Here is a 72,089-nt window from a genome sequence, read left to right on the forward strand (position 1 = left end):
GAAAGATCACTATCATAACTCGACAGATAAATCACAGTTTTAAGTACACTTCTGGTCTAGAGGTTTGGCTCTACATTTCTTTAGTTTAAGTTTGTAACATTATGCATACCTGTAGTAGAAGTGTCTTATAGATAATCTACAGATTACTAAGCTGTAAACTTCAAAGCCATTGTTCTTCACTAACTTGGGGTGTTAGCTCAGTGGTTAACACCGGTGCCTTTCAAAACATAACGTCCCTGGTTCGAGTCACTCCCAGATTAATGTATGTCGTCCAGTTACAGAGTTGTTGACAATTAACAATTCATAATCATAGACGTTAAATATGAATGTAAGAGACTGACTTCGGTCAGCTTGCGGCTATGATAAGCCAATGAGGCTTCTTCGCGAGTTACTGCTTTCAGGAGGATCTAAATACATACTTCACAAGTCACAACAGCTAAACTTTTAGTCACATTAGTCACATTCATGAATTTTACACAATCTGCCCTTGCTTGTTATCCAAAGGTTGTAATGTTACTGTTAGGCCTCACATGAATTGCAATTAAAAATGCAAAACTCAATTATGCTAGGTTGACTAAAGCTACTAAATTCTATTTCTATAGGCATAACCCTAGCTATATTAATTGGTTACCATTAATGATTCATGTACTAGGCCTATGTTGAATTGTGCTGAACCACCAAGTTAGTCTGACAGTTATGGTATATGCCCCAGCCTTAGCATGGATGTATTACTATGGTCTAGCCTAACCACAAACGTATGTCTATTACATAGTGAAACAAATGTTCGTCCATAAGCCTAACGTAAACCACTAGTACTGTACGTTCATCCCTAACAAGTAACATTAGTAAGCATCACGCTCAATTGGAAACATTAAGGCCTTAGGCCATTCTTCCCGAAAACGACTGCGGATTCAGATGCTAATTCCTAGTCTCACAATCCTGATCCTAGATCACAAACCTGATTATTGTAGCTTCTGGTCACAAGTGCGGCATGGTACAGTACTTTCTGTAGTCTGTTGTTATCAGGATATGTTATAAGGATATAGCATCAGCATAGGCCTACACCACTTCCACTACATGTTCTGTATCATATTCCCCGGTTAAAAGAATCAACGGGGAATTCCCTCATGACAGCGCATGATCGGACATTTGCAAATAAAATTAGGGGTGCATTATATTTTTGTAATATTTCACCAGTTAAATTGATCTTGTGTAATCCTTAGTATATTTCATCGAATATTTATAACTTAAAGCTTGGTAATATTAAGTATCAGTCATTCAAAATCTTTCATTTCTTGGCAGAATGCCTCCTTTTTATGTTCTGGGGATAAGTTATCATAATATTGCCAAGGCGCTGATGTATTTCTAAAATGGTAGTTATAAAAGTGTGGAATAAATTATAAAGCAAATTTATAACATTTTTTATTAAACTAAAATATTTTAAAAGTACATTAGATTATTTTAATGGCACAGTAATAGAAATATGCTGAATATATAGCTTAACCTAAATATGGTTAAATAGCAAACTATGGTATCTGCCGTCAACGTTCTTCCAGGACGATCTGATAAGCGTTCTGTTGCTAGGAAGTCGGAAACCGTCGGCCCGCAAAAATTCAGCTCGTTGCTTACACTGCGATCTCTATTTATCTAGCTTACAATTCTCTAAATCATATAGTGATATTAGTGTAGCCCTGCTTGTCTGGTATTTTTTGATGTTGGCCCTCAAAAGAGCTTTTTTGGTTGAGCCTCTGAATCTGATCAGTCCACAAGATGTTCGGCAGTGGTGCAGCAGGTGTACTGAGACCTCGCATAGCAGGGGAGACAACAGGCTCAGATGGTGGTGTTGAATCTCTTCGTTCAAGCAGCGTTTGGAGTGTGCCATCGAGTATTCGAAGTCCAAGAGATGACAATCACAACACAGTCAAACATGTCAGACAACCATCAACAGAAGGAAACTTGAAAGTTTCTTTTAAAGTGTAAGATTCAGAAACAAATTCCCTGCTTGAGCCTGAGGTACTACTGTAGGCCAGGGTTTGTTAGTCATGGATGGGCCCTTTGACTACTTGCATTTGGCTTTAACTGTTAGTGTTACTGTATTGTAAGCACTAAGTGTAACTTAGTTTGTAGCATTAACTGTTAGACATTTTGCTTCATGATAGACAAAGTTTTTATTAATGTCCTAGTCATAACATAACGTTATGGAATGAATATCACTGCATATTTGAGTAGCCATTTCTTTAAAACTAAGGGAAAATGGAACAATATTCTTTCACAGTACAGCTTTGATGAGCTATAGCAACAAGTATTGTTTTAGGGCTCATCATCTTGTCTTTCCTTAAAGGCATTGAAGACTCGCCCCACACCGTGTGTGGCCATCTGAAAAAGTTAACTTTCTGTTGCTTGCAAGTGACGTTTTGTTTGTGTCGCTACAAAATGCAGACAGTAATGAAACGTGATACCTTGTTATCTTTAGCTGGACCTGAGATGTCAATCGCTGTATCGTTTATACAGTGTGCTATGCATGGGTATTGACCGCAGCTGTATGTACTGACTGTACACTAGTGTCTAATTACCGACGATAGCAAGCTGCGTGTGTATTTTCTGGGATCGATGGTGGTGTTCTAACACTTCTGTTAGACCTCATTCGAAACTAGGTCAGATTACCGGCATTAGACGTTTCTTTTTGTGCGAGTCTTCGCACCCTTTAAAAGCAATTATGCACCGTCTGACTGATTATGACCCAACTCAACTCAATTGTTGTTATGTGGATAATCGTTGTACATAAGACTACGACTGATCAGGATGTTTAACAGGTTTAAGTCTTCATTCAGGAAACGTGAAATTGATGTAGCCATTTCCCTGGCTTGCAGTTGCAGTGTTCAGTGGTTCACAATGATAACTTTCTGTGCTTCTGTTCATGAAGACTTGGTCATCAGACATAAGCAGTTAGTCTGTTCTGCCCTGTTCTGTCATAAACAAAATTGCAAAAATTCATAGCCCTCAAAGTATTTGCATACTTAGGCTATAGGAATATTGCTACTGTAGTTGTCAACAGATATTCATCTGAATTCATGATCAGAACATCAAGATAATCCATATTGCCCTCAGATGTTTAACATGATAAAGTTTGTAAAATGTTATATCTTCCTTTGAGTGATAATTATTCTGCAATAACGTTTTATTTATTTCTTGAATATCTGCTCCCACAGGAAATGCAAAATTTCTCTCATGATGTCTCAAATGAAATTTTTCTATCTTTAGAGAATGCCCTGAAGAAGTGATGTGTTGCACTTACAATGAAAATGGAACACTACTCGCTGTTGGTTTAGTCGAAGGAACAATACAGGTTTGGATTTTTATCCCATAATTCTAATAAAAACCTTCCCCAGATTGATACAAAATTGATACTAAATTTACATTTTTGTTTGCCAGCAGAATTTCATTAGTGCTCAAACTAGATCACACCTACTATACTGGGCTGATACTGTATTCCTTTCATGTGCAAACTTCATTTTCATGATGAAAGTAAAATCTTATGTGAATACGACAAGTATCTTACATTTCATCAGTTTTTACAAAACCATGAATGTTTAAATATCTCTCCAAAGTAATGCAATGAATCACACAATATTCTGCATTACACTAGCAACGTTGATGATAATAGAGGGTAGGGGGTAGAGGACTGATTTTCAATGCGACTGATCAGTACTCCATAGCAGTTGAAATATATATATATGCTTCTTGCATGATAAATCTTCAATGCATGTCTTACTGTGCAGGTTTTTGCAGCTGAAAGTGGTACTGCCCTCTATAGTTTGATTGACGATGAGATAAGCCAGGTCTATCTACCTTGTACCAGCCTCAACTTTAAACCTCACACAGATGAGGATAAATCCATCAACTTGCTTCTAGCAACGTGTAAGTATCACTCCTTGTGGGAATTGTGTCACATTTATCCCGATTTTGGGTCAAACTTTACCAGAGGTATTCAATTCATTCTACCTGAGGAAGGGACGACTTTGGTTAGAGAGCAAAGGGCTGGGCGAATCAAAATCTCGCCATGTCTAGATTGAGCAATGTCCAGGGTAGGGGTTAGTATGTTTAAGACTAAAGCCATAAGGGTCCACATTCCTAAGTAGTGCAAGTGTGCACCAATTCCATTTCCTGGACACGATTGAAGTCCTTCGTAAGGCTGGAGTTGGCCCACAGGCCGACCCTTTTGAGAACCTGTGCATTACATTGTCTTTCTTTCAAAACATCTGTAGTCAGTGACACTCACTCAGGGATGTGCCCAGGATTTCCTGAGTGCCGGGTATACTGGGTCTAATGGGGGAGGGGTCTAATGGGGAGGGGTGTCGATTTTTGAAGGTGCTCAGATGCTCAATGCTGGCACTTGTGTAGCTTTATAAGCACATACACAAGTACAAGTTTTGCTAACAGTTTACATTTTTTAATTGTTTTTTAGTGAAATATATTACGTACCTGGTAAATGTTATCAGTTTGTTTCAAAGACATTTTACAAGGGACCGATTGAGAGCCGTAAGTAATGTTTCTCGCATGCGTAACTGATGCACTTTATAGTCTGTCATAGTCTGGCATAGGCTAGGCCCAATTTATGTCGAATATATTATTAGGAATGTCGATATTTTAGATGAAAATAGTGCTTGGCGGGATTCACAATTTTTAAGACAGTGCCGGGCGGTAATTTTAAGTGCTGGGCAGGCCCCCAGTGCCCCCAGCGTGGGCACAACCCTGCTATACTGACAACTTCAGTCTTGCAATTTTAAGCACCTCATTATTATTTCATACATTCATATCCTGTGAAAATATGACAAATATTCTCATGGATTCTTCAACAGATGCTTCTGGTATGGTGAAACTTTGGCATGTATCCAGTGGTCAGTGCCTACACACCATCCATGAACCACGTCAAACACTCACAGCATCTTTTCAACGAGGCGGAGAAAACTTTGTAACGGCCGGTTCTGATGAGAAGATTTTTGCTTATGATACAGCGACCAAGAAGAGGTTGAGAGAATGCCAGCCAAGGTACGGTATAAATGTTCCATCCTTGTTCAATAAATACATTGATTTATTTCTTTAGGGTGGGGGAGGGGTATAATATTACACTTGTAAGTATTGTTAATATAATGTACTGCATATTATAATTAGTGTGATCATGACTTCTGATGTTAATTGTTTGTAAGTAAATCAACAGAAAACTGGCTGGAGAATTATGCCCAAATTTGGAATACACATATCATGCTCTACCAACTAAACTATAATATATTCCATTAATCAATACATTATTCAGCAAAGGCATGTCAAACCGTGGAAGCGATATTGTCGTTGTTGTCTCGTCCATGCTCAAGTTGTACAGAAATCATCATGAGTTGATGAACTTGGTACATTGGCTCAAAATTTTTGTATCCTTTGAAGATTTTCAGAAAATTCAAGAAACAGGTCTCTAATTGAACTCCAACAAATCTGATTTTTGAGTAGGTTGAAAGTAGATTTGTATGAGAGTACTTCTGGTTATTTTAATTTTTTCTGCTTCTGATTTTTATGATCATACTTACTATAATTTTGTCTTCAAAGCATGTCTCGGCATGTGATGGATGGTCATAGATGCAGAGTATTCAGTGTCAAGTTCCATCCCGCACAGTCAAATGAGTTTATATCCGGTGGTTGGGACGATACCATACAGTTTTGGGACGTTAGAGAAGAGCATGCCATAAGGTGAGTCAATCCTTGATAAATTATGATCTTTTTGTTATATATAGTAATTTTATGCGGTTTATGAGATTTTCATTGAAGGATTAATTGACAATCCTGGCCCCAGACCTATATGTATATATGTATTCACATTCAACAGCTTTATTTTTTTGTGATAATAAATATGATGCCATCATGAAGGTAACTATTACAGTTTTGTCATCATCCTGTTCCCCTCATCCCTCTTATCACTTCCCCAATGTTCCTCTCCCTGTCAGTCATCTACCAGAATTAACCAGTCTGTGTCTTTACTTTAAAATATGGTGTAGCACAGGGGTTTTCAATAGGCTGCCCAGGGGCCAAATCCAGCCCAAGAAAAGAAATCAGTCCACACCCATCCATGAAAATGAATCAACCCTCACTCTTGTTCCTTAAGGCCTTTGAGCTTTCTACCAGTCTACCCTGCACATTGCATTATGATTATTAGATATCATGACTTTTTTGGTTTTCTCTGGCCCATTGTTCAAACCAATGTTTTCTCAGGGCCCCTATATATAAAAAAAAAAAGTGAGACCCCCTGATATAGTTGATACTACCTTTTTATAATTAGGTGGATGAGATCAGAATCCTGGCTGTATCTGAATAATCTTTTGATAGTATAAATATTGTATATATAACTATGGAGCACAGCTCAGCTCACTTAAGTTTTTTGGACCAAACCCTATCCTGCCTTGCTCTCCTCCCCCCCCCCCCCCCCTCCAGACACACAAGAAATATAAATGCAGGGAAGAGTGTGCTGTTTGTAAGCTTAATATTGCCTTCAAGTTGAACTGATGAGATCATTTTGGAGTACATGTCATATACCTCTGCAATATTGACATTTACTCACTTTTGTTTCACATGGCCAAATGATTCACTCGATATTTTTTGATATTTCTTCATCTCATTGAAGGAAAATATTTGGACCTCATATCTGTGGTGATTCTCTTGATATTGATCAATATCATAATCACATTGTGACTGGTTCATGGAGAAAGGATAATAATCTACAGGTAAGACATGAAATTATTTGTCTTTATCTTGTTCGAGTGCACACTTTGAGTCCATTGAGTCCCTCTCTTTTTATACTTTGTGTGGAAGTGCTTGCTTTAAAGGTTATCTCAATTATTAATATTAAAGGTATTATGGTAGGGAAAAATGAAATGAAATTATGACAATACGCAGACGACAGTACGTTTTTCCTTGATGGTACTAGAGATACTTTAGAGGAAACTACAGGAAACTTTGGTCCGTATATTAATAATCCCCATATATTTATTAATGATCTAGGTTTGAATGTCACACTTGGTCCTGTTACTATGCTGAGAGGTCGTCAAATCGTCAATGATAAATCGTTTAAAAGACGGGGTGCTATAGGTCATTCATATTAATAGTTTCTTTAATAGCCTTAATTGGACATGGATCATACATTATTGTAACGATTACATGGTCCATGGCAAATTTTCTGTTTTCTGAAACACTGTAATCTTGCAAATTGAGTATTTAAAAGTACTTTTTGTTACAATTATTTGTTTCTTCATTTAGATCTGGGATTATGACAGTGGCCATAACATCAAAACAGTCCTGCCTGATATCACAAATTCATTGGTAAGAATTTCCATTTTTGTCACTGCTGTTTGTTTTTATACAGTTTAAGTTCCAAGGTTTTGGTTTAACTCAAAAATATATATAAATGTGGTGTAATATTCAGGATACATTCATTTCTTTGAAACCAAAGGTGGCCAACTTTTCAGCTGACCAATTTAATTGCCAATTTTGAGTCATCGGTTAGAGGTTATAAAACAATCAAATTTACTGCCTCTTACCTCCTCCTCCTCACAGCTTTATTGTGCACAGTGGCTCGGTCGTGATCGCATAGCTGTAGGGGGGTGCGATGCCAACATGGTCCGTGTTCTGGACAGAGGAACTTTACAGGTAAGGTGGCATATTGTTTAGGTGCTTCCGGATGTGCATTGGTATATTTTACACATTAAATATTAATAATCACTGGATGCTTGTCATATGATTAATACCACTCCTTTAAAACAGGTGTCCTCAACCTAGACCTTGTCACATTTTAAGTCACCTGACCACCACTAAGGAAGTTGTCAGTTAATCGGGGTCAAAAAGTTAGGAAAATACATCCGAAGCAACCCCCTCTGCTGGAAATAAATGTTTCAGTTTGGTCATTTTTCCTTCTTGTCAGTAATCCTGTAATTGCTCATATTGGAAGTTGTCTTGATATTTTTAACGCTTCAGATAAAGAGTTGTACTATATTGTACATAGCACTGAGTAAATTTTTTGCCCTCCTACTCTCCCCTTCTTATTCTTCTTGTTTTCAGACAACAGGAAGGTTAGTTGACCTCCCAAGGGGTGTGTACTGCCTGGATAACAACAAAGCCTCAACTGTCCCAAAGTTTGTGATTGGAACCTGCAAGAGTCTATTTTTTTTGGAAGTGGCGCAGACGTAAACATAGATCTCTACTCGACTTTTACCATAAAAGTAATATGGAATTCGTCACTATTTCTTTTATCACTCCATCGGACCTTTTTTTTTTTTTCATCATTTCTGGAGAAGGCATAAAAAAGATATTATTTTCTTACTCTACAGTCGTTTGTATTGATGTCAAATCTAGGGACGATTTTCACCTTGTGGTCTGCGTTAGAGCCATGCATCATCAAAAGGGAATCACAGGGTACCCAATGAAAGTTTTGTAGAAATTAAATTCTCATTAATAAAGTATGCTTATCGACTTTGGTTGGTGTCTGGCTGTTTTGTTTTTACCTGATACTGCCAAAAAAAAAATTGTTGCTGTTCTTATTTTTATTAAGTTGTAATCAGTCTTATTTATATAAAGTAAAGGTTTGTTAGAACATACTTAAGTTTGTCAACAGATAACAGTTAGTTTTGTTTTGCTCTAACAAAACATGAAATCTGTAGATATGTGAAGGGAAGTTTATTATCATTTTGTTTTAGGGCTCAAACAGTGCTAAGTTCATCAAAAACAGAATTGTTCAAACTGACTTTCTGCAATGCATATGAAACTTGAGCTAGGAAAGTGCCTTATAATATAGTACCAATCTGACAAAAAAGTATATTTTGGATTAGAAATGAAAGTTTTGCCTTCTGAGTTTGCCTTCTGGGTTAATTCTTGACACATTAGGATACTAAAACTTTGGTGTCATTCCTAAGCTTGACTAGTCAAATTTCATTAGAAATGATGAAGAAATTGTTTTCAGAAATTTCTAATATTTCTAATAATTTCTAATATAAATAGAAATGTAAACTACACTGACAAAATTAATTTATGCCTATACTGATCTTTTGTAGCTGAATTACCTAGCTACTGTATGTCAAGGTATATTTGCAAAGGAAATATTTTTTTCTGAACAAGTGTTACTTTTTAATAGGCATGATTTAAACTTGCAATACATGTAAAGCAAGCAATACAAGTTTATCAGTACTTTTTGTTTCTTTTTTTATTGTCTTTTCAAAATAACTATATATACAAACTTCATGGCTATGTGACAGCAACGTGACATATGTTACAACTCTTTAAATTCTACAAGAACTAACTAAAAAAGATGACTGAAATTTTAAAAATGCATTGCCTTTGAGGGACTACACTATTTTGCCAGATCTGGCCAGCACAAGTGCCTTCTTTCCCTCCCTTACCCCTCCCCTTCAAATGACCTGACAATAATATTAGAATATGGGTCATAGTATTTTCTGTATCAAATGGTACATATGAATAAGCAGTAAACTAGCAGAAACATTTGTTTTTAACCAGCCCAACGTAACATCTGTGTCACAAGTAAATCACACAAGTAAGATATGCACAACGAGTTGACATAGAATAAACTTACCCAGTATCATGTTGTAGATGGGAAACATAATATTTCATTAGGAAAACAATTCACAGCCTTCAAAACCTGCTACACAAAATATGAACACAAAATTGTACCCTGCTTGAGTCACTTCCAATGATTTTTTCCCAACCTCGAGTCAGCTTTTGACTCTAGTCATTGTATTATCTCAATGGGGAATAGTTCCTCGCTTTAAAAGGTTAGTGACTTGCTACAGCAATATCTTGGGAAGACTGTCCACAGGCAGCAAACTAAGTCTGTTTTTATCTCTTTCTGGGGGCTGAACTCTGAATGGGTCCATCGTCACTACCCAACTCTCAAAGTACTTCTTTCTAAATACATAAAACTCTGTTTTCACTTTGTATTGAGGCTGTTCTGTGGTAACGATTGCAACGGTTTTTGATCCATTTGTAATAACCTTGTCTGAGATTGTAATGGCACCTGTCCAGGCTGATGGTGTTGTGGCTGAAGTCCTGCAAAAGGCAGACCGGCGGCTTGACTGCTAGCTGGTTGCTGCTGAGGAGGTGGTAACATGCCAGATTGCTGTTGTGTCGTCTGCTGTTGAGTAGACTGCTGCTGTTGCTGCTGCTGTTGTTGCTGTGCATGCTGCTGATGTAAGTTATCCAGATGGGACTGTTGCAGTCTCATACGTTTGTAGCTGTAATGCTGCCAGTGGAGGAGCTGTTGGTCTTCAATGAACCTGACGCACTGTGCGTTAGCCAGTTCCTTTCGGAAGCTTTCGTATTGTAACAGTTCCAGGAAATGCAGACATTGTGGGTATCTGTGAAGAAAGTAGTAAACATCAATTTAGTTTGAACTTACTGTACCAGGGTGGGATTTTATAGCCATAGAAAACCATAACTTTCCTAGTTACAAATCACTTTCTTTCCATAGGATTCAACTTTCAAATTATTATCACAGGTATCTTTAGCATTCACTGATCAATTAGAGCGAGTATCTACTGTTTGTTTGCTAAACAATTATTTCTGGGGACGCTGAAGGACAGGCCTCCCATGTATAGTGACAACTGTCTAAATTCTAAAATAGAGATGATTTATATGAATTGTATGACATTTTGTGATTCCAAATCTGGACATTTTCTCAGAAACAACCTTTAAAGGCAAGTTTGGGATCGGTGCGGTATGGATGGGGAGGGGAGGGAGGTAAGGAAATAGCAGCATCTACCTGTAAAGTAGGTCACTTCTCCTTTGCTTAAACCCCTCCTTTCCTATTGAAACCACCAATGGTGTGTAACAGGATACTGAACTTACTTGAGAAATTTTGCATAATGTGGATCCTTCCAGTATTGAAGATATTTCAAGTAGTTTACAAATCTTGAATCCTTAAAGTAATCCCTCTGTGCAAGAACTGTGGCAAGAAAAAAATAAGGGAAAAATAACACAATAGCTGTAAACAACTTCTCAACATGGCTTTCATCATTGGTAAACTACCTTCTTATCTACAGTATGCAACTTCAAAACTGCTTGATATTAACAAAAATTTAAATTCATTCTACAATTTTCCTATCAAGATCAACTAAATTTGATATGTCCTGACAAGTCACACAATTACTTGTTGGTTTAAAAGTCAAACAGTCCTTCCTCCCCCTCCTATCTACGGTAATGTTAGTGCAAATAACTTTAAACTTTAAAAAAATTTTAACTTAAAAATAAATAAGTGCTTGTGTTGAATTTCAGTTGTTGCAAAACTTACAAAGGAATAAAATCAACCAGCTGACAATAGAGGCTAAATTCAATGCATCATTTTTTTGACAATTTAATGCTAACTTCCTTGGTCATCGATTATGAAATTTGAAAATTAATGGTATTTAGTCAGTATAGAAAAGGCTTCATAATTGATGCACCTTCGTCATTACTAGCAACGAAACAGCCGTCAAGCAAAGTTACATATTTAATGAGTTTGAATCCATTTCAGGTATATGCTGATCAAATTGTGTTTTTTTTTTCAAAGCTTTTAACACCCTCACCCCAGTTTTGCACATTTTTGGGGCATTTGGAAATCTTACTCCCTAAAAATAACCAAAATTACCTCAATATAATATCACAACTCTCTGGGACCTGACCTGTCAGAGCTTAGAGGCTCAGAGCATAAGAAACAGCATCCAAAGTCAATGGATGTATACTTATAGGCCTACACTACAGTTAGCGTATTGACGAATGTGTCAATTTGCGGGTATGAAAGAACTTGACACAGCAGACATTTTGTGGTCAAATTCTGCTCAATTGTACGCTGCATACATAGCCACAGAACAATAAATATTTTGAGATCATTACATTTCTGAGGAACTACATATATGAAAAATGAATACAGTTGAGTGATTTCAATTTTTCGTTGATAGACATCGTTATCCAAATCCTTAAAGGCAATGAAGACTCGCCCCAAACCACGTGCCGCGCTCTGAAAAAGTTAACTTTCTGTTGCTAGCAAGTGAAGTTTTCTGCTTGTCGCTACAAAATGCAGACAGTAATGAAACGTGATACCTTATTATCTTCAGCTGGACCTGAGATGTCCATCGCTCTATCGTTTGTACACGTACGTTTTTGCTGTGGGTATTGACCGCAGCTGTATGTACTGACAATACACTAGTGTCTAATTAACAATGGTAGCAAGCTGTGTGCGTATATTCTGGGATCGATGGTGGTGTCTAACACTTCTGTTACACCTCATTCAAAACTAGGTCAGATAACCGGCATTAGACGTTTCTTTTTGCACGAGTCTTCACACCCTTTAAGTGTGTCAATCATGAGCCCACCATGCTACTGTGTCCAACATCTGTGTAGTTTCTCATACAAGATAATAAAGTAAATAGCTGAAAGTTACATGCATGCACCAAATAGACAAATGTCAATTAGAATCTGAAGGGTAACTCTCCTTATAAAAATAAAAAAAGGAAAAACAGATCTTACAGTTGAGGTAGTGAGGATTTGCCAAGCACTGAACAAACTCTAGTTCAACCTGAAATCTCAACTTCTCTGGATCTTGCTGTTCTGTGACTAAGAAACAAAAACAACAAAGTCACTGAATAATTATGATACAATAATAAGCTTTACAGAATTACATAACATTTGTAAAGTTCACAGTTGCAAAGACCCATAGAAAAATCAAATGATACAAACATTAGCAGCCGATGATCATCAAAATATAGCCTACTTGTAAGGCCTAGATAACCTAGGTTGAATTGTTACAAATTATGCTAGTTCTTCATGGTCATTTCGTGGAACTGCTTACAATAGTAACAGGTGCGGACTAGCATTGTGACTGAAATTAAAATGATCTTTTTTGTCAAGTTATGTTGTTTATGGGGAAAGTACTCACCTAGACCAGCATTCATGTTGCCTTTTTGCGTGACGACTTGTAAAATTCAATAAGTATGAAGTTTTTCAAGAAGCTGCCTAAGATCTCTTACAGTACGGTACTACAGTGACGATTCTGACGTTGTACCAAAACAAATTTATTGTGTAGTTTCTACCATTTGAGCCAAATGTGCTAGCACTATGCTATGCATAAATACGTTTTTGGCAGATAAGGCATGGTTTCGGCTTTTGCTACAGTACATTACAAGCGGGTGCGCTGTATTCCCCAGAAATAAGTTTGTACAAATTTTGTGTAGTCCCAGAAAGAGTAAAAGTAAAATGGGGAGAGAAGAATTGCCCCCACTTTTTTTGTGGTTTGCAGGTGCTAAGAGAGGAAGAGTAAGAAAGATGGAAGGGTGTACCTAGTATATATGATTATTTTTGGGGGAGGGGGAGCTTGGGGTGGGGTTGGGGAAGGAGAGAAACAGAGGATCCTCCGAGACGGAGCGGGGAGGAGATGGAGAGGGAGCTCTGTGTTTTCAAGTGCAGAATTACAGGTTCTTAATTACAGCATGGAGCTATCTGTTTATAGCTCCATGATTACATGGTAAGGGAGGAACATTGAGAAGGGGGGAGAGCCATGGATCGAGTGGCGTACGGTCACGGCTAGACCATAATTATTGATATATTTTTATGGGGGTGGGAAGAGAATTTACAGAATTACAGGTAGGCTACTTAAATGGATATTGTCATACTTTTTGCACTAAAAGCAAATTGTTCTCCATAATTTACTAATTTTGAGACGGATATATGGGGATGGGGATCGAAGAGGGAGGAAGGGAGGGATGGGGAAGGGGAAGGAAAAGGGGGAAATAAAAAATATCATTATAACAATGTCATCTTCACTTTCTAAGTAATCAATTACCTTTCGGTGGAAAATAAAAAATTAAAACACTTCCTCCGTAAATTCTTAAAAATTTGCAGCGCATGCCGCCTGTATCAGCCTAGCCGCGCTACCTGTGTACACTTTTCACTTCAATTACGCCGCAAATTTGCATCTTCGATTTAACATACGAAAACGTCATATATTTTAAAAGAAAAGAAAAATCATCTTAACTTCCTAAGTCATTAATTAAATTACACTTCCCGGGTCGAAATAAATGTTAATGTTATACCGATATACTGGACTATATATCCACTTTGCCTCGTCTCCTTTCTGGGTTACCGTGGTCATCTAAATCCCTCGATAACTTGTACTATTTATTTGTGAAAACACAAATGCATATTTTGAGATATTTTTTTACTTAAATTTTGGGGGCTTTCGGATTTCAAACAGCGATTTTTTTTTATTATAAAAAATGGCAATTTTTTATCAAGAAATAAGTTTTGTTTCCGATAGTGGTCATATAGCAAGTGAACGCGGATGGTCTCGATCGTCCCTTTTCTGTTAGTATTCATGCCTCTCAGTACATCCAAAACTCGAATTATTAAAAGTGTCGAGAGCTTAGTAGCACATTTTGGCTCAATAATGTGACAAATTCTTCCTCGTTCGGTGAGTCGGCGTTTCTACCACAGAAATTTATATTAATTTCTGTAGTTTCTACGCTGCTTGTCTAAAAACTAACCATTTTACGGTCCATATATCTGGTCAGGTCAGATGATTTTTATCAGAATGCACAGAACCTTTAAGTAGACTAGTCGTCGTTGCGCCGCCACATGTGAATGGTGTTGTGTGTATACAGTAACAATATTAAGCCTGATGATCATTGCCCTGCTTTACAAAAATCTCCTCAACAAAAATACGGGAAAAAAAACTACAGCAGGTAGCGATATGTCTAGTTTGAGTCGAGTAATCAAGTATGGAACTATATACACGAGGTATGAATTCAAATCGTTCACTGTTGAAGTGATTTCTGCCAGGCCTAGTCTAACTATTTCTATTCTAAGCCTAGGCCCTAGGCCTACTCCGATAAGAGAACCTCGACCTAACTCAAGTCCCTGAAGCAACACCATGGTAGCCTAGCTGGAGGTACGAAAGCCAGGCATCGGTTCTTGTTTTCTGTTGGTTAGATTAGCTAGTGACTAGGGTGAGATCCAGTTCGGGGTAACATTGTGCGACTATTTCCAATATTCTGTAGTGTAGATTAGGTCCAGCCCGCAGTAACTTCGTAGGCCCTTGGATAAAGTGATATTACAAAACAAGATTATCATAAATATTCAGTGTTTCATACAATTCACAGGGCCTAGTCTAGTGCACCTCTGTTTAAGGACTCTTGCAACATCTTGCATATTTCGACCTTTACAATTATCAGCTTGGGATGTTTATGTATGGACTCTTACCAACAAGCTTTAACTCGTTTTTCACATACAAGTGTGACATTCATAATTGTGAAACTCGTTCAAAAACTCTATGCACATTAGTCTGCTGTAGGTGCATACAAATACCTCATAAGCAAGGTTTCTTTGGTTTTGTCTTTGTATCTTCAGGATTCGTGATCTGATGAGAGCTGGTGTAATGAAAAAGGAGGATGGACCATTGTGGTATGATACAATCGAAGCATTTCCACCCATCGAGCCACCTACCCTGGAGAGAGAAATACCAAGTGAACCGATTACGGAAATATTGTACCCCGAGGATGTGATCAGAGCGTAAATATCTTTTCCTACAGTTGAAATTCTTCGTTAGAAACATGTTTTCGATTAAATAAGAAATGTTTAACATCATAGACATTATGTCTAATCATAGCACACTCCCTATTCAGCATCAATCCTTGTCCTCTCATTTAGAGCTTTATAATTTATGTGCATGGATGACATTATCTTTCACTGATATGATAGGTAGCTGTATTTACAGCTTACGTCCAGCCCTGTGCAAAGACACTGAGTGTCATACAGTGTATTGTTGTTTGTTAATGACTTGTAACCAGTATGTACAAAGAAGGTCCAACCTTTAATTATAAATTTAATTTTTTATGAGTTCATCAATTTACCAGTTCTAAGTATTTAGTAAAGTATGTGTATAAATATACTGTACTTCAAGATACATCTGTTTATAGCTCTGAAAATATGTTTGAAAGATTAAAAAATGGTCATCCTTGCTCAAAGATAAATTCTTGAATTACTGTTTCTTTCAGAGCTTCACTCACCTCAGTGAGATACTTAAGGATGTGATTTGAACCCTTCTCAATACCTGGTAATAGTTTGGAGAGGCAGAACCCCTGAGGAAAATAGTTTTGTAAAACTTGTAGCAAATTTGACATGCTGACATTCATGGGTAACACCGATAAACTTTTGAAGTGTCACTTTGAACTGGTTTGACATCTTCCTTATTTAACTTTTCATTTCTTTCTTACATCTTCATTTCAGGAAATTTTACAACCACTATGGCACATTCTATACATGTGATCTAGAGAATCAGTCCTCTGTTGCTAAATCGCCATGCCATAGGTAAGAAACACTAATCACTTGCTTTAATAGTTAAATATTTAGTTTTTTCCAGGGCAGTAGCTAATTTGACACATTGCTGCATCCATGTGACTAATATGATGGATGAAACCGTTCTTACATGATATCCAACTTTCTCTTTAATCTTTGATAATACTCAGATAAAGTAAAATTCAGGTCTGCATGCCTGCTTTCATGCCCGATTTGGTGCTCTTATTGATCACCATTTAACATTGTGCGGTAATCGACAACAATCGTCGTGCAACGATGGAGGGAACAGATCAACCATTTCCCAGTTCACACCCTACAGTCAGGGGGGTAGGAAGCTTCCAAAAAGTGGGGGGTGGGGGGCACAACATCAGAGGGGCACTTTCTCAGTCCACAACCACAACCTGTTATGCTATAAACCGATACACACCAGCCATGTCACTTAAATATATGATGTGTTAGTATGCTATCATACTATTATGGTGCATGTGACTCTATTTATAATTTAAAGGCTTAAGATATCCAAAAGACAGTTCTTTCTCAAAGGGGCACATTTTATTTGTAAGTAGGGCACATTTGCTATTTTGGAAAAAAAGTGGGGGACGTGCCCCCCTCCCCGGCTCCTACCCCCCTGCCTACAGTATTTACCAAATGCATGGATAACTCAGTAAACACTGTATCACAACAGCAACAAGTAGATCACTGGTATCTCACTCCTGTTGGAGTTTGAACCAGGATCCTTAGGATTAGACATTAGAACTAATCACTGCAGCATACATTGTTACCCATGCACGGGAACATGCAACTGTGTGGCGAAAGCGCTGCTTCTCACACTGCATCAACAGCTAGTTGTGTAATTTTTATTTTCATAAATACATTTTTCTTTCCGTTTCTGCAGATTTATTACAAGATATCAGGAATTGGAGAAAACTTGGACAGGGAGCGAGACGGAATTATTTGAGGCTACAGCTGTCGCTCTGAACCAAGAAGGATTGCAATTGAGGAAGAAAGGAGAGAAAAGAGGAGAGAAGGTACCTTACCTATCATTATTCAAATATTACTGAGATTAAGAAAAAGACCCTGAGATGTAAATGCAAGTGCTTATAAAAGCAGGCATTAGGGTTTCCCTCACCCTCAGGAATCACGATGATAGTAAAGATGGCAAATTTAAAAAATATTTTTAAAAATGAGCAAAATTCAGTGATTATATTACTTTGTGTTACTATAGTTGCTATTTTTGTTGGACCACTAAAGAATTCAGAAACTTGCCTTTTCTCTGATCTCCCCAAAATTACAATTGTAGAAGTGAGTGGTGTATTCTTGGCATATTAAAGTTCATTGAAGACTCGCCCCAAACCGTGTGTGGCCATCTGAAAAAGTTAACTTGCTGTTGCTTGCAAGTGACGTTTTGTTCGTGTCGCTACAAAATGCAGACAGTAATGAAACGTGATACCTTAATTGTTATCTTTAGCTGGACCTGAGATGTCCATCGCTGTATCGTTTGTATACTGTGCTGTTGGTATTGACGGCAGCTGTATGTACTGACTGTACACTAGTGTCTAATTACTGACGGTAGCAAGCTGTGTGTGTATTTTCTGGGAACGATGGTGGTGTTTAACACTTCTGTTACACCTCATTCGAAACTAGGTCAAGTTACCGGCATTAGACGTTTCTTTTTGCGCGAGTCTTCACACCCTTTAAAGGTCTGCTGTATAGACCCCAACTATAGCACGCGATTCATTGAAAAGTTCTTGAGATTATGTAATCGACCTGCCTTGGTCTTAAAATGACCTCTATTTTACCAATTATTCTGCAACGCCTGCCACATATTTTTTCCTGTATGAGGGTCTTTGTGTGAACGCTGTATGATTAACTACACTGTAGACATGAACATAGTTCCACACAGTGTTTACACAAAGAGCCTAATGGTGTTAAGAAGCTATGCTGGCTAGTTGTACAGCCTGAGGTTGATTTACTACCGTGGCAGGTCGATTACGTAATCAAAAAACTTTCCTAGCTATAGCATGCTCTAATTGGAACCAATATAGCAGATCTTTAAGGTTATACAGTGTAGGTCTATAATGAAGTCTATTGGTAACATTGTGCTTATAAGTACGTTACACTTTTTCCGATGTGGGGTTAAAATGGGGAAGGGTCAAAGGTGCTTCCCCTCCCCCATTTTCAACCACCCTACCCCTCTGGATCCGAGCCATAAACTGGTGTCACTTCTGCTTTTCTTATCCTTGTTTCCTTGTCACTGAAAAACAAGCTGCATTTGTATCTGAAATTGCTGATATGGTGTGAGACCTATTAGTTTGCCTGTTTGTAACATAGACATGTTATTAAACCCTCAGGAGGCTGGCAAATTTCAAAAAGGATAACTCTAGGAGTCGGTCAAATATGTGAGGGTAGACGATCTATTTTGACAGATAACAGTTGAAGAGTTCATATTACTTTGAGCAGTGTTTGCCAGGGCATACTGTTATCTGTATGATGTACCATAACAAAATGCTATTCAAAATCACCATATTGATACATAGATGCAAGAAATTCCATCGCAAGCGTACGCGCAATCTTTGTGTTTTTCAGAACTAAGTGATCATATAAGAGCATGAACCTCAAAAAAGTCTGTACTTGCAAAGTTCATCCTCCGAGCTATTCTTGTACCTTTTTCTCAATATTTTGAACCAAACCTTGTTTCTCTATTAGATAGTTAGATAGATAGTCAACTTTATTGAATCCCAGAAGGAAATTACGTACTATAGTAGGTTGTTGAATAAACACGTACAATTTGTGTTCCTTTCGGTGATTTTGAATGAAGCTAGATCTTGTTAATGTCATATCTCCATTCCATTTTTCTAGGTTCGGAATGTTGACAAAATGGATGCAGAACCTAGTATATCGAAGGACGCCATGGCTAATCTATTGAAAACGACGTTAACAGACAGTTCAACAAAGGAGACGTGATCCAGAGATCAGCGGCCATTATAAGACCTTTCCAGGTTGATGGACAAGTTTAGTGCTACATGCTGGCATGTTATGCTCATAAAAGAACAAAGCTATGAATGGACCATATATATATGTATATATATATATATTCTGAATTGTCTTTGAATATCAAGTATCGAGTGTGTATACTGTATGATTAGTAATAGAATTATACAGAATATGAAGCTAATGTAATATACAACTTTATAATACACTTCATCAAGAACTTGTGTTTAACAAGCAGCTTGATGGCATGTTTATAGATGTCTAACATTGCTGTTTCCACCATTATGTACACATTTTTCTCAACATTTTGTAAAAGCTTGAATGGAAAGTGATTACAATTTTTAAAAAAAGAAGAAAACTGTTTGTCTCTTATTGTGTCATTTAAAAGTTCTTTACTCTGAGGGAGGGGTTCTTTGGTGATTTATTTGCCAAGTAGGAAGAGATTGAAACTATCACCAATTGGTTAAAGACAAGTTACTGATGAGACATGAGCAAGGTGCATGATGACCACTCAATCCTCTCATATCTTTATTCAACTTCAAGGCAAACTTTTTCATATGGTATCAACTATAGATATTATTGAATTCAGAATGTAGTGAGGGGAATTGTAAGTACACCCAAACTTAAGAGTTCTTTGTGAGGTGTCTTTACGAAAATGTGTAATTAAACTAAATTGCATTTCAGGAATCTAATACACATGTATCTTTCTGGGAGGGGTGGGGGTGCCTATTTTAAATGCAAATGCAACATGAACCCTCTGCCCCTCAGACCCTCCCCACACTCACCCTTCCTGAGAGAAAACACCTCCCTACTACCATGGTTTGAGTTGCTCATCATATGATCTCTGTACTTTAAGTGAAGGGGAGGGGGTGGCATTCCACTGCCTCTAAAGGATACTCCAAGCCCAAATTTCACTTTGATATGTTTTAGAGAAGTAAAATTTAAGCATGCTGGTGATACTTCCACTCAATTCCAATGTACCGTTTCGAGATATTAGCATTTGAATTTATCAAATTTCCCACCAAAGCAAACAAGTGAGATGTTATTGTTGCACACATGAGAACAGAGTTCTTTGTTTTTCTTTATTTTCCAGTCTATCGTTTTGACCTTGAAATTGATAGGTGGCTATAGTTTGCCTTAAGGGGTTTTGAAGTGCACATGAATCCAATGCCTGTGGTATATTTTCAATTGTGAATGTAACAAATTTTGGAATAGAAAAGTAGATGCAAATTTTAAAAGAAAAACAAAGCATTATCTGTAACTGAGCAACAATGACATCACACCTGTTTGCTTCAGGTTCATTTTAGCTATGAATAAAGGTGAAAACTTAACTAAACATAGGAATTGAATGCAAATTACATCAGAATGCTTAGTTCATGTTCTTCTTGTACCTGTCAAAAATTAATTTTGGTCTGAACTATACTTCTGAAGGGAAATTATTTCAACAAATTTCAACGTTCATACTTTTTGTTGCGTTGTACACATTGTTCGTCTTGTCATTACTATGGTTACAGAAGTTTACTGGATCTGTATGCAATTTGCAAAGTGCGCCCTCGCTTCAGCGCTTTCAATTTAAGATACGTTACCAAGTTTAACCATCGACTAATAACCTTTTTCTGTCGTAATAACTTGTCTTTGGTATTTCATGTCGATCTTTTTACGCCTGAAGATGTGCTTCTTTGAGAGATGAAACCACATCACAGAGGTCAAAGTTCATATAACCAAAATTTCCGATGAGATCTGCAGCTACATGCATGCATGATTGCGATTGACATTTTATTTTTCTCTATTTCGATACAATGTTATTGCATTTTAGAATGTGAATTTATCAGTTGCATAATTCGTTATAGGAGGGATTATTTACCATTTCTTTACAGTTTCGATCGAATATATAATTGAACAGATGTTGAGAGGTATCGTCACAGCTTCATGTCTTTTTTTTTTCAGTGATGAAGATTAGCATGACTGATAAACAGTTTGTTTTATTTTGAATCGGCGTAACCAATGCGTTTTGGTAAAAGAGGAACCTCGACCTGTATCTCAAAACAGGTAAAATCTTTACCTAAACTCAATCCACAACGCAAACATGCTGTTGTCAACATACAAATACAAATACCGAAGATCTATTCAACCTGAAACATATATGCAATTTAAATGCCATTGTACAATTCTTAAGTATAGAATTTTTTTAAAAAATAATTTAGGCACTTGGATTTTTAAAACTTAATTGGAACGATAAAAGTATTGTTTAAAATAGTTCCAGTTTACAATCATTTGTCATCATGAGGCTCTGATAGCGCTGAAGCCTGATAAGTTTTTAGCCATCACAGAATTTCTTCTGCTGCTTGTTAAAAGGAATTTACAAGCTTCCGTATATTGCTCTTTGGCCAAGTGTACTTAGTGCAAGGAAAGCAAACTTTAGACAAAGCGGATTGTGTACGGTAAATTTTGCAGATATACAGCTTCAGTCGTCCAGATAAGGTTATATTATGTAATACGCTACTGCAATGTTTCGCATTGCCATTTTATGATAACTCGGAGCAAGAAGCTGGAATTTCAACGGTGAGTTAATGATAATTCTATTTTACGAAAGTTGAAAACATTCCATCCGCCAATGCCTCTATATAATGCCTCCATCTATTGAACAACGTATACAGATCTACACAGAAGTGTAAAAATTTAATCACAATATAGTATGATATGGATTACTGCCCCGAGGTCGGGATGGGGGTGTAATCACGGTATGCCTCTCCTTTTCTCTTGGGGTAGGGGGGGTGTTCATATGTCGGCGATCATACATTCATGTCACTACTATTGAAGCTCGGCGGCCCTCGTACAGCATTTTAAAATTAGAAACATCGGTGCGTTCGCCTAGATTCTTGTACGCAAAGTACATATAAAAGATTTAGTATATATTATATGCTTTGAAAGTGATAGTCGTTGTGAGAATGATTCGATGACGCAGCATTTTCTATCGAGTAATCTGCCACTGAAGTGTTGCGACATAATTGTTCATAACTGTACATAGGCCTACGTATAAGCTATATCCAGCTTGCTGGGAGATATAGGCTAGTTCTGAAAAAAAAGAACACCAAGTAGCCGTCGCAATTCGATTCCCAGCCTTTTGTACATATGTCAGTTCTAAATGACACTATTTAATCTTGGCCTATTAAGTAAGTACAATTTAGAATCTCCGCACGTTTCCGGTTGTATTTGTAATTATCAATGAAACCATTTCCCGTCATAATGACACCCGATATAAAGTTAGCAAACAAGCGCATGCAGAAGACTTCACTTGAACTTATTTTACTTCTCACCGTAGCTTCACTAAAGCCACTTGAGTTGAATGTTGTTTGTGTATATGAAGTCCAAAAAGACGCAGTTCAGCCCAAGCAGTTAAAAAAAAAACTAGTTCAGAGTTCTTTCATATAATCAACGCAGATATCCGAAAAGAAACTAAACTACTCCACAATAGGACGAAGCATATGCTTATCTGAGTTAGCCTACAGGTTCAGAGGAATTACAAAACTGTTAAAATGACATTAGAAACTAGCCTCATCCCCAATCCCAATCCTACCACTGGAACCACCCCGCCTTCTTCACCCAAAGCTGTAACGGCGGATTTACAGATTCACATTGTTATACCCTGGATTAATGGAGGATTATCCTGATTCCTAGCGATATAACAAGAAGACAAATGCTAAGTGTTTACAGCACATGCGGCCATATTGAACTGTTTATTTTCCATCAGGTCACATGCATGTCACAACAACTTTACCAAAATAGATGGCGATATACTGATATATAACACTCCTTCCTACCAGATGATGAAACACTCAAATATTTTTCCTCAATAAACTCAACTTTTATTAAATCAATCAATTTTTTATCAAATCATAAACAACTCAACTTTTATTAAATCAATCAATTTTTTTTTATCAAATCAAGCAACCAAAACTAACAACTTGAGGGTATAGTTAAATCTCTAACCTCTTGGGTGGTCTGACAACTCTGCCTGACCTGGTTACTGTAGCTGATGGTGCAGGTGACTCTGCTACCACAACTGGGGTTTGACCTGTGTGGACAGGACTACCAGATACTACTGGTGATGTGGTGGAAGGTCCTGGCTGATCCAAGTTAGAGCTCTGCCCTAATTCCCTAGTTGTCTGAGGTACATTAACTGGAACTGACACAACATCATCATCCATAGGAGAGTTGATGTTTGGTTTTCCAGCCATAGCATTTGCACCAGTATCGTCAGGGATAAGATGATCTGAGTGTACAAACCTACGATTATTGCCAGGGATCCTAACAATATATGTACGAGGCCCCTTGACTTTCACTATGGTACCAGGAATCCATCGATCCTTCCCCCCTCTAACATTTCGCACCCTCACTGGTTGATAAAGGTCGAACTGCCGCACTGATGAACTGCGGTCCCTTTGCTGTTTTGCAGCATCCTGTCTCTTTTCCACCTTCCTCTGCAGGCTAGGTTTCACTAAAGAGAGCCTAGTCCTTGGGGATCTCTTAAGAAATAACTCTGATGGAGTTTTCCCGGTAGTTGTGTTCGGGGTATTTCTAAGAGTAAATAAAACATTAGCTACCTTGTGACCCAATGTCTCCCCACTTGACTTAGCAAAAGCATTCTTGAAAGTTTGAACATTGCGTTCTGCAAGCCCATTTGTAGCTGGATGGTATGGAGGAGTGAGAGTATGGTCCACACCATTGGACTTCAGAAAGTTCTGAAATTCCTCAGATCTAAACTGAGGACCATTATCACTTACTAGCTGAATGGGTAACCCATAACGTGCAAAAAGTGTTCTCAACACATTAATCGTGGCAGTACTTGTTGTGGTATTCATTGGTAATACCTCCAACCACTTTGAATGGCTATCCACCACTAGCAAGAAATTCTGACCTTTGACCTCTGCATAGTCTATGTGAACCCGCTGCCACGGCTGTGTGGCCCAAGGCCATAACAGCAATGGTTCAGGGTTAGGCGCCTTCTGCACTTGTATACATTGCGTGCACAGCCTAACTTTATCCTCAATATCCTTGTCTAAACCTGGCCACCACACATAACACCTAGCAAGTGCCTTCATCCGACTCATGCCCGGATGACATTCATGAAGTTCACTCAGGATAAGCTCATGCAATTTGGATGGAATAATTACTCTACGCCCCCAAAGAAGGCATCCATCCTCCAGGGATAGCTCATCTCTGCGTGTGAAGTATGGTTGTATGGCAGGGTCCACACAATGATTTGGCCAGCCAGATAGAGTAAACTCTAAAACTTTGGCTAAAACTGGGTCCTTGTCTGTATGTTTTGAAATTTCAGTCGCAGTAATAGGGGTTTCTATTAGGACTGTCTCAAAAACAAAATACTCCTCTGGGTCACCACTAGAGGCTTCCCCAACTGGGAGTCTGCTGAGCAAATCTGCATTTGCATTCTTTGCAGAAGAGCGGTACTCAATATTGTACTGATATGCGGACAATAACACTGCCCATCTCTGCATCCGAGCTGCCGCCAAAGCCGGGATACCATGTTTTGGTCCGAAGATCTTAGTCAACGGTTGGTGATCTGTGATAAGTGTGAAATTAGTGCCATACAAATACAAGTGGAATTTCTTGATCCCAAAAATAATGGCAAGAGCCTCTTTTTCGATTTGGGCATAATTCTTCTCGGTCTGACTCAATGTCCTAGAGGCATATGCTATGGGGCGATCTGAACCATCTGGATATCGATGGCCCAAAACAGCTCCAAGTCCACATGGACTAGCATCCACACTCAACACTAGAGGTTTATTTGGATCAAAATGGGTGAGCACCTGATTACTAGCTAAAGCATTCTTTGCATTAACAAAAGCTTGCTCACAGTCATCACTCCAGACCCAATTAATGTTGTGTTGCAGTAGGGCATACAATGGTTGCATCTGAGAAGAGAGATTCCTTACAAATTTGCCATAATAGTTCACCATGCCCAGAAAGGACTTCAATTCAGATACATTGGTTGGTCGAGGTGCCTTTTGTATGGCCTCGATTTTGTCCTGCAAAGGGCTCACACCTTCACTGGTGAGCTCATGACCAAGATACCTGATCTTTGATTTCATGAATTGACATTTTGTGCCATTCAGCCGAACATTGTGCATGTTTAACCTCGCAAACACTGCATCGAGGGCCTTAAGGTGACTATTCTCATTCTCAGTTGCAATCAAGATATCATCTATGTAACAAAATACATTGTCTAATCCAGATAATATTTTGTCCATCGTTTCCTGGAAAATAGCTGGTGCAGTTTTCACTCCATAACACAAACGTTTTGGTGACAGTAACCCCTTATGTGTATTCATTACTAGGAGCCTAGCTGATTCGTCATCAAGAAACAGCTGATTGAAAGCACCAGATAAATCAAGCACTGAAAATACCTTAGGGTGTGTACCTCCCTGTGCCAGTTTTGCAAATAAGTCATTAGTATTTGGTAATTTGTATCCCTCATCTTCAATACAATCATTCAAAGCTTTGTAGTCTCCACATACTCTTATTTCACCGTTTCCCTTCTGTACATGCACAACTGGTGAGGCCCATTCACTATAGTTGACTTGGGTAACTATATCATTCTTGATAAGTTTCTCATATTCATTTTCCACCTTTGACAACAATGAGTAAGGCACTGGCCTACTCTTTTGGTATTTGGGTCTACTTTTTGCTTTCACCCTCAACCTAGCAGAGAATCCCTTAATACCCATTTCACTTGATGAGAATATTTTCTGATTTTGACTCAACAAATTTTCCAAGGTTGGTGACACAGGATTCCCCAAATTTTGGATTCCAACCTTTGCTGGTTTTGGCTCAGATACCACAAAAATATTCTCCCAGTCCAGTTTGATTTTACTCAAGTGGTCTCTGCCGAAAAGGGATGGACGGCTTCCCTTGACAACCAATAAATCCATCCTACAACTAGAACCTCCATACTTTGCCGTGACTACAATACTCCCTATCACAGGCACCTTTTCACCTGAATAGCCACGTAGGGTTATATTGGTATCCTTTATGGGGTAATGGGCCAAACTGGACTTGTACACATGCTCTGAAATGGTGGAACGAGCCGCACCGGTGTCAATTTCCATGGTTATTGGAACATTAGTGTCCCCTACCACTAACGTAATCAAATACGGCTTATTGGTCTTTACACCTGATAATGTATGATATAAACCATAATGTAAATCACTTTCATCAGTATTAACACTATCTACATACTGTTCATTAGTGTCCTTATTACTAGAACTAACGTTAGGCTCACCATCCTCCATAGGCCTATAGCTAGTTGAGACGGAGTGGTTGCAGTGACCCCCTGTCCTCGTCTGATTCTGCGAACTGTTCTGGCTTTGAGGTCCCTTAGCTCCAGATCGGCAAGCTCTTTGAATATGACCCTTCTTCCCGCAAGAATGACAGTTTACCTCACGAAACCTGCAATCATCGGGCTTGTGGTTGCTTCCCCCGCAGCGATAGCATGATTGTGCACTGTTAGCTTGCCAGGGTTGATTAGGCCTATTGTGCTTGTCGTTGTTTCTAGTCCCCTGACCCCTTCGTCCTTGACCTTGAGGGCTCCGCCAATTCAATCTGTTTGTACTCACAGAACTTCCTGCATCGATATGTTCCCTTGTTGCTATGCCAGCCATTTCGTCTGCAAGACACTTGGTTTTAGCTTTTTCAAACGTCAGATCAGCGGTTGAGAGTAGCTGCGTTTGAGTTTTCACAAATCTTGTGTGCAGTCCCGAGACCAGTCTGTCTCGCAGTGCCTCCAGTAGAAATGCGTTGAAATCGCAATGGGTTGCTAAGTTCTTCAAGCGAACAATAAAGTCTGCAACTGACTCGGTTTCAGACTGTGAAGCAGCCCAAAATTTAAAACGTTCAGCGATCACGATCGGTTTCGGTGAAAAATGTCCTTTCAGGATGGTTTTCAGATGCGCGTACGTCTGTGTACACGGCTTGTCTGGGCTACATACCGTTTTCAAGAGCTTGAAAGTGTCAGCGCCCACCATAGCGAGAAAAAATTAGCCTGTCTCGCCTCGGCAATATCGTTTGCCACTATAAAGGCATCGCAGCGATCTGCGTAATCTTCGAAGCTTTCGACTGTGTTGTCAAACGGCCCGATATTCCCGTAAACTGCCATGTTTACAATACAGAAATATTCTGGGTTATATTATAGGTTCTTCCTTAGTTCGTCGCCAGTTTGTTATACCCTGGATTAATGGAGGATTATCCTGATTCCTAGCGATATAACAAGAAGACAAATGCTAAGTGTTTACAGCACATGCGGCCATATTGAACTGTTTATTTTCCATCAGGTCACATGCATGTCACAACAACTTTACCAAAATAGATGGCGATATACTGATATATAACACACATAATTGCTACATTTGATTGACGAACTGCAAACCGGCAGCGTTTGCATGATAAATATCGCAAAACACGCTATCGCGCAAAAACTTCCCCATGCGAAGGTAATCTGAAGGTTTTCCTATTCTCACCCGACCCCCTCCCTCCTACAGGATCAAACAAATCTCCATGCCAAAACGTAACGTTAAAGAAATTAGTCGCAGTACATGCCACCTCCGCTACACTAAGAGTGACAAGATGTGTTCATATTTGGCATTATTTAACAGTTAAAAGGTTATTTGAATGTAATAAGTGAATTGCCGTTTCATTTCCATCTGCAAATAGCATAATGTAATATCCGTCTCAAATTTCCGAGGTAAATTAGAATTAAGAAAACCTAAATAAGTTAATAGACCCTACAGATTAAAGCCCTGATGTTACTGTAGGTCTAACACAGTTACAGTGGGAAGACTACGTTAGGCTAGTGCACTAACTTAGTACTAGACCAGGTTACCCCAGGAAGTTATTAATTATTGCGTGGTTGTCCGTATTGCATAAGCCCACCATAGGCCCAGATGACAAAAGACCACAGCAGAGTGGGCAAAGGCCTGGTGTATATGCCTAGACTAGTTCCAACAAAATTAATTTATGCAAACATGCACAAGCCTAGCTGAAGTCTCAATGATCCAATGCAAGGCTGTGGGCTGTATATAGTTGGAGGGTTGTTCATGGAGGTGGGAGGGGAAAGTGGAGTCGTTTACACTATCCAGATACAAAAATGGGTGGCTGAGTATGGGTATGAATGCCATGTCTGTGGCCCTTCTTTGGCATGGGTTGGCTATGTAACATATACAGACTATAATTGTAAAAATTGTATGTTGTAACCACATGGATGTATGGAACAGACAACGAAGGGCATTGCTTCCATTACAGTATTTCTAGAACAACATGCTTATTACTACTTGCGATCAGGTTAGGTAGGTTTGTCTTGAGAGAAGTGGTTACCACTGAGGGTAATGTTTCAACTCACTACATTTCAAGGTCACTCTTGTAATCAGTTACTTTCCACCCGTCCTGCTCTTGAATTCTTTCCACTAAATAGATTATGAATTGCATAGAACTGAGCACAACAATTATCATCAGACAGCTTTGTTGTCAGTGTGGCTAGCGATAAAAAAAAAATTGGATCGAATTCTGCTGGTTTTGTAAATTAATTTCTGTTATTTTGTGTTTATGTTTTTCTTCTGCTGATCTGCAGTGTGTGAACTTTGAACTCTACCACTATGAGCAACAGAAGAGCCCTCCACTTTGTACTAAAAGTTGGAGATAGGACAAAAACAGCCAACTTTTTCAGAGATGTTCTTGGCATGCAGGTATGTCAATCCAACTTTTGGGTGTTAACAATCTTTATACATACTGTACCAATACATTGCAACTTTAAATTTAATTAGTGTCATAATGTCCAATATGTAAATATAGTTTATCCCTCATTTCATTAGTGTCATAGTGTCCAATAGTATGTTATACATGATACTAATACAGTTTATTTCATTTATAGTGTTTTGTAGTATTTGCACAATGAATCCTTAAATTAAAGAAGCGTCATATTTTCATGTACTGGTAGTACTTCTATATACTGATACAGTGTGTCCTTAAATTGTATTAGTGTCATAGTGTCAAATAATAGTTTGTACATGATACTATTACATTTGATTTCATTAGTATCATAGTATTTGGTAGTATTTATACATACTAACACCATGTATCCTTAAATTTAAGTAGTGTCAGAGTTTCAGGTACTGGTCCAACTTATACTGATACAGTGGGTCCTTAAATTCTATTAGTGTCATAGTGTCATATAGTATTTGTAGGCCTACATACTAATATACTGTATCCTTAAATTTCATTAGTGTTATATGATATATGTGTCATAGTACAGTGTATCTTCAAATATCATAAGTATCATAGGATATGTACATACTAAAACATTGTATCCTTAAATTTGATATTGTTTCTTTTCTTTCTCATTATATACCAAGATTAATTCTTTTTTTTGTTTTCATAATAACAGATTCGACTGTTGTTGGCTAAAGCCTTGTGGTTTCTTTGACTTTGATTAATTTTTAGTCATATCTACATAGCTCCCAACTCTTGAGAAGGCAAATGCTGGTCCTTGCCACGAATCGCCGTCCTAGGGGGGGGGTATAAGGGTAGGGGTGTCCCCCTCCTCTTGAATTTTGTTTGGAATCCTGGTGATGCCTACATGTAAAATGGTGGCACTTTAATAGAAAGGCTTTTGTCACCCAAAATTTTCTGAGAAATATGCATTTTTTTGTGTGTAACATCAATAAATTGAATAGTAGGTGATAATTCATTCTTTCCCGTGGCATGAAAATGTTCGCTGCTCGCCCCAATGAAAAGAAATATAGGCTAATTTGAGGTTCAAATGATGCTGTAAAGGAGGTCTCTATTATGCTAAATGCTAAAGAAATGATGGTTGCTAAGTCAAAATTTGATGCAATTTTTTTTTATGTATACTTGACATTTACAATGCGGGTTTTTCGGACGCTTGCGCGGGTCAGCGGCTTTGGGTGTTAGAATGCGGGTCCAACCCGCGAATTGCGGGTCAGTTGGGAGCTCTGCATCTATCATGGCTATCAGTGGGCCTTATTCATTATATGATGTCATTGTGACATCCAATGTATAAGCCTCTCTTAATTCTCTGAATTACAGTACCATGAAACAAAGCTTGTTTGTCCCTTCACCATATAGTGCATAAACATACCTATATGTATGTTACTTTTCAACTATTTTGTTGTTTTCTAATAAACACTGTAAGAGATGTCACATTGGCTCTGCTATGAAGGCACAAAATTAATATTATTAATAATTTTTTACCAATTTCTCCTGCAGTTTTTGAGACATGAAGAATTTGAAGAAGGTTGTAAAGCAACATGCAATGGGTAAGTTGGTCTGTAACAACTACTATACATTCCCTATAGTAAGTGCTGAATCAGAGTAACAGACACTTTGTTGTGGAAATTAACCCCCCCTGCCACCCACCCCCCACCCCTCATGTTTGAATTCTAATATGGGGAACCATATTAGCAGTTTGTAGCAGAATGAAATCAATGTGGAAAAAGTAAAGCAAAACCTTTAATAATATTAAAAAGCAAAAGAAAATGAAAAACAAAAATACATTTCAAAAATGCATTGACATAGATGCTTAAAAAGTTGAGTCCTTGGCAATGCCTGTTTTGGGGTTTCATTTTTTCCCCGCTTACTAACATTTTTCAGTGCATGCATGCGTAGCAGGGAACTGTCATAGCTTTATGGTTAAGAAAGTTACAAACTAATATACATGTATTAATTAAGTGAAATTGTTTACTTGTTCTAGCATGAGCACAGGGTTATAACAGAATTCAAAGTATAGGAAATATTCCCTGTGTTCATTACCCGTTAACAAATGGGTATTCGTAAATAGGGCATAATAAGCTGTTGAAGCTGTGCAGGGCACCTGGAGCTCTTTACAGAATGGGGGAACGGTAAGAGGGTCCAATGGACTAAGCGGCAGAAAATAGAGGAGGGAGGGGCCGGGGTTGCGGGAGATTAGAGAGGAAATTAAACAGATGGTAAAGCTTTCACAGAGTATTTAAATCATTGTAAGTACACTGTCTACAGACAGGCAATAAAATTGATATGTTGCCTCAGTTCTGATTGATGTTCAATATATATCTGGTATATTTATTCCCCGAGTGATATCAACGAACATGGACTGGTACCTGCTGAAATTCTCCATTTCCATGGAAAATATTCTCTGAAATATCTCATAGCAAAAAATAAATTCTGATGTAGTGAATGATATATATAATGTATTAGCAGCATATATAGAGATTAATGGTGGCCTGGTATACTGCGGTATATGCAATAGTTTTCCATGCACCTGTGGCACTTGAAACCAAATATATTTACAGCAAGTCTTCTTTTAAACATTCTTATTTAAAAATAAAATAAGGTATGTTCATAGTAAATACCCTCACACCCACCTGTTACATACCCAAGCATCTCTTGGGCCACAAAAAACACACATCGCTGAAGATGTAAAATATAATGTGACTTGTGTTTTTTAATATTTTCCAGCCCCTATGATGGCAAATGGAGCAAATCAATGGTTGGATATGGACCAGAGGACAGCCATTTTGTTGTGGAATTGACCTACAACTACGGTGTCAAAGAATATTGCCTTGGTAATGACTTTCAGGTTGGTATTGTGTTTGCAGCCGCAAAGTTAACCTTGCAACCAATGTCATGTACGAAACCATAAGCCATCTACTGGCACTATAGTATTTTGTATGCAAATAGTAGAATGTATAGTTATTGGCAAAATATCGAACACATATATTTAGGAAAGGTTGTGTAGTACTTTGCCCATGAGCATGTGAAACTAAGTGTCATATTAAGTGATGGTATGTATGTTCAATTGATATCTGTACTTTTATCTAACTCCTTACTCAGCAAACTAGCTAATTTTTTAACTCAATTATTTATAACATCTTACTATAAAGTGCATCACCTGCCCCCCCTTCCCCCACCCCTGACAGAATACAGTAATTTAAATTTGATCAAAAAGTATATTTGAAAGCTACTTTTAAGAGCTATTACATTTGCCAGCATAAAATATTGTATATAGCTGGCATTGTGTCACAAGGAGAAGCTGCAGGAGCTGTGAATTCCTGCTGCAGCAAGGCTGTGTCAATAGAGATCACCACAAACGAATATATATATATGTGTTCTACGCAGCCTAGTTGGCTGCAGTGATGCTGCAGCCCCTGCAGCTGAATCCTACATTTGAACCTGTGCTCATAGTGCAGTTTACATTTATTGATTGATTAATTAGATGTCTTTGGTGATCATTATCTTTATTAAAAGGGGTTCACAATCCAGTCTAAAGAGGTATTTGCCAGGGCATCCAAGAGTGGTTGGCCCATTACTACAGTCTCTGCAGGAGTCATATCTGCTAAGTCTCCAGACGGCTACCAGTTTAATATTCTAGACCGACCCAATCCAAATAAAGGTATGTTCTTTGGAAATCAGTTTCATGGTCAGAGGCGACAATATTAAATTTGCCATTATTTTATGAATTAGGAAGTTAAAAAAAACAAAGTTTTTGGAAAATTAGGAAATGAAAAAAAATCTTATATATCATATATAGTACAGTATGTGTGGGATAATGAAATGGTAGTGGCTAGGCATCTTACAGGTTCTTAATTGCAATCTGTTTTATTATGTTACAAAGGTTGAGAGAGATCTAATTTCAATCCCAATTTTTCAAGAAATCGCCAGCTGTCACTTATCAAACGGGAAATCCAAACCAAAGCAGTCCGTACAAAAACACACCAATCGATTGGTAACTATCACTCAAAACGCATGCTTGCTTTATTGGTTAACTTAATTGATATGCCCCAATTTCGCTGTGGCATATTTGTGGACTGATGTCGAGTTTATTACTAAAAAAATGAGATTGTGTATATGATCAAGCTGATCAACTATAAAATAGCTCTATATGATGAAGTGCAAACTTTTATGAAATAAATTTTGTAGTATTGCTGTTTCATTTTGATCGATGGAGTGGGTTTTAACACATCACAATAGAATTTCTATCTGATGATATCACACTGCTAAAACTGATATCTAGTGCAATTTCACTGAAGAATGTTTTGAATATATATATATTTAAATAAATATATTACACATTTCAAAATGCATTTGCCGAAATGCTATAGGCAGTTTAAATCTGTCATCACTCAAGCCTGTTTCTGTAGTAGAAAGCAAGGTACCATGTCTATTTTGTCATAGCAGAGTAAAATATACTTGATTCACTGTTGCTCTATGGAAGTTCATCTCGTTAGATCTTTTAATAAACTTCTTATTAATGACGATGTAATAAACAGATATTTTCTATCATTTGTATTATACAGGCATATCTGATTAAATACATGCAAAATTGGAATCACACAAAGATTCTACAAGGAGATAATATAAATTGAAAATTTGACTATTTCTATAAATGGCATGATACTAGGACTACAGTACTTTTAAAGCTATCTGCTTGCGTGTTTGTCAGTGGTCTCCAGTGAAAGAAATTAGTACCTTGATTGTTTTAAGTTAGAGGCATTGAAGACTCTCCCTCTGAAAAAAGTTAACTTTCCGTTGCTTGCTAGTGATTTTTTTTTCTTGCCACTACAAAATGCAGACAGTAATGAAACGTGATACCTTGTTATCTTTAGCTGGACCTAAGCTGTCCATTGCTGCTATGTGCACTGTATTGTGGGTATTGACCGTAGCTGTATGTATTGACTGTACACTAGTGTCTAATTACCGACTGTAGCAAGCTGTGTGTGTATTTTCTGGGAACGATGGTGGTGTCTAACACCTCTGTTACACCTCATTCGAAACTAGGTCAGATTACCGGCATCAGACGTTTCTGTGTGCGCGAGTCTTCACTCCCTTTAAGTTTCATGTACTGGACGTGGGACAAAGTCAATATTTTCTTCACTAAAATGTATGAGTCTTATACAATTTTTGTTGTTGTCTATATATGTCATATATTAAATTAATGTATGTGTGCGTGTGTAGCATTCGTGTCAGATAAGCAACTCTATTATCTTCTGAGTGAATTAAAACCGTGACCTACTTTGAAGCAACATGCCTGTGCTGAACGTAAAGAGAATTACAAGACAATGCAATAACTTGCCAGCTGAAATTTGTAGATTAATTAAAGCAAGCAGTATCAAACATATTGACTCAACAGAAGTAGTTTTAACTAGGACAGGGACAGTAAATTTACGAACTGAGTGATTTGTGCAAAGTATAGTCTTTGATGAAAACATTTCTTATGATTGGATATTTTCTGCGCCACCTGTGCAGTATAAGTTAATGAGTTCTTCATTTTGCTTTGCAGATCCGGTTCAGAAAGTTACCCTTGGGGTCTCCAATCTTCAAAAGTCTCTCGGTGAGAAGTTAAATTATGTTGATTAAGAAATTTTACTAAATTTACTAGAAGAATGTCACAGATGATATGCTCAATGAAGTCTTAAACATTGAGCTTATAGTTCCTGTTCTTTGAAATTGATTAATAAATTTCATAATCAGATACATATATTTAATCACAAGGAAGAGCTAGGAAAGGGTATTGTTTGAGGGGGGGGGGGGGGATTACGAGGATATAGTGGCTGGGTAGAATCCAGTCAGATAATGTCACTAGCACACGATGGTCAAGCCTGCCTATAGAAAAACAGTCCTCCTCAAATCACTCAAGCATTAATAATTTGTTACTTAATAGCATACAATCATAAGGTGGCTGGTCAATTAATTATGTGCGTTCAAGGATGAATGATGATGGCAGTACTTTAGGTAGTTTAAGCTATCATGTAACCAATTATTAATGCGCAAGTGAGCTACTTTTTCTGTAGGCAGGCTTGACTGTTTATGATAGCACTTGCAACATTTTTGATAGATAGATTTCTTCACCATTTTCTTATTTACTTTTAGTAATACATTCCTGTCCCCTTTTCAACAGTGTCCAATCACTACCTCTGCCTCTCATCATCATTGCATTACATCCTCAGCCAGTATTTGGAGATTACTTGACAAGTCAATGCAGACTTGATTTGTTTATATGTGAGACAACAAAAGTCTTTCAAAAACTAAATAAAGTAATTTAATTGCCCTTTAAGAATATTATAGCCTAGATGATGTCAAGTATCATTAAGAAAAAGTGATCCATGTGAATTAACCAATGTATTTAAAATCATTTAGTGTATGTATCATACTTCCCTGATTTCAAAACTGCTAGATTACTGGACGAATCAATGTGGTATGACCTGTTATAGCAGAGAAGAGACTTCCGCGGTTTTAGGCTATGCCAGTACCGGACAAGCCAAGCTTGAACTTAAGCAAGCAGAGGAGGCAATCGACAGAGGCTCTGCATTTGGAAGAATTGCATTCTCATGCCCAAGAGAGCAGGTACCCACTCTAAATTGATAAGTATTGTATATTTGGCCCTGAAAGTAGAAATTACCTGTCAATGTTATACAAACATTTGAGGCTAGGCAGTTGGTTGTTTTACAGGTTGCAAGAAACACAAAGATTCAAGCATATTATGTGAATATGCAATTTTTAGATCTTAATAAAGTAACTAAAAGATACATGCATGCTATGAAGGAATCTACAAGATCCTCTGCAAATTTCACTGCCAATTAACATTTTAAAAAAAGAGTTAAAAATAGGTAGGTTCAGTTTTAACTGTATTTAACATTATAATTTGAGAAAGTTCCTGTTGGGGCTTGACAGTAACATATGATGTTGAATTTGAAGAATAATCCGACTTGAAGGATGTTTAACTTTCCTTTACACTGACTATCTGCCTGTTTTCCTATAATTGCAGCTACAAGGGATCCAAAGTGGTATTCTCAAAGCCAAACAGACTGTTCTTACACCTCTGGTTAGTTTAGATACACCTGGCAAAGCAACTGTTGAAGTAGTCATCCTTGCCGATCCTGTAAGTTAATTAGCATGGTCACATTACAATCTCTTGTCCTCTTCACTCAAAATTAAGGAATTGAAATACAATTAAAGTAAAAAAAATGATAATTCCGTTGTCAATTGTTGCGGTTTGCAAAATATTAGATTATGCCGTTATCTCAGCTCACATTTATCAGTCTTTTCATATTTTGATGAAGTATTTTAATAATGCTGGATAATCCAATGGGCAGATGAGGCAAATTTAAGTGGCTTCCCTGAACAGTTCCAGTTAGGCAAGACATACAGATGTTTTGTTTGCAAGTCGTGCCTACAAAATTTAAAAAAGGTGGACAGGGGGTGGGGGGGGGGTAAGCATATGGTGCCTTAGGGCTCCAGGGGGTGTTACTGTAGCATTGAATAGCAGCATAATCCAGCAAAATATAGAATGTGTTCAAAAGTAAAATACTCATCATTGTTCAGAATAATTATGTATAATATGTATATAATTATGGTGAGCTGAGATTTGTTGTATTTCAGCGGTACAGGGAATGTAAGAAGTGTTTTCTCTTTAGTTATGGATTTACGTGTATTAATTATTTTGTTTACATTTAAGAATTTTGAAAATGTTCATCTTGTATCTAAGTATGATCTTGCATTAGTGTAATTAATTTGCATTTAGTGAAAAAAATTCTGTTGCCATGGATACATAATGAAATAATCTTTAATATCTGATTCTCCTTTGCAGGATGGCCACGAAATTTGCTTCGTTGGAGATGAAGCTTTCCGTGAGTTGTCCCAAGTAGATTCGGCTGCTGATTCCTTGTTGAATGAGGTAAGCTTTGACAAAAACTAAAATAGTGAGCTATTTTATAGGACTGTTCTGACAGAAGATGAATGCTTTAAAAAAATGATATCAAAGTTGCATTTCAACATAGCATCATTGTCACAAATGTCAGAATTTGATATAAATTTTAAATGTTTAGCAGAAATTTTTATTGCATCTGGCAACAGCAGAAGCGACTGATATTGGTGCTGTAAAATGTCAGATTATTCATATACAGAAATCTGAACTCAGAATGCAAGTATTCCAAAAGCATCATATCTTTCTCCTTTGATGTGACCATATCAAATTTAATAAACCATGTTAGAAGCAGCTTCAGCATCAATACTGATATGAGATTTTTGCTCCGAGATTAATTTGTAAAATATGTACAACTGAGAAAAAAAAGATACTTTCCAATAAAATAGAGATTTATTACTATTTTTGTTGTCCCTTTGCTATATGTAAAGGTACTGGTTGTATTCTTCATTACTATAAATTAAACTGTACCATATGGGTGAATGCAGCATGTCCTACTATACTGTAAACATCATTGCTCTATTTCTATATTCCCTTTTTGTCTAATGGCAACCTTGCATGTAAGAATCGGCCCAGTGGGGTTGTTGGTTGTTAATTAAAAGAGACCCCGGGTTCTTAAACACAGGGTTTTCCATTAAAACTTTAGTCATGGCGGCCCTGAGTTCTTGTAGTCTCTCTTTTCCTTGAAAGTGCTGGCTCTATATTTAATCTTGTATGTAACAGGCTTTGAAAACATTAATTGTTGTCATGCACTGTTAATGATACTATTATCGACAAATTTTTGGCTGAGAAGAAAAGCTTCATTGAGTTCTGCACCCAGACCACTGATTGGATGGGTATCATGGGTAGCATGGGTGAATTTTGTGAGAAGTTAAAATAATATTGTGAAGTGCAACCAGGTATGTACAACCAGGTATGCAAATCTGATTTGGGTTGTCGCTTCAATTGAACAATAGGCCTTATGGGAAGGTGTTCCAGGGGTTATAGCCGCTTGTTCCACAGTTTATTACGGGCTTTGGGTCATATGGGATAGAATAATGAAGTTTCATATTGTAATAAAATTTAAGGAAAATTGAAGACTTCAGACAGGGGCCCTGTCACATAACTGTGATCCAGTCCCTCTAGCAAAGAGATCTGTGAAGTAACAACCAGTAGGCTGCTTCTACTTAATTATGATATTATTAACCAGTTAGTTCACTACAGCAAATTGTTCAAGTGTCCCACAAATTTAAAGTACTGTTTTTTTTTTTTTGGTCATCTGCAAAATTTATGCCAAAACTGTATCATTCCTGGTGTTATGATTTTGGTGACAGCTTTAATACAGGTTGTGTTTTCAGATACCTTAATCATTCCGTATGTAATTGAGAATAGTACCACAAATTTGTAGAAAGGTCTGAACAAAATATAGTCAGGGGGGTAATTAGTAAGGAGTAAACTGACCCTCTCAATTTTATCCATTCTCTGTGACATGATTATCATACAAAGTATCATTAACTTTGTGTTCAATTCTAGTAGTGCAATCAAAGAGGGAGACATACTGTGTATGGGTGACCAGCTGTGTTGAAGAATCAACTCTATCCTCTGCTTTATTATATTGACAAACTTCACATTTGATTTTCTCTCAGGCCATGTCTGCTGACAAGAGTAACGAGTGGTTTGAGAAGCAGAAGATGAAGAAAGAAAAATACGAGAAGAGCCAATAACTGCTGGAATGAAACAGAGCAGAGAATCACCGAGGAAGCATTATGTTACTAATGTCGATGAGTGACTCAGCTAGTGTGTAATTCTAGGTAGAACATCATATTATGCAGTACTCCATGACAGCAAGTTACACAGTACTCGTTATCATAGCCTGCATGGCGGTAGTTAATATTTGGTAACAAATGTAGTCAACTTTTATACTGCAGTTTATAATGCTTGTCTTTGCTAACTTTTTTATCACACTAGGCTACATTGTAAGGATATACCAGGAGATATTCCATATAAAAGAGCACACTATACTTTGCATATATATGCTTTATAAAAAGACATTTCATATGGATATTTTCAGATAGTGAAGGTGCAGATCATTGGGTGTCCATGTCCATGCAAGGGGGAGGGGGGTGTAAACTGGTGAGGGAAACAAGACCAGTATTGCATTAACTAGCAATTTTAGAGTGATATAACAAGAGTGATATAACAACAGACTTAATTCTCAACAACAACAACAAATCAAATTGATGCATGTTTCATCATGGTTCTGTAATGTCACCCGTCCCTGTAACTTCTGTTAAGATTAGCGATTCTTGTGTATCCCTGTTCCCTCTGTTAAAGATCTGGGTGTTATTTTTTAATTTAATTTGCAGCCCCCAAACTCTTGAACATCTCCCCACCCACATTAAGAATGCCCCCACCATAGACAATATTAAAAGTGTCTTAAAAAACTCACTTATTCATGTGCTACCTTCATTGGACCTTTTTTTTTCCGATCCTTTCATAAGTTTCATGTATCTTTAAGTTTTGTTCTACTGGGCTGTATATTTGTACTCAATTTGTTTCTGGTAAAGCTCATAGAGACTGTTGGTATAGTGCGCTATTTAAATAAGTATTGTTATTATTATTTTTATTATCATTCAAGTTGGCCTGATTCTAAAAGCAGATGATTTTGTGGAATAACAAAATTCCAGAATTACAAGTTACTGGATTTGATTCGCTGTCAACCGAGTAAATGTCATATCTACTAAAGACTGGCAGGAGAAATATAACAATTTTTTAGCTTTTACAAGAATTTTATTCTTGCAAAATCAGTGAATATGTGAGGCGGAATTGTGCATGAAAACCGTAATGAATATCATTCAGGTTAAAGTAAAGGTGGGTTATTATGAAAATATACATTAATGTGCAAAGCAGAACTTTTCGCCATGGAATGGCAGTACAGTTATTGCTAATATTCAGTTTAACATTTGCATAACAGTGGCGCACGGTTTGAATATCACCAATATCCACCACAATATCTGCTTGGATATTGTTGATCACACACCCTGTTTTTACTGTGTTAAATTCACATCTGGCATCCAGTTGTTCTGTTGTTGTCTAATGTCTTTGAAGACCTAATTTATTTTTGCAGGAACTGATATTGATAAAGTTTGGGCTTCAGTGAACTTAAAAGACTACAAATTTATACGACACACAGCCAGAGGATATTTCTTTCGAAGTAGATCAGTTAATTTGGTGAATGACTTTAAATACCAAGAAAATAGCTACAGTGAATGTCTATAATACACAACAGCCATAAAGCTGGTAAAACTTTCAACTTCCCCTTACTAAGGAAGCTAGGGTAGGTTTCAGAAAATTTGTTCAAGGTTTAGTGATATGGAACCTGCATGGATGCCTCCTCTGTATAGATCCAGCACCAACAGCAGCATAGTGACTAGCTAGGCCAGTTTGGCTCCTGGGAGTCCCGGGCCAGGGCTACAAAAAACATTGGGGCCTTGTGACATCGATTTTGAGACGACCTATTAGCTTTTTTGACTGCAGTGACTGACCAATATCAACATTTAAAAAATTATACCAACATTAATGACAATTCGTTCAATAATTAAAGCTGTATACTCATATGCAAATAAATTGAATTCAGCGAAGTCACCCGAATCCAGTGCAGGCGGACTGGCCACACAGGCATTTGGGCAATGCTCGGTGGCCCGATGGGCCGGTGGGCTGGGGAGCCTGGTTAAATTTACAGCCCATTTACACAGTAGTTAATAGAATACAGAAGGGCTGTGTAGAAATGTATAAATTAACTGTGGGAATCAGTCATGTAAAGACTGTCCTCGATCTCTGCTGCTACAAGGTGCTCCTCAAGTTGAACCTTTTCACGTCTACAAGCTGCTGGTAACGCTACCTGTGTCAAAAGTGGCATGTGAACGTTCTTTCTCTGCCTTGAAGAGAATCAAAAACCGTTTGAGAAGTACAATGACACAAGAACATCTTGAGGCGTTCATGTTGATGTCTGTGGAAAAATGAATCTTGGCCAAACTTGACACTAAAAATATCATTGATTGTTTGGCTACCAGAAGCAGCGAACTGCGTGGGCTCCTACTCTCGTAGACATGACATGTGCTCGTGTTATAGAACATATATGTTTTAGTGGATTTTATTTACGTTTTTTTCATTTTTTTCAAGCATTTTGTCACAAAATGCTTGAAAAACTAATTAAAATCCAGTCTAAAACATATCTTTTTGCCTATATTTGTTTACGTTTTTAACTTTCCTCAGTTTAATCAGTGTTGCTTCTGGAAATTATTTTTGATTCTTTTTTAAAGGATTATTGTAACCTACAAAATTGAGAAATGTAGCACCAATTTGCATCTAGGCATTCTTTAACTTCAAAAAAATCTCAATGGGGGAGGGGGAGCCCCTCCCCTTAGATCCCTCCCCCAGGACAGCGATCACTAGTAAGTAACATATCAATGAATAATGGGCCGGTCTAGGTGGAAAATGCCCGGGCCGGTTTTAAGACCCAGCCCGCCCCAGCCCGAATCTACAGCATTTTCACATAGTCCTTGACGCCTGCTAGCGACTTTGAGCACATCTTATCACTCTTAGTTTTCACTGTGGAATATAGGCCCACTCTTCGAGCCAAAACGGTGTCCAGCTGACGAAGCCTGGGACGCTGCAGAGCTTTACGAGACTTCTTTATTGTTCTCTCATGGCGAGTTTAAAGCACGAAAATACATATGAGACAGAGAAGGGAAATAAGTTTTTTGGGACTTTTTTTTTTTTTTTTTGGCGCATTTGGGACTGTCCATGTGCCAGACTGTCTTTCCAAGTGAAGTAGGCAGGGACGTAGCCAGGGGGGAGCAGGGGGAGCGACCGCTCCCCCCCTTTCAGTGTCGATTTTTTTTTTTTTAAACTGTCGTTTTTTTAGCATGGTATTTTGTCAGTGCTCTTTTGATCTTGAATACTCGTCAGCTCCGTTAACTCGATTGTAATCGTAGTAACATTCACGCCTACTGATTCAACTACTTACTTAGTTTGACAGATGCAATTAGCTAAATTTAGCTTATAGCCAATTACAAGCCTACAGTTGGCCACTGCGTAATAAAATACATATTGCCTACCTAACCGCACTCCATGGAATGTCACGAACTGTATGCACAAGAACATCGACAACGTTCGTTCTATGAGTCGTCCTAAGTTGTTGCACGAACAGCATGTTATGAAGCTAAGCTAGCAATCGTACGTGATACGCACTTCCTATAATAAGTATTACACTTTTAATACACTGCGATAACGATATTTGTTTTTAGGCCACTGCATATCTGGCTATATTACAAAATATGAAAGTTTATATTGTCCATCAGTTAAGTTCGTCAAATATATTAAAGTCCAGACGTTGGACAATAAACAAGAATCATCCCACTGGAAAAATTGTAAAAGAGCACTATGTTTGTCTTTCTGATATATTATGTAAAAGAACATGTAAAAGAATTCAAACAGGAAACAAAATCTGCTGATAATGATATCATATGATCAGGGGCGTAGCCAGTATATAGCACTGTAGGCCCGGGCCTACATTTTTTTGGCCAAGTTATCTTTCTTTTAAAACACCCATAATTCAAATCGATAAGCTTGCTGGACGAGTTTAGGAGTCTATAGACAGGAACAACTATTGAAATGAACGTAGCAAGATTATGGCTAAATTAGGTGACCTATTCTTCTGTCATCTAGGCTGTCATTTCTATCGCGCCGAAAAAGACTAGGATCCGATCTTGTCAGTTTTTTAACATGTAGTTAGGAACCCGTTTACGCAGATAATATTTCAGTTGAGAAAACAGTTGAGAAATTTGCATCAGATGGCAATCGTCGGATAGCTCTCGCCTTCTATTATTAGGCTAACTTAAACATTTACTAGCTACAGTTGTATCAAAGACATTTCTGGCAGGCGCGTAGCCAGGAATTTGCCAAGGGAGGGGCGAAACTGAAGACTCGGCATTGCAAACTATCTAAGCGTAGCGCCACCATAGTTGGCGCGAAGCGTACAAGAACATTTTGGCTGAAAATGCCTCCCAGATCGCTGGAAATGGCACTTCCCAGGCCTTGTCAGTTGCATCTTAGCATTTTCTCTTTTGAAAATACTAGCGATATCATAAAAACATTTAAAAAAATATGCTCAAGGGGGGGGGGGGGCGGCTGCCCCCTTCGCCCCCCTCCCATTGGCTACGCGCCTGATTTCTGGCCTATCTTTGTATCTACAAGTATCAGAAGTTGAAAAGTAAGACTACTCTGTACATGTACCTTGCTGATTTTAATACATTATGTAGTATTGAATTACTTACTATTTTAACTCGTTTGTTTTTTGGGGTTTAAAAGTGATATTGAATGAGGTGTCTCAAGTTAGCAAGAGGCCAGGGAACCAGAATGAACACTCGGAAAGGGCCGTTTCCGGCCATCTGGGGGGTTTGTAAAACCAAATTTTTTTCTTGTACGCTCCGCGCCAACCGATGGTGGCGCTCCGCTCAGATAGTCGTGCCTACAACTTTGAAAATCCATATCAATCTCAAAAAAGTGCTCCCCCCTTTCAAATTCCTGGCTACGTCGCTGGATGTAGGCCTATAATACGTCACTTAACCTTTCACTGAGATCAATTAAGCGACACGTGTGTGTAACTTAATCGTACCCCCTGGAAACTCTCAAACTCTAATACATAAAATGCCAAACGACTATTTGCATGTCGTTCGACCATCTTACAATGCGGATGCTGATGTTGTTAATAACTCTAGTGTGTTTACACAGTAGTGCCTGGGCATCAATATGTTAACGTTGTAGATGTCCACATTGCAGAAGCTGATTGGACAATCTAACAGCAGACGACAATATTTCCTATCGGTAAAATAGCTAGGATAATTTCAGCATTCATGCATTATCATAAAAACATGGAAGGCTACCACACTAAGAAATCTATAACCAAATTTACCACAGATAATGTTTAACAAGAAAGTGCAAGAATGTAACTCGCTTTGTTACATTCATTGACAATTTAGATAATTGCTGGTCACATGACTACCACCTGAGTAAGAGCAATTAATACACGTAGAATAACGTGACAACACTACTGTACCACCGGTCTGAACCAATTATCATCGTGCACGATCACAACACTGCTGTTTACGCGTTTCTACACTTGTATTACTGCCAATGTTAAATTAAATAGCGTACATTTTGTAGTTTCTGTCTCATCTGATAACATAACCATGTTTCCACGTGTATTTTCACTCGCTTTCGTAGCAACTGTGTGTCTCACTTTGCTGAACCAGTGTTGTCAGGCGACAAACGTGCCAGGGTCCGTGTCGCTGAATTCACTCACGTTCGATAAGGTACATTTATAATCGAACTTAAAAAAAAATAGGCTATCCGTTCCACTGTGAAGTGTCAGTGACTGTAACACGACAGGGCTAGCTAGGCTATGGTTCGGTCTGTCTGTATCCTTACTTGCTAGGGGGTTTATATGAATACGTAGCACAAACCTGTTTCATCTAAGACTTAGCCTAGGACGTATATTATATTCTAGGCTAGGTGTATGCTAGTTGCAATGGTCTACCCAGTCTAAACAATAACGTAGGCAGTAACACTAGCAAGTAACAGTTAGGCCCACTGCAGGACATATTAATACAGTATTTAGCAATAGACCTAGCCTAGTTAGGCCTATTAAAGTGTTACTGTCTAATCCTAATGTTACGTACTGACCACTGACACCATTTTGGTAAATTTGTATCATAATAATTCTTATAAAACCCTTAATCCAGCTAGACATAATGAGCTAATAAACTACATTATCTGTGTAAACTTACCTCACCCACCGCAATGCAGTCGTATCCAAAAGGAGTATGGTTTACAAGAGTTTGCCATGCTTTGATTTGTCGATGAGGAATGCTACATGCTAATAACATGAGAATTACTTTTAAAGAGAAATTTTGATGCTAGACATTGTAAAACATACATGGTGATAAACTATTCTAGCCTAGGCATACAGTCTTAGTTGAAATCCCATTGACCTAATGCCTTATTTATTTTGTTCCTGAATCATGATATGATTGAGTGATGGCTAAGCCTTCTGTTCCCCAGGAAATGCATCACAGTACAGTAGGTGGACTGTGATGTCATCTGTGGAGATGTTTCAAAAGCTTGTACTTTACGCGTACAGTAACCAAAAGTTCTTATTCCAAAAATTATCTGTGAAACCCATTCATTTGGAATGTTTGCTTATAATGGTCATCACTAAAGGTTGGTGTGTACGTACCATTTGGTCAAAAAGTTAACTGAGAGTTTGAGACCATGGTTTTATAGGGATGAGCCATGATGATCAGAAAATAACCATGATGACTGAAGTATGTATGTAAACAGCTGTTGTGATTTAGTTGGACAATAAAATAAAGGAACGTCACTAATAAGGACTTTGGCTCCTCAGTGCAGGCATAAATGTTAAAATTTACTCCATTGTTTTTTACATTTTAATAACTCGACCAAAGCATGGTCATTTAATTTTATATGAACAACAAAGCGCTTTGTTATAATAGGCCATGAAAGTGTAAATACAATGTTTTCCTATTGATTTTAATGTTGCAATTATGGAACTATGGCCTGTGTGTTAGTCTAAGTAGTCCAGCCACTTGAATTGATGATCCTAAGATGATGAAAGGTTCATTTCTCAAGAATTACATGTGGTTTACATGAAATGCTTAGTCTATTTATCAGAATTTTGTACCTAAAGTCATCCTTTACAAAACCATGATGATTCAAAGAGCAGACTCAAGTATCACATCTAATAGCAAATTTATGTGCAAGCTTGCTGGCCAAGGTACTAAAATGATGAAGATGCCTAAAGCATTTTGTACATGGTACCTTTCTAGTTTAATATGTATGACATAAATTAATTCATAAATCTTTAAGATATCTATGCAAAGCGTAGAACCTTCTGGAGGTTCTCTATGACAGCTTCACCTGATTCAGCAAACTTTATCTCAGGAACTCAATTTAAATATTCCATCTCTGAGTATGCACAAATTTATGAGTATTTGCTTCTCTCTGATGTTGTACTGTGTATTCTGGGTGCTCATGCAGAGTGCCTAGTTAGTTACAAGTTATCGACAACTGTACAGTTTCACCTCGTTCCCCGAGTTCAACCCATTCTTGAATAGGTCACAAACTTGAAAACCTTTTAGTCTGTGATTCAAAAAGTAATCTATCTGTGTTTAATGACAAATAAATTAGCCTATTTGGTTTCAAATTCTCCAATTTCATAAAATGGTTCCTCTTTTGTTTCCATCTCATTTATTGAATTTAAATGTATGCACTCTTTGTGCTACACATTCATTGTCTTTTATGTACATACAGTATAAACATTAGTTATGTAAGTATATTTACACCAAGTGTTGACGTGATCGACTGCGTGTTCAATTACTTAGAAACGTCGTTTGACTAAAAATACATTCTCTTGCACATGATGCTTTTGATTTTCCAATACAGTAAATACAGAATATTGATAGTAAAAAAAATTTTCATTGAATTAATAAAAGAACTACCTCACCAGTTACATAGAAGCATACTTCATATTTGGAATCAGTTTTCATAATCAACATGTCAAATGTAGAAAAAACAAATACATGCATTCTGTGAAAGGTTCATTGCAGTTCAGTTAAACCATTTGGTTAACAAATCGTTGTTTCATTTTTGCAAAATATAATGTTCTACTTCGAGAAAAGATTGAAAATTGTTTGATAGTAATGCCTATGTAAACAATCATGAATGATATTTAATGCATAGAAGAAATAACTCTCGTAAATTTTAAATGAACACATTTTTGCCAATACTGTACATGCATCCCAGAAAGATATCTTTAGTTTCTATTTCAATAATTTGTTTATTCCTTACAGATTATAAGTAAGCACCGAGCTGTGTTGGTTAAGTTTGATGAGTCCTACCCTTACGGAGAGAAACAAGACCAATTCAAGGAAGTGGCCAAGAAGAGTGCATCTCAACCTGACTTACTTGTGGCATCAGTGGGCATTCAAGGTATGTATTTAGTGGAAATAATAATTGATTTCAGGTAGAGAAAGGAAGGGGGGGGGGGAGAAAGGAGAAAGGGGTTGGTTTGGGAAACAAAAAAGGGGCAGGTGACATCTTCCTTGCATGAGAGATGTTCAGATTGCTGTTTTAGCTTCTTTTTCTTTCTTAGATCTATAAGAGGAAGAAGAAAAGTATTAAAGAGGCAAGAGGTGATACAAAAATTACAAAACAGCAGAGTTTTCAAATCCTGTACAAAAGGAGTACTCAGGTGTCCACTTCGCAAACAATATTTGCCCGGGATTTGGTGGTATTAGTTAATATTTAGCATATACAAGTCTTTGGGAAATTAAGTATCCTCGTACTCAATATTTATTTTCTATCTCTCTCTCTCTCTCTCTCGCCTCAGACTATGGAGACAAAGAAAACAGTGATCTGGCCGAAAGGTTTGGCGTTGTAAAGGAAGATTTTCCCGTCCTGAAGCTCTTCGTTCAAGGTAAAGACGATCCCATAGATTACACCGGTGACTTAACCAGTGGTGACGTCAGTGCCTTCATATCAGCAAATACCGGACTCTGGATGGGGAGTGAACACTGCCTGGAAGAATTTGACGAACTGGCGAAGAGATTCATGAAAGCTTCAGCCGAGGAGAGAGACACCATCCTGGCCGCTGCAGAAGAGAAGAAAGGAGAGCTGGAGGACGAGAAGGAACAGAAATCGGGTACGCTCTACGTCGCAATCATGAAGAAGATAAAGGAGAAGGGTGACACATTCCCCAGTGAGGAGACAAAGAGGGTTAAGACGCTCCTCACCAAAAAGATAACGGATGAAAAGAAGGCAGCGTTTGAAGCTAGGCTGAATATCCTAGCAGCTTTCAGATTCGCTGCTGAAAATGTGAAAGAAGAGTTATGATTCACACAATGTTCAATATGATAGTGACGTTACTTGAGACCCAAAGTGATTCTTTCATTAGGCATACATGACCAATATCGTAAGAATTGTAATTTTCATGGGGAAAATTTATTCTGATGAATTAGCAGGGGAGACTGTATGGAAGGGAAGTGGGAGTTTGTGAGAACTGCCTTTACAAATTATTCACATTCTGTAAAGGTGCTTGAATATTAATAAATATGAGCTTTGATTGAAACAGTTCTCAGAAAATCATGTTACAAATGTGAAATCTAACAGTGCATAAATTACAGAAATGTTAACAAAATAATGAGTTCAGCTTTCAAATTTCAATCCAAATTAAGCAATGATTTCACAAGATCTGCATTATTTCATTTATTTAATAAAAAACAGCCCATAAATTAATAATGCTATCATTGCCTGCAAATTACAAATTAAATTAATGGTAGAGCTTACTGATGTGATCTCTTCAATCAGTTTGTCATTGATTAAAACCCTGTGTCGCTTAAAACATAATCCACCTTATGAAAGTGGCTCGCTGACTTGAGATAACATGTTTTGATACTGTTCAATACTGAAATTCTATCACAACACTATTTAATTGTCTTGACAAATAATGAAGTAGTGGTCGTAAACTTTTATATCTTTCAAGTTGCTTTCACAGTTGATGAATACTAAGTTGACAATTTTCTGGGTGACAAAGTGCTGTAACAGAATGGAATCACGAAATTTTTACTCATTATTCTTGATCTGATTTAATAACATCTAGGAGAGTGCCTTATAGTCTGATCAAATCTCAAATTTAATTTTAGCAATACTTGGTAGCAAAGCTGTGTAGAATGCAGACCAAACACACTGGTATACTGATACTTGTACTCTATAGCAGGGGTTTCCTAACTGGAGTGCATGAACCCCCAGGGGTTGCAAAAGTCCATCCCAGGGGGTTTGTGAGACGTTTCTGAAAGTCAAAACTATAGTACTTTTTGTTGAAACTCTCGACAAACTCTTTTCGGGTTCCATAAGCATATGTTGCCATAGTAGTACCGTACCATGCATGTGATACTTGATCTTTTACGAAGCACTGTTATGTGTATTAAAGTATAATAATGACTCAGATCGTGTCTCTAAAAGTTGGGGGTTCGTGGACAACTCTGACATCCACAGGGGGTAGGTGGGGGGATAAAGTTAGGGAAACCCTGCTCTATAGCACTATATATGGTAGAATGACAAGCCAGTGTTTATTAAAACAATGAGGAAAAGTGTGGGAAACATTGGAACTTTCTTGTTTGCTTTGTATTTATGCATATGATTATTTTGAGATATGCCTTGGGCGATAGATTATGAAAATGGACATGGATCATGAAACTATTTTAGCATTCATTTGGAGATAAAAAAAAATGTCAGCAGGGTCTCAAAGTTTTATTGATTGCAATGTTATCTTACGTAACACTCTGTAGGTTTTAATTGGTAGACCTGGGTGAAATTTATCGTTACTAATGAAATCATTTTAGCATCAGTGGTGGTCAAATTTGCCTTCTGTTCTTTTCATGCAATTATTTATCATTTGAATTTGGTACATACAAGTTTATGCAAAAAAGTGAACTTGTTTTGTGAAGTGAAGGTGTTTTATCATAGATACATATGGACACTATTGTGTTTGTTGTTGCAAATTTCCATCCAACCTACTTACTTCAAAAGCAAAGCAATGCAGTGTGTTTGTTACTGTACAACTGTGATCTCACACCTGTATGCTCCAAGTTCATTCATGGCAAAAATGTGGCAGCTTTTAATTCTATCCATAACTGGAAAATGGTACTACAGACTTAAATGAAAATTAGCTGAGATTGTTAAGACTGTTACTCTATGCTTTTAAGCAAAAAAAAATGACCATCAGATTAAAGACAAAAAATTATGAGCATCTCTCATATAAGTAGGTTCTCTTGACTACCAGAGCTTCGAAACATTTCCATAATTGTACCAGAGTGATGCTAGTTAGAGCTTTTTATTATTTTAAGCAATAATTATTTTATTGTCATTTCACTATATTTCATTGAAGGTTGAGATCACTATTTTCTTTATTAATTTATATTTTATGTCAATATTTGTTTACAAGTTGATCTTGTTCATTGTCTGTAACCTGGGAATTCCAGCTCTCTCTTGTAACTGTTTGTATATGAAGTGTGTCTGTTTGTTGGAATGTTGTGTTTAGAGGTGAAGGTTTCTGTTATTAATTTTACAGCTAGAAAACATTTTATTGCATGCTTCCGGGAGTCAAGATCTGGGGTTAACATTTGCTTATTAAATCTGTCTTGTAGATTCATTAAAAATACATTTCCAAGATGAAAACGCGGAATTGTTACTGCAAAGGTCACATCTTCAAGATGCAGAAGGAAAAGAAGAAAAACTGAACTGCTTTTTTTATGAAACTTTAATTGAAAGTTTCATCCAAAGCAACTGTTTGTTACCATAATTGCACCTTTTTTAATAAGCCTCTTCCCTTGCCATGTATAATGCTAGCCCGATGGCTAGTGATCTAATACATAGTTATAAAATATGTTTTCATTTACGCTGGAGTACTAATCTACCCTCTGTAACAAAATTCTTGACTTTGTGGTTTGTTTTCTCAGTCTCTGCCTTGAATTGTCTTTATAACATCATGTTTATTTATGGTTGTATGTAGCTGTTTTATATATTTGGAATATTATTTGTGTAATCAGAAACACATCTCTCAATAACGTGTGGATTCATGTAGCCATAATTATCCTCTGTGTCTAGAAATTTTGTCATACTTTGGAAAAGAAAGAAAATGCAATAAAATTACATGACAATAATCTAGATAAACACCAGGTTCTGTGTGATTTATTGAAAACACTCTGTTATGTTACGTCAGTTTTGAAGGTATTTATTTTATGAACTTTTCTATGACTTAAAGTTCTTTTCTCTTGGATACTGAGATTAATAAGTTACTAATTATTCAGGCCAACTCGTTCGATTTTGTTGGCTTTCAATCTAACCTGTAGACTAATATGGGTTTCCATATTTTATCTGAAGAAATGAGAACAAGTTGTTGCAGACTGGGGAAGTGGTCTCAGTTCGGGGTTTCCTTCTACACTGTATGAAGAATGATTTTGAAGGGTGCCTTTTTTGGTGTCAATGTCGCTGGCCAAAATCCAATCATTAAAATTGCCATATGACATGTAAGATCAGAGTGGTTGAAGGAGCTTTGATATTATTCCAGTGTATTAATGACAACTTTGTCGGAACTATCCAAAAACTCCGGACATTTTCTTCAATTATTTTAAATCCAACGCTGTCATGTAACATTGGAAAAACAGGACTTTTCCGGGAAGTCTGGTCGTACTAGCGAGAGCGTGAGGCCCTAGGATCGTGAACATAGGTGTGTGTGTGTTTGGCCGGGAGGGGGGGGGGGGGAGGGGTGGCTATAGGTACTTCCATAGAACAAAGACGTTTACACGTGAAATGGTACATTACGAGACATATTAAAGGCGGCCCCAAACCGCGTGTGGCCATCTGAAAAAGTTAACTTTCCGTTGCTTGCAAGTGACGTTTTGTTCGTGTCGCTACGAAATGCAGACAGTAATGAAACGTGATACCTTGTTATCTTTAGCTGGACCTGAGATGTCCAATATCCTGTATCGTTTGTATACTGTGCTGTGGGTATTGACCGCAGCTGTATGTACTGACTGTACACTAGTGTCTAATTACCGTCGGTCGGTGTGTGTATTTTCTGGGATAGATGGTGGTGTCTAACACTTCTGTTACACCTCATTCGAAACTAGATCAGGTTACCGGCATTAGACGTTTCTTTTTGCGCGAGTCTTCACACCCTATAAGGATATAAAATTAGGGTTCAGATAGTCCCCAATTTTACATCTTTGGCCTCACTGTCGTAGTGCGGATACCTTGAACCTACAAAAGATCTATACAAACATAAAGTTTATTCTTGACTCACAGATAAATGGAACCCAGATCATTGAATAATCTCATATCATGTTTGTTGTATTTAGTAAAGATTAGTAAAACTTTCAGCTACCTTCGCGTGAATTACAATGAATATTTATCTATAAAATACTTGTTCCAAACTTGGGGCAATTTAGTCAAGACCTTTATATCGTAGAAGCACGTAAAAAGAAGGCAGAATGCCACCCACCTCAAGGTACTATATATTTATAACTTCATGTCAGCGTGGTTTGGGGGGGGGGCAACGGTAGTATTATGTCCCCGGATTTCCTGCTAAAAAATATGTTTACCGTACGCACGAATAATATTAATCCGCCTATGGTACTCGGAAATTGGCCTATAGGCTACTTGGAGTAGTATTAGTCGCTAATATCCTGATATTATGGTCATACAACCGAGATGATATCATCTCGCTTAATAAATCAGATAATGTAAACTACATCATTTCTTGAAATCAAATTGACGGGCCAAAAAACAATCAAAATCTGGAAGAGGCAAGTCCACCAGGGTATCATATCACCATGGCAACACATAACTCGCCTAATTAAATTACGCCAAGCAATCTCAGAATACTTGTTTCAGCGTGAAATGTCAATAAAACACAGCTGACGGTTTCAGTTTGATGTAATGAAAGTTGCAAGGCGGAGATAATGAACATACGTGGCATTTTCTATATCTTCTAATTACACAATCTAAATACACGGATAAGGTTAAACAAATCCCGTACCATGTAAGACAACAACGAGCCTGTACAATCTGCCTATGGCGCTGCTCAAAATTTGACTAACGTAGATAAGTAGACGAACTCTCTAGGTGTGTACGCCATGGGCGGCGATCCGTACTTTCGAGTGGGGGGGATATGACCTTGTTCACTATCTAAGCGTAGCGCCACCATGAGTTGGCGCGAAGCGTACAAGAAAATTTGGGGATTTACAAACCCTCTAGATGGCCGGAAACGGCACTTGCCGAGGTTTCCAAGCGGCATATACCCAACTTTAAAATAGGGATATCATGTCCGAAATATCTCATAATCAGGATCCAAAATACTTTTTTTTTTTTTTAATTTTGGGTGTTATTTTTGGAAAACTGCACCTGTCAATCTTGTTTCAGGCACTACGTTAGAATGTTCGAGAGCTCTTTATATTATTCGATGAAGAAAATGGCCTCATGCAGGCTATTATAGGCCTATACACATGCAATACACAATTACACATAGTTACATTCCTAGGTACCGATTGCTAGGGCATCCAGGTGAAACGTACGTGTATTAACAGGGGCGTCGGAAGCTATTTGGGATTGGTACGGAAGATCAGAGTTTGGCCATCTACCATAATTATCGGGGGGGGGGGGGACGTTTGGAAGGTCAAACTACGCAACGCGCCACCATTGGTTGGCGCGTAGCGTAATGGAGAAAATTTTGATAAAATGCCTCCCAGATTGCAGGAAATGGCACTTCCCGAGCTTTTCTTCTGTGCATTCTCCCTTGTCTGTTTTTGTACCCGATTAATCTTTTGAAACACATTTTGAAGTATGTTTCATTTGGTTCTTTATTTTTTGCCTTTTTTTCTTCTTAATGCTACTTTTTTTCTACTTTTTTTTTTGCGCCGTGAATATTGGTCCGGCGAACCGCTCCGACGCCCCTAATTAAGCATTACCCTGGTAACATGAGATTCTCAGATGTTCGAGGGAACATGTACGTGTGTAGGCCTACTATAGGGCCTATATGAATACTATGAGGGTGCATATATGTACTATATCAATACCGTGGGCGCAATAATACATTTTGTTGTTATAGGGCCAATGAAGCCTACAGTCAACTATTCTTGCTTTATAAAGACGGTTTATTTGAAAAGATCGCACTGCGTTTATGGTAGGCGAGAAATGAAGCTAAAAAAGGGCCGTACATTCACGATGATGCATAACTGAAGGCATGAAAATATTCTTATTCCTGGCATTTGGTGGGGGGGATATGGTGTATTACATCCCCTCCACCCATTTTCATGGGGGGGATATATCCCCCCCATCCCCCCCAGGATCGCCGCCCATGGTGTACGCATCACATTGGGAAACTTCACATGCTCAACTTGCAGCCGGTTCGCTTTATCAATAACTTCATCGGGTTTGACATCTATAGTGGAATATTAAAGAAGGCAACCCCCCCCCCCATGGATCTTTGTGATAGAGATAACTGTCATGAATAACGTCCTCAAACAGCTAAGAAAAATCGTATTCGCTTTGGGAGATATTACAGGTTTAACGTTCGTTCACACACAAGGCCGAAGACTTGATCAAGTCTAAAATATATGAAATCATGATAGGATGTCTCCAAAACGGAGCAAGATTTTTTTCTCCTTTGACCTTGTAGGGAGAGTTGTTCTTCACGAAGACCTCTGTTTAATCGGTTAAACATATTGGTAGGGTTTTCATTACCTTTCATGGGCGGCGATCCTGGGGGGATGGGGGGGATATATCCCCCCCATGAAAATGGGTGGAGGGGATGTAATACACCATATCCCCCCCACCAAATGCCAGGGATAAGAATATTTTCATGCCTACATTTATGCATCATCGTGAATGTACGGCTCTTTTTTATCTTCATTTCTCGCCTATACCATAAACGCAGTGCGATCTTTTCAAATAAAGCGTCTTTATAAAGCAAGAATAGTTGACTGTAGGCTTCATTGGCCCTATAACAACAAAATGTATTATTGCGCCCACGGTATTGATGTAGTACATATATGCACCCTCATAGTATTCATATCATCGAGGTAAATGAATCTGGAAGATTCATGTCAATTGGGCGCGCGTACCATGCATGGAGGGTCATGTGATGTGTTCCAGGGTGGTACCAAACTGATATTTCTCTGTAGCAGTTCGAAAATAGTGTTAGTGACTTCGTGAAAGATTTGCACCAAGACGGATCGAACATGTGAAGTAACGGCGTAAGAAGGTACTGGTACTTCAGGCCTACGAAATAGTGCTAATATGCTACCGGTAACGTTAGACATGCTGGCACAGAACAAGTACAGATCCTCTCTTTATTTCTATGGTACAGATACATTGGGCTTGCAGCGGGAAATGTCGATGTCTGAATTGTATTTCAAGGGTGAGCGTTTGGTGCTGTGGGGAAAAGTTTAGTTCAGTGCAACCACGGAATTCTCCATGGAACAGAGCCTAATGCTGCTCAGCCGGAATATAGCTATCACGTTAGGCTACAGGCACGGTTATTGCTAGGTAACGGGTGTCGTCTGCTGCTCTAAGCACGCATACACATTTACGTACTAGTTGGGTGAAATCATCATGCGTAATGGGGAGAGTAAAATATTAGTACCGTCCTGGAACACATCACATGACCCTCCATGCATGGTACGCGCGTTCGCGCGTATTTACTGTGTGATAGTTTCTCCAGATTCATTTACAGGTACCTCGATGATTCATATAGGCCCTATAGTAGGCCTACACACGTACATGTTCCCTCGAACAGCTGAGAATCTCATGTTACCAGGGTAATGCTTAATACACGTTTCACCTGGATGCCCTAGCAATCGGTACCTAGGAATGTAACTATGTGAAATTGTGTATTGCATGTGTATAGGCCTATAATAGCCTGCATGAGGCCATTTTCTTCATCGAATAATATAAAAGAGATCTCGAACATTCTAACGTAGCGCCTGAAACAAGATTGACAGGGGCAATTTTCCCAAAATAACACCCGAAATTAAAAAAAAAGGATTTTGGATCCTGATTATGAGATATTTCGGATATGATATCCTTATTTTAAAGTTGGGTATATGCCGCTTGGAAACCTCGGTAAGTGCCGTTTCCGGCCATCTAGAGGGTTTGTAAATCCCCAAATTTTCTTGTACGCTTCGCGCCAACTCATGGTGGCGCTACGCTTAGATAGTCAACAAGGTCATATCCCCCCCACTCGGAAATACGGATCGCCGCCCATGTTACCTTTAGAGGACTTTATAAACAAAACCTAAAGTTGATATGTTGGAAAACCATTAAAACACACAGCTATCAGTCCAGGTTGAATTTCTGTGACAGTGTTAATTTTTTTAGACCAGTTGAGTCTTTTAAACAAGCGAAGGTCATCAACTGAAATGGCCGAACTATTAATTCTAAAACACGGACCACTATAATGGTCAGCTCCTCAGATGCAACCCAAAACTCAATGAGAAAACAAGAGACTTTTATGGCCTCAAATGACCTAATAACAAATTTGTCAAGTAAAAATGGTGTAGAAGGCCATCCAATTGGTTGGCTTGAATGAAGTGAAAAGAACATGTATGGGTTGAGTTATTGAAATTGATAAAACAATGGTTCAACATGAACATTTAATGCCTGCACTGAGGAGCCAACGTAATGATGTCTAAAACCTTAAAGGAGCATCCCAGTTTTAGCAAATTTTTAATGTATTTATGTATTATGTATTTATGTAATGCTATAGTACAAAAGCTCCCGCCACCGGTGGGAGAGGGATGCATTTCGAGTCAGTGATGGATGAGGGCAGCACCACTGTACATTGATGTCAAGTGGCTATCACCCCGGTGTTAATTATAGGGGTACAGGAAAAGTATGGATGGGGCCTCGAAAACTAAAAGGGTGAAGAGAAAACGGGTGTTCTCATGTTCATTATACATTTAAAGGAAAAATAAGTAAAACCAGTGGCTTGACGTATTTCTCCCCGGGGCCTAACCTGGCGCTCAATGCCTCTTGATGTATCCGTTTTGTGATGACAGTTGCCGTCATAGTCCATGTAGTACATCTATCGTGTGGTAAAGTCATTATATGTTTGCTCATACTGACATACACCTTAAAAACACATTGCACATGCCATTCAACATCAAATTATACAATTGGATAAGAAAATTCATTATCTGGTCTTTCTTCTTACCTGGAGAGCCTCCGACCCAGAAGTGCTGGGAAATAAATGAATCATTGTGTTGTTTTCTTATTCTTTATTTATTTTCATTTTTGACTTAGTAGCATAAGTAGGGTGGGGGGGGGGGGATACGGATCACCTTGAAGCTGAAACATTACACCGAAATCTATCACCGTATATATGACCAGAAATAGCCTACATTTGAATATACATATAAGACTAAATGAGAATGTTATATTATTGAAAATGAAACTTATTAAAAACTATGACCAGCTAACTATCTAGACGTATTGAAAATACATGCACTGCAGTCATTTACAATATACAGGAACACATACACTGGGGTAACTGTTGGTCAGTAAAGGGTAACAATAATTACTTGTTACTGATTACTTGTTACTGATACTTGTTACTGATACTGCGTCATTTTTTAACGATTCTCTAATATTTCATAGCTTTCTGTTTTCATGGATGCCTTAATCGGGTATAATGTTTCTATAGGTATATGTTGAGTTCAATGTAGTTCAGGTTCAAACCGTCTACATATGCATGTCTCGATTATAATGAGCGATATATATGGAGATTAGGATTTGACTCAATCATGTATGGAGTCATTCGTGTTATTATTAATGCTTTTCATTGAAATCCAAGTTAAGTCTCTGCGAAAGATGAAACTGTTTAAGAAAAAGGCAAAAAAAAAACGGAATGAAGTTCGAGCTTTGATGGTAATTCGAACTGGTATATTGAACGTACAAGTGAAAATTTCTTACCATAGAGCAGTACGAACATTTATTGTGTAAACAGACAGGCGGAAAGGCAGACAGACAGACAAAAACACAAGCAGACAGACAAGCAAATATCAGGCGCTTAGCCAGGAATTTGCCAAGGGAGGGGCGATCCTGTAGGCAAACTATCAGAGCCGTAGATTCTGCATTGAAAACTATGTAAGCGTAACGCCACCATGTATTGGCGCTACGCGTACAAAACATTTTGGGCTGAAAATGCCTCCCAGATCGCTGGAAATGGCACTTCCCAGGCCTTGTAAGTTGCATCTAAGCTTGAAATTACTAGCGATATCATAAAAACATACAAAAAAAAATGCTCAAGGGGGGGGCGGTCGCCCCCTTCGCCCCCACCCATGGCTACACCCCTGGTAGATATGCGTGCAAATCAGACAGACGGGACCGATACTCAAACGAAAGAACGAACGAAAATAAACAGACAAACAGACAAACAAACAGATAAACAGATACACAGACAAGGAGTGTTAGCTCAGTGGTTAACGTCGGTGCCTTCCAATCATAAGGTCCCCGGTTCGAGCCACTCCAAGATTAATGTATGTCGTCCAGTTACAGAGTTACAGACAATTGACAATTCATAATCACTGGACGTTAAATATGAATCTAAGAGACTGACTTCGGTTAGCTTGCGGTTTTGATAAGCTAAAGAGGCTTTCCACGCGAGTTCCTGCTTGCAGGAAGATCTAAAATACATACTTACATGCATACAAACAGAGAGAAAATCATTCGGTTATAATACACAAAATGCAGTTTTACAAGCAAACAGGCAGTAAAATTTGGCAGACCGAAAGAGAAACAGACAGACAGACAGGAAAGCGGATTGACTGACTGACTGACAAACAGGTGGACAGACAAGCTAACCGAAGTAGGAACATAAGTAAACAGACAGGTTGTCATACAGTTATAGACACAAACAGACATTCATATACATATATGATACAGACAGGCATATGTTACATACATTACAATGAAGTTCATATATTGCTTTAAGATATAAGAAGGCATGCGACTTTACTATTATATCGGTTGGGGTCGTAAACAGCATGAAACGATGTTGACTAGCCTTAATTATTTGATTGCATTTTGTTGGTTTGTTCTCCTTATTTGAGCCCCTAAATGTACACTTCCAATCTACGATTTCTCTTCCTTTTCAATAAATTCTGCAGGGTTTGCTGCGGTATCATCATTATACTAAACAACTAATGGAAAGATTGGTAACGATGGTTATAATTAATTTTCATCTTAAAGGACACGTGATTATTGTCTACTAAATTCATGCCCCCCTCCCTCCCCCGCCCTCCTCCCCTATAACGATATAAATTGCATTGTATATTACACAACATACAAACAGCAACAGAAAAACAGCTTCTGTTAGCTAAATCTCAGCGTCAGTATAAACCACCTACATCTGAAAACTGGTAATCTTGAAGATGTTGGTCATGAGAGATGATGGAGGTAAGATCCACCGGCATCCACAAAATGAAGTTCTATAACACAGACAGATCCGGTATAATGTCCGGCTAGCGCCTCTACCTCAGTAAAACAATGCCATAATTCTTGTTATATAGATCCCTCGACCGGCTTTAGAGGTGACGGGGTTGTGGGGGTGGGGGGAGGGGTAGTTGATTGCGCTGGACGGTTGCAGTGTACATCACATGTCTTTCGTTCTAGTATACGTCATTTGTCATATACATTTGGTTAAAAAATTTTTTTTATAGAATGACGAGAAATTAGAACTGCAACGTTCTCTTCTTTAGTGATTCAACTAGAGTGATTCAACTTCCGGGGGGGGGGGGGAGCGCTGGAATAATAAAGACTTCTCATCAACCTCCATTTCCCTCTTTCCGCTTAATTCACAGATGAAAATAGAGAGGTCATATAGAATGTGTCATTCAATCGAAAGAAAATTACTAAGAGATGAGCTTTTGAAAAAAAAAGAGAAAATCTCCCAAAATACTGACCCCTGCAAGCCTTACTTCACAAATTAACGTGTTTTTTTTTCGTTTGTTATGACGAATGTAAAAATTAAAAATAAAAAGCCCAAATATTAACTTATTTTGTGCCTCTCCAGCCCTTCCTCGAAGCCTCCTTTTGATATCATCCTAAGTCAACAATCAAGGTTTCAAGTTTCATTGGGCTGATTGATTCCAGTTTTGCGATCTTTGATACTTATAGGCCTATTTATAAGTACACAAGATTTATTATGAATATATATATATATATATATTTGTAAAATATTCTTTAAGTGAAGGCCTACGTATATCTCCAATACAGCTCGCGAAAAAGGAAAACCCAAAACTATTCCAAGTCATGAATATCATAATATTTCATCCAACCTCGTATAATTTATAATATATTTCCAAATGTATATATAGCTTTACCGATGTTTTTTTTGTCCTTCTCCCTACTGCATCGTTGTAACTATTTAACACTGTAAAGACTTGTTCAAGTCGAGTTATCTGCTGCGATGTCTCAAGTGCGCATGCTCATATTGTGAATCACAGAAAGAAATATAAAATATCCTACCATAGAATATGCCACGTATTTATTCCATACTATTAAACTATGCGATGATGTGATCTCAGTATTTTCCTATACAAAGTCGAATCTATTTACAGCATTGCTATAGTAATAACTGAGACTTGAGACTGAGAATTTACCGATAAAATAAGTCGGTGTTATTGGATTCTGTGATTTCAGGTATACGATACCCAGTCCCTATACTTTAATGCGAATCGTATACTGGTAGTTTGTATTGACTTGTATGCTAGTTGGTCTTTGTGGAAAGTGACGCATTGTTAATGCACGAAACAGGAAAGCATATCATTATATTGTTGATCCCCGGACCTCGAAGTCTGAAATCGAAGAAAAACACAATAATAATAATAATAATTATAATAATAATAATAATAGCTTCTAATGCATCAGCTATATACACGGTGTAAGTGAAATATAAAAACATATTGTGTCTCTCACACATCATAGTAAACTATCTTTGTGCACCCCTATTCAACCTCACACGAAAAGTTCAGAGTATTTATTAGCAAAACTAATTTATAGTCTAAATATGTTTTGCTCAGGTTAACACAATTTGACGTGTGTCTAAACTTTCATTCTTTCTGGGCGAGGAACCCCCGCATCCCCACCCCTACATGGGAGTCGGTTTTAATGACCCCAGGACCAGATCTTTCTTTTATAATATCATACATCCGCGCAAGGTTCATTATTCTAACTTAATCAGTCGGGCAAATTTAGAATTTTGAACACCCAACCACCCACCCACCCGTCCACCCACCCACCTCACCCACCCCGACCACCCCACCCACCCCACCTTTGAAAGCGCACGTTACTGCATTTGTCTGCTAACAAAAAATCCACATGATGAGTTTACCAAACCTATACCACGTTTAATTACGAAAGGAATACTATGCTTCGATCCTTATTTCAACAGTAAATTTAATTATTTTAAATTTAATTCACTACTAAATATTTGTTCTATTCGATTAAAACTACACCCCCACCCCCTATTGAAAATAAAAAGATAAAGAAAAAAGCACGTCTGCATGGCAGACATCTTTACATATATGTATGAGTCACAAGTATATAAAAGCGAAGTTGAATGTTAGATTGCGGCTGATCGTACTGGAATATTAATATCGAATAAACTCAATTCAAGAAGGTTCTTTAATCAATGTTATGCCGACGAGACTACATGTGATCGTAAAGCATTGCATTTGCGTAATCATGTTTGGTCTCCAGCGACTTTTGCCTTTTAAATAAATATTAAGTAAAAGAAATACAAAAACATGACTTATTTTAATCAAACGACGGGGTGTATATCTCCGTAAAGACAAAACACAAGGAAAACAAGATACATTGATCTCAGCATGGGGTGTATATCATAAAAGACAATTAAAATTCAACAAGGTCTGTATATAATACTTAAATTAAGCATACAGTTCACTTCCCAGTGTATATATATATATATATATATATATATATATATATATATATATATATATATATATATATATATATATATATATATATATATATATATATATATATAGGCATGCATACATCCAACGTTACTTAAATTCTGTCATTAATTTCCCATAATGCATACCAATAGCGTGCGTTTTGATTTTTAAACTTAATGAAAAAAATATTGGAAATGAATTCAAACTTTTAATTATATCAATATTTAAACAACCGCGGTTAAACTTATGTAGAACTCTGTCTTTGATGTTTTTGGATACCTTTGTAAAATTTAAAAAACAAAATGATGTCTCTTAAAATGCTCTTTCCACTTCAACAATACATGGCCCTATATCTGGCTAAGACTAAATCATGAGATCACGACAATACTGTATATCAATCTTTCATTTTTATACGTAATGAAAAAAAATGAAAATGAAGTCAAACTTTTAATTATATCAAAATTTAAACAACCGCGATTAAACTATATATGTAGAACTTTGTCTTTGATGTTGTGGATACCTTCTTAAAATTTAACACAATGATGTCTCGTAAAATGCTATTTCCACTTCAACAATACTTGGCCCTATATATGGCAAAGAATAAATCATGAGATCACGACAATAATGTATATCAACCTATCCACCTACATCTCATTTTCATCTAACCTATTTCAAAACTAACTGATATAATATTCTCTCACTGCTAGTTCTGGTCTCCCCTGACCTCTTGCTAGAGAGCTAGCAATCAAAACAACTCCCAGTATTTAGACTATTTACTAAGCATATAAAGACTCGAGGAAGATCAAATCTCGGGGGAAATCTCAACCACATCCCTATACCAAGAAAGCCTTAAATGTTGTGATCAAAATAGCCAGAAAAGGAAAAGGTAAAGTATGTATGCTTCTCAGAACACGTGGTTTATCAATTTACACACCGGCAACTACAATCTATATTTGTCATTTTTCTAATTCGTGCCCGACGAATCTCGGGAATGCGTGACTTCAGAAGTCTATTTAAGATCTTCTTCTTCTCCTCCTCCTCCTCTTCCTCCTCCTTGAAGCAGCGGTATATATTTTCCCTGCCTAATCTGACGTACATCTTTACCCTCGTAACCGTTCCCATGTGTGTTTCTGAAAATTAATATTCTTGGCTGGCGGAAATAGTTTCCAATGACATCAGAAAAAAAACAAGAAAAAAAAAAAACGAAGTTATGTGTGAAATATATTTACGGATTTGAATTTTGTTTATTTGGGTCACTTCTAAACGAACTGAGGTCATATTATTGATTTAGGTCTCCTATGGGATACTTTTAGGGATTTATATTACCAAGGCAGAAAATTTCACATTAAATCGTAAACGAAATGTAAATAAAACAGGTATTTGAAATTTCAAAACAAAAAAATCAAGAAGAAAAAGGTTAAGGTCAGTAGGTAATAGTAATCTAGCTCTATCTTTGACCAAAGTTTGACTGAGGTTTCTGGGAGAATTGCAGTCAGGAGAACTGGAAAGTTTCTTGGAATTAATCAGTGAAGTGTCATCTCAATGTCACGATAAGTCAATGTTTGAACACACGAACCACAAAGAGGTTACAGTTCTGAATAACTCCACTGCAGCATGGCAGGTGACTCCTCTTGTGGTTAATAGACATTAACCAGTAAAGTAATGAAATCAGCAACAAGGAGAAATTTAATAAAGCCAAAGTCGTGAAAGATAAAGACATTTTAACCAATGATATACGATTCGAAACGAACAGGGAGAATGAATTGTGTGTTGTTGTTCTGTTTTTTCTATATCTAATATTTATACTAGAAGTGCGTCACCATTTATTCGTGGATACGCGCGCTATCTGACAGGCATCGTATTGTAAGTTGTACAACGAATGGTGTGGTGAGAACTCCTATATATAGTATCTGGTTAACGTTACTTTTAATGTCGGAAGGTTTACTTACAAACAGACATGTAATTGTATAATGAGTTCAGGTATAGATGTATGTGTATTCGTCCTCATTAATTTGTATTCGTACTTGTCTCGTGGTATTTTGGTAAACTAACATAGAGTACAGAAATTTAGTGTAGGAGTAAGTAGTACTCACATTGAGCCAAGTAACGGTACTCGAGTTCTGGTCATAGTGTGGCATTGTTGTCTGTACTCGTATTCGCCATTTTGAATTTGTACTCGTTCTTTGGAAGTTTGAAAACCTAGTATAGAATTAAGTACTCGCTCTCGTTGTTATATAGATCCATTATATAGATCCATTGATTTAGGACGTACTTAGGGAATTATAATCTAACATGGTATTCTAGTCTCGTAAACCTGCCCTTATCCAATTTTACTCGTACTCATAAACTGAGGGGCATTTGGAAAGCTATAGTAAAGAGTGTGCAAGATTGTAATAATTGTATAAATACTCGCGCTTAGAACCTTTTAACTCGTTCTTGTTTTCATTAATATATGGGAATTGTACTATTTATATATCATACTCACCTGTATTCATACTCGCCCTCATGGAATTGTACTCATACCTGTACTTGCTGCATATTGGAAGGCTGTAAAGTAAAGAGTGTGCAAGATGAGGTACTCGTATTTGTGCTTAAACCGTTGTACTGGTAGCCTACTTGTCTTCATTACTCTATGGGAATTGTACTCTTAATATACCATAGTCACCTGTATTAATACTCACCCTTATATGGAACTGCACTCATACTTGTACTTGCGGCATATTGGAAATCTAGTAAAGAGTGTGCAAGAAGAGGTACTCATATTTGTGCTTAAACCATTGTACTGATAGCCTACTTGTAACCATTACTATGTGGGGAATGTACTATTAATATATCATGGTTACCTGTATTAATACTCGCCCATATGGAAATGTACTCATACGTGTACTTTCAGCATTTTGGAAATCTATAGTAAAAGAGTGTGCAAGTAGAGGTACTCGTTTTTGTGCTTAAACCATTGTACTAATAGCATACTTGTTTTCATTACTAGGGGAATTCTGAAAGTAATCTAGCATGGATTGACTGATTGAACTCGTTCATACTCATCCTTACGTCTTTGTACTCGCATACATATACTCGTGAATTTTGGAAATTTAGTAAAAGAGTGTGTAAGATCAATAACTCGTATACACTCCCGCTTATACCCTTTTGCTCGTACTCATAACTATAGGATTTTGTTTTTCTTATACTCGTACTCATGGTGGTGTATACCCGTCCTACAGGACTATGTACCCCCCCCCCCCCCCATGTACCCCTCGACTTGCTACTAAGCAGACTGTTATACGTCACTTTTAAATGTCTGAATATCTTAAAGATCGGATATATATTAAGCTTTGTTTTCCTTTCTGTCATTGAATTCTTTCTTTCGAGAACAATCATAGAAGTGTCAAGAAAGTCAATGCTCTGATGGCTGCCTCTTAAAACACTTATCTTGTCCCCTAGGGGGGTCCAAATTTCAGATGAGAGGGTTTACTTAATGGATCTTTAATTTCCGCCAACGTTCATTTTGACCTGATCATTATAGGACAGAAATATCCACAATAACACGTTTTGTTAATGTCTAGATGAAGGCTTGACCTGATTAAAACAAAGAAAACTGCTGGAACCATCTTAAGTAGACGTGATGTGGCTTAGATTGAAATCAGAGCATGGATACCCGACATGTTAGGTCAATAGCCATGGAAGTTTCTTGTGTTATCACATTTCTAAGAAAACTGAACGATCCTACTCAGACAACTGTGCAATTACAGATGTATTGATAATGTACATATATATATATATATATATATATATATATATATATATATATATATATATAAAGTGGCTTTCCTCTTGAAAACGTCAAAGAGAGATATACAGTGGTTTGAGATTAACTATCACGTAAACCAATTTGCGTCATATGCAACTCAAATCGAGGGCGAGGTTACCTTGGAATGGAGGGGGGGGGGGGGGGGGGGCTCTTCAAAAGAGGAAGTGATGAGCTTTCGCGGTGCTGCTTAATTATATCAAATTAACACGACATATTGATACATTAACCGAGAAAGATGCATTGATTTTAATAATTATATGATTCTGTGCGAACCAATTTGCAGTTTGCGTTGTGTTGCGATTGTGATATATATTTATGTATACAATTGGAAATGGACTATCAAACATAAACAGTAGACCCAGTCCAGTAAAGCTACTTCTTTTTAGAGGAGGGAGGAAGGGGATGGTGAATAAGTGTTGGCCGATGAGGTCCTAGGGAGGGGTGTAATAGAATCTTTGTTTGGGTAAGGGGACTGGGGTTGCAAAATGGCCCTATCACTTCCATCATTTAATCTAGATTTTTCTATCACAAGCAGGCCTAATTATTTTTTAGAGTTTGTAATTAAAGGTAGGCTATTAGGAAGGAAGTATGATCCTTCTGGTGTTGAGGGGGGTGGAGGGGGGGGGGCGACGTTCCACCTCATGCCACAATCTTTATGTATATCTCTCATTATATATCTTGTTATTCACAATCCTTTATACTATTCTTTTAGAGGCGATTTTGGTGAAGTAATGTACCACATTGTGTATTTTGTTTTGTCTATCAAATTGTGGCAAATTTTCCGCAAAAACCCATTTTTTTCAAATTCTTATTGTATCAGACTGTATCGAGTATCACACAAACACAAATACAGAAAAAAATGAACATATGTACAAATTATACCCAACAACCGGCACTGTATAATTATTAACCTTCTGCCATACAAAAAAAAAACAGTAAAAAAATGACGGAATTTCTTGAATGATTGAAAAGCTATATAAAAAATATTCTTGTTCTACAGTATTACTATTATTACCGTAGTCATAAGACACACAAATTTCTTGTAGTTTGAGATCCTGATAGTCTAAAGTCCATTGTTTGACAGTCTCTAGAGCGAGATTATAAATAATTGGAAGATAAATAATTTTTTACCAAAAAATGGTGATGTAAGCTCTTTTCATTAATTATTCAGCTGCAGACATTTACCGAACATTACTTGATGGTTAGTGTCCCCTTATAGAAGTCCATCAATTTAAATAAAAAAGATAGAAAAAATGGCGACCTAACTTCCAAACAAGCTGTTTGACGACGAACATTTTAGGCTTGCAAGGACGAGAAGAAAATTTAATGAAAATACGCAGCTGTTCAATAATCAGTTCTATTGATGAAGATGCTTGAACAAAGTCGTGTATATCATCTCAACTACTTCTTCGCATTTCAGAATAGCCAAAGACAAGAGACCGCAGAGGAGAAAAATTAAAGCCATTAGAGGTATATAATTGCATTTCTCTTAATTATTTAGAAGGAAGGAGAAAGGAGAAAGGAGAAAGGAGAAAGGAGAGAGGAGAGAGGAGAGAGGAGAGATGAGAGAGGAGAAGGAGAAGGAGAAGGAGAAAAGAGAAAGGAGAAAGGAGAGAGGAGAGAGGAGAGAGGAGAGAGGAGACAGGAGAGAGGAGAGAGGAGAGAGGAGACAGGAGAGAGGAGACAGGAGACAGGAGACAGGAGACAGGTGACAGAAGACAGGAGACAGGAGACAGGAGAGAGGAGAAAGTTAAAGCAACAGAAGAAGAGCCAAAAATAAGTTCAACAAAGGCAAAATGGAAGAAACAGCAAAACAAAAGCACCGACAACAGCCAACAGAACATAGCAAAGCTAGAACATTTGCAAAACAAAGACAAATACAAAACCAGAGCAACAGCCAGAGTCAGGGCAACCGCAACAGCAAAACAAAAGCAACAGCGATAGCAACAGTAACACAAAACAAAAACGACAGCAACGACAGCAAAAACAATACAAAATCAAAAGTAACAGCAACAGCAACAGCAACAACAAAAACCAATATGTACTAATGTTACTGCAGATGACGAAAATCCTAAGAATGTGTTTATTTTCGAAGCTATCAATAAATTTAAGCCCTGCAATACAATTCTTTTATCAGAGGTACCAAACCAAGTATATGTAGGATTCTAGGCTCAGATATAGTTTAAACTAAGCACGTACCCCATCGACTAACATCGACTACTTTTTTTTTAGACGAAGAAAATAAATCAAATAAAGACCTTATACAAAACAGTATATACGTAATAGTCTATTGAATCAAGAGAGAATGGAATATGGTTATAAAAGGCTACCGTACTGGTTACTATACGTTGCTATTTATATCATAGTTTCGTGACATTGATCTGTCATAACGTCAGAGAAATATTTTGCAAAATTTAAATGGAATATTAAATTGTAATTTTTTCCTATTATAAACAATATTTAGATACCTTAAAAGCTTTGGCCATGATTTGTTGAATATAATTTTCTCCGTACTAGATAATTATATTTCTCAGCTATATTTCAAACGATGTTACAGCGTTATTTATACATAATTCAGATTTTCCAAAATGATTTCGCAAAACAAGTTGTTCAATTTTATCAATGATTTCCATTTCCGGCGAATTAAGGTAGGACATTTTGGAAAATTATTCATTCATTTCCCGCACTTTTGTAATAGATTACAAAAACATCATTTTCTTCCCATTAATTAATTCTTTCTTGATTTGTATATATAAGCTGTCACAAACAACCCTTCAATTGTCATTTGTACCCACTAATCATGTTTTGGTTTTTCTTTCTAACAATTCTTTTATTCAGCGAGTTGCACCATCAATTTTGAGATTTATTTGTAATTTTTCATCCCTTGTTTTGAGTTTAAAACCATATTTAATGGCTTTTGCTGACAATAACGTGTATATAAAGCATCGTGTAACTAGTTTGCACGTTTTCATCAGAGATCAAAGCACAGTAAATCAAAACTTGTTGAAAAAAATGTAGTAAAATACCGTTTTTATGGGAAATTGTTTATACAGCGCAAACGATGATCTTTGAAAGGTATATACGTCGTATTAAAGTGTTCCATCAAACTTGTAACTCATATGTTGCTCATATCTTGTTTGATTTTTTAATAATGCATGCATGGTTAGGACTTTCATCTGGAGGATCAAAGCCTCTACATCCGGGTTTCCCTAGCTTTACCCCCCCCCCCACGAACCCCCTGTGGATGTCAGAGTTGTCCACGAACCCCCAACTTTTCGAGACACGATCTGAGTCATTATTATACTGTAAAACGCATAACAGTGCTTCGTAAAAGATCAAGTTCATAGTGTAATATTGAACTGGTATATCATGTTAAAACAGGATAGTGACTGCATGTTGTCACTCAACAACAATTTTCAAGCATGAAGTTATGCTACATGGAGGTCATCTGGAATATCCAAAATAATAATAATTACTTTGGCCAACCTTTCATTACTTTCTCAGCTCTTTATCTTCACGACGTACTGTCATGCATACACCAACTTCACCAAAGTCATGCGGCCTGTGCAGAGGGGGGGGGGGGGTAGGAAGCTTCCAAAAAGTGTGGGGCACAGCATCAGAGGGGCATTTTCTCATCCGCAACCACCATTCGTTATGCTATAAACCGATACACACCGGCCACATCACTTAAATATATATGATGTGTTAGTATGCTATCAATACTATTATGGTGCACGTGAATAATTAAAATAAAAGAATAAACTTAACAAAGGCTTAAGATATCCAAAAGACGGTTCTTCATCAAAGGGGCACATTTTATTTGCCAGCAGGGCACATTTGCTATTTGAAAAAGTGGGGAGGGGTCACATTACCCCAGTGCTCCTACCCCTGGGCCTGTGTCTGTTTCATAATTCAGTTATTTATCACATGCACGGTACGGTACTACTATGGAAACATGCTTATGGAACGCGAAAAGAGTTTGTCGATTACTAAATTATATGATATGTGAGATTTTAGTTCAACAAAGAGTACTCTAGTTTTGACTTTCAGAAACGTCTCACGAACCCCCTGGGAAAGACTCACGCACCCCTTGGGGTTCATGTACCACAGTTAGGGAACCCCGGCTTTATATGAAAGGACTTTTCTCAACTTTTAGCAAAGTGTAGCATCACACAATTTGCCGTCAATATATCCTGATGACCTTCAAAACACATTGTTGAATCTGATTGCCAATTATCTTTTATATTACCAGAACATCGGGTAACAACTCGAAATGAGACTTAAAAAGAAGAAACTTGAACACTGCAAACGTTTCTCCTGACATGAACGATAATTAGAAATGAATATATATATAATTGGAATTGTAGTGAGTTGGAAAATCCAGAACAGTGAAAAATAGTCCAGCCTCCACCGGGATTCGAACTCATCATATAATATATATATATATATATATATATATATATATATATATATATATATATATATATATATATATATATATATATATATATATACACACACACACACACTGCATTTAGGAATGATCTCTAAAGGGGAAAAAGTACCTTTCATTCGTATAACAAGTGGAAAAAAATTGCGAGGAAAAGAAATATTTATACAAATCATTTTTCCAAATAGTCCTTTCACATAACGTTCAATGCTTCACAACCATGTATTTGAAACAGAGAAGGAGATAATAAAAAAAAATGAAATTATCAAATATATTGTTGTTTCTCTTAACTAATTGATTACGTTCCTTGAGGGTACATCGATTGCTATACTGCTTTAAGAAAATAGTTGGTAATTACGTCTTAAGGTTTTCGAGATGTTAAGAAGACAGACGTGTGATTTTGCTTCGGGGAAGAGTATGGCAAAAAGGTTATAAACGGCCGAAGGGTATAGAAAGCTCTTAATGAAAATGAAGATGGTCTTGTACTATAGCGATTGCTTTACATGAAAACATATTTCTTTATCTGGCACATTATGTCGATTATTTTTCATTAGTTATTTTTAATAATGTTATTGTTGGAAAATTGAATTGAATGACAACAGGATGTAGTCACATAAGAGACGAATGAAGATGTTTAATGGCCTTGTATGGTAAACCATTGTAGTTTCATTTTGCTGAATTGGTATTGATAATATAATTTTAAAACAAAATTAATAATATCAACGATACTTATAATGCTATCAACATTATTAACGAAAATAAGTTTATTTGTACTCACGATTGTTGACGTCACACCAAGTTATTTGCAGTAGTTCTTTGCCGATATTATACCCATCTCATCCAATTGCTGATATTATTAAATAACAATATCTATCACTCCATAAAACACCAGTAAAACTGCAGTAGAGGTATTTTTGTCGTACGGAGCGTAAGGCTTTGTTTTCATGGAATGACTTTTAGGCACAAAATTAATTTTGAATTGATTTAGACTGAAAAAAATCAATGCTATACCTTTCCCAACTTGGTTGTCTATACCACAGTTAACTTATGAAAATGATCCCTTTGAACATTTAACCCTGATTACATAAAACGACTGAACTAATTAGTCTAACACACAGACCATTAGATACAGTTCCTCAGATGCAACACAAAACTCAATAATACAGTATAAGATTTTTATAGCCTCAAATAACATGTTTACAATATACGTATTACTAAAGATGTCAAAGCGTTGAATGTGATCTAAGCATAATGTTCTGTTGTTCGATATGAAGTTAAAAGAAATGTTTTGGTTGAGTTATTAGGTTGTATAAAAACAATGGATTGACCTTAAACATTTAGGCCTGCACTGAGGAGCCAACGTCGTCAAGACCATAGCCTTAAAGGAGCATTCCAGAGGCTCAGCCTATGATTTAGAGCCTAATATTTTGTAAACCGGAACAGCTATAAATAACATTATTAATACTCTTTATTTATTTTTAATTTTTCTTGGACTTAGACATATCACGACTAAAAGTCTGCCTATAGTCATTCGATAGAATTTCAAAACAGTATAAGATTATTGTCGATAAATTGCGCGCCTCTAATTTTATTGATAATACAATTACTACGCATGCGCGTTTACGTCAATGCCGTAAAATATGCCATTAAGACCTCGCAGGTTTACGATATATTGAACAGCATTGTTCAAATATAAAACCCATTATGGTTTTTTTTTCTCTTAAATATGACTTTCTTTTTTGGTCATGAATTTTTTTTCGTCTCTTAGGAGAGTGGTCTCAAAATTGAATTAGGCTAAAATGGGATTTCATGGAGCATACTCTAATTTTGTTTGGTGGAAGATACTAGAAAACGAAAGTACCCGAATAGGAAATACATTTTACAAGTCAAATGCTAAAGTCATTTAACTGGGGCATGGAAAGACAAAAACCAAATTAACTTTCTTACCATTTTTTTCCTTTTTGTAAAAAATTGTTAGTCACGAAGAGTAGATTCCTTCAACTAAGACACACACATATACACACGTAAACAGTAATAATTATTTAACTAAGACACACATACACACACTTAAACAGTAATAATCATGTAACTAAGACACACACATAT

General features: G+C 37.4%; 6 protein-coding genes across 10 annotated transcripts in view; 4 read left to right on the forward strand and 2 right to left on the reverse strand.

The window, feature by feature from the left end:
- The window catches only part of LOC139980976 (guanine nucleotide-binding protein subunit beta-like protein 1), a 12,468-nt gene extending 11,361 nt beyond the window's left edge, over window positions 1-1,107 (reverse strand). Inside the window, exon 1 of the mRNA XM_071993057.1 lies at window positions 959-1,107. The gene's annotated coding sequence lies outside the window, so the exon portion shown is untranslated. The remainder of the gene's footprint in view (window positions 1-958) is intronic.
- A 438-nt stretch (window positions 1,108-1,545) lies between these two features.
- Window positions 1,546-8,759, forward strand: LOC139980977 (protein tipD-like). The gene is made up of 9 exons (XM_071993058.1): window positions 1,546-1,976; window positions 3,262-3,346; window positions 3,780-3,918; window positions 4,860-5,049; window positions 5,599-5,739; window positions 6,668-6,767; window positions 7,300-7,362; window positions 7,597-7,689; window positions 8,098-8,759. The coding sequence occupies exons 1-9, from the start codon at window positions 1,771-1,773 to the stop codon at window positions 8,224-8,226; spliced, it is 1,146 nt and encodes a 381-aa protein (XP_071849159.1). The 5' UTR covers window positions 1,546-1,770; the 3' UTR covers window positions 8,227-8,759.
- A 141-nt stretch (window positions 8,760-8,900) lies between these two features.
- LOC139980978 (mediator of RNA polymerase II transcription subunit 31-like) lies at window positions 8,901-13,191 on the reverse strand. Its single transcript, XM_071993059.1, has 4 exons — window positions 12,959-13,191; window positions 12,550-12,636; window positions 10,894-10,990; window positions 8,901-10,403 (listed from the first exon to the last, which is right to left on the reverse strand). The coding sequence occupies exons 1-4, from the start codon at window positions 12,972-12,974 to the stop codon at window positions 9,977-9,979; spliced, it is 627 nt and encodes a 208-aa protein (XP_071849160.1). The 5' UTR covers window positions 12,975-13,191; the 3' UTR covers window positions 8,901-9,976.
- Window positions 13,192-14,645: 1,454 nt separating this feature from the next.
- LOC139980979 (small ribosomal subunit protein mS23-like) lies at window positions 14,646-19,353 on the forward strand. Its single transcript, XM_071993060.1, has 5 exons — window positions 14,646-14,814; window positions 15,424-15,585; window positions 16,303-16,383; window positions 17,267-17,399; window positions 19,231-19,353. Exons 1-5 carry the CDS (start codon window positions 14,696-14,698, stop codon window positions 19,333-19,335), a joined length of 600 nt encoding a protein of 199 aa, XP_071849161.1. The 5' UTR covers window positions 14,646-14,695; the 3' UTR covers window positions 19,336-19,353.
- Window positions 19,354-21,793: 2,440 nt separating this feature from the next.
- Window positions 21,794-43,275, forward strand: LOC139981287 (glyoxalase domain-containing protein 4-like). Of its 5 annotated transcripts, none has more exons than XM_071993542.1 (10): window positions 21,794-21,924; window positions 29,003-29,117; window positions 30,658-30,707; window positions 31,885-32,005; window positions 32,674-32,818; window positions 34,706-34,756; window positions 35,600-35,769; window positions 36,191-36,304; window positions 37,013-37,099; window positions 38,752-43,275. In XM_071993542.1, exons 2-10 carry the CDS (start codon window positions 29,028-29,030, stop codon window positions 38,827-38,829), a joined length of 906 nt encoding a protein of 301 aa, XP_071849643.1. In that variant the 5' UTR covers window positions 21,794-21,924; window positions 29,003-29,027; the 3' UTR covers window positions 38,830-43,275. The 5 variants fall into 5 exon arrangements, with proteins under 5 accessions (XP_071849643.1, XP_071849647.1, XP_071849645.1 ...); XM_071993546.1 differs by having other exon boundaries at window positions 21,794-21,923; window positions 28,994-29,117; XM_071993544.1 differs by lacking the exon at window positions 21,794-21,924 and adding an exon at window positions 27,901-28,038.
- A 928-nt stretch (window positions 43,276-44,203) lies between these two features.
- On the forward strand, window positions 44,204-50,919 carry LOC139980900 (endoplasmic reticulum resident protein 29-like). The gene is made up of 3 exons (XM_071992908.1): window positions 44,204-44,481; window positions 47,038-47,176; window positions 47,577-50,919. The coding sequence occupies exons 1-3, from the start codon at window positions 44,359-44,361 to the stop codon at window positions 48,077-48,079; spliced, it is 765 nt and encodes a 254-aa protein (XP_071849009.1). The 5' UTR covers window positions 44,204-44,358; the 3' UTR covers window positions 48,080-50,919.
- Window positions 50,920-72,089: the final 21,170 nt, after the last annotated feature.

This window comes from Apostichopus japonicus, chromosome 15 (genome assembly GCF_037975245.1).
Source record: "Apostichopus japonicus isolate 1M-3 chromosome 15, ASM3797524v1, whole genome shotgun sequence".
Lineage (NCBI taxonomy): Eukaryota > Metazoa > Echinodermata > Holothuroidea > Aspidochirotida > Stichopodidae > Apostichopus > Apostichopus japonicus.

Coding starts and splice junctions, on each gene's coding strand:
- LOC139980977 (XM_071993058.1), top strand. CDS start 1,771: ATGTTCGGCAGTGGTGCAGCAGGTGTACTGAGACCTCGCATAGCAGGG. Junction 5,050..5,598: donor TTGAGAGAATGCCAGCCAAG/GTACGGTATAAA, acceptor TTGTCTTCAAAG/CATGTCTCGGCATGTGATGG. Junction 5,740..6,667: donor AGAGAAGAGCATGCCATAAG/GTGAGTCAATCC, acceptor ATCTCATTGAAG/GAAAATATTTGGACCTCATA.
- LOC139980978 (XM_071993059.1), bottom strand. Junction 10,991..12,549: donor AAATCCTCACTACCTCAACT/GTAAGATCTGTT, acceptor TTCTTGCCACAG/TTCTTGCACAGAGGGATTAC. Junction 10,404..10,893: donor CATTATGCAAAATTTCTCAA/GTAAGTTCAGTA, acceptor CTTTCTTCACAG/ATACCCACAATGTCTGCATT.
- LOC139980979 (XM_071993060.1), top strand. CDS start 14,696: ATGATCATTGCCCTGCTTTACAAAAATCTCCTCAACAAAAATACGGGA. Junction 15,586..16,302: donor CCCGAGGATGTGATCAGAGC/GTAAATATCTTT, acceptor TCTTCATTTCAG/GAAATTTTACAACCACTATG. Junction 17,400..19,230: donor GAGAGAAAAGAGGAGAGAAG/GTACCTTACCTA, acceptor CCATTTTTCTAG/GTTCGGAATGTTGACAAAAT.
- LOC139981287 (XM_071993542.1), top strand. CDS start 29,028: ATGAGCAACAGAAGAGCCCTCCACTTTGTACTAAAAGTTGGAGATAGG. Junction 29,118..30,657: donor GAGATGTTCTTGGCATGCAG/GTATGTCAATCC, acceptor TTTCTCCTGCAG/TTTTTGAGACATGAAGAATT. Junction 35,770..36,190: donor TCTCATGCCCAAGAGAGCAG/GTACCCACTCTA, acceptor CTATAATTGCAG/CTACAAGGGATCCAAAGTGG.
- LOC139980900 (XM_071992908.1), top strand. CDS start 44,359: ATGTTTCCACGTGTATTTTCACTCGCTTTCGTAGCAACTGTGTGTCTC. Junction 44,482..47,037: donor ATTCACTCACGTTCGATAAG/GTACATTTATAA, acceptor TATTCCTTACAG/ATTATAAGTAAGCACCGAGC. Junction 47,177..47,576: donor GGCATCAGTGGGCATTCAAG/GTATGTATTTAG, acceptor CTCTCGCCTCAG/ACTATGGAGACAAAGAAAAC.